Below are 72,089 nucleotides of genomic sequence, written 5' to 3'. Positions count from 1 at the left end.
TTTAATTAGTATTGATCAAGAACAAATTTGGAATTAATTTAGTGATCAAAGAGACTGATTAAATTAACGGGGACTGATTAAGTAAATCAGTAATATTTATAGTTTGGGCCATTGATCCATGTTGATTAAGGATAGAATAAATCTATGCGAGAGCCCATAAAGAGTTAGTCGAAAAGGCCCATCATATAGATTATTGGATTGCTTGAAGGTTTAAGTAAATGGGCTACGGTTTACAAGTTAAACCTTAGGAATTCCAAACTATAAATTGAACCCTCTAGCTTGCAAAATTGGACACTAGTACTCTAAGGTTATTGTCTAGCCGATTTTGAGCTCCTAAGCCTCTCTCTCAATATTCTCAATTTTTTCATGGTGTTTGTGACTTGTTTGAGGCACAACACTTGGGGTGCTAAGCTCTTCAAATGCCAAATTCAACAAGCTACAACAAGAGGTAATCTTCTAACTTAGTTTTATGATATATATATATATATATATATATATATATATATATATATATATATATATATATATATATCAAAATTGTATGCTAGTTGTAGGTTTAATGATTTGGAAATTTTATTCCATGTATAACTAGAGAAAACATAGATCCAAAGCTATTAGGGTTGTATATGTACCATAGGAGTGTTATAGTACCTAAAACCCAACAGTTTTACTATCAACCACTTATATTTTCACGTATAACATTTCAATAAAAACGTAAAGATATGAAAAATGGTTACAAAATACATTACATTATTATTACATATATATATATATATATATATATATATATATATATATATTTCAAGTACAAAACTTTCTGTTCATTAAAACTTTATAAGTATAGTTTACGAAACTTTACCCCTTTGTAACCTGTTCAGCAAAGGGTAAAAATTATATAAAGTGCATATATCATCGTTTTACGAGATTTCGATATTATCCTGGAAAGAGGGGATTATTTCATATACAAACATTTTCATTTCAAAACCACGTACACTCATTGAATAAATTTGTGAGACATTGTCTTCATCGTACCTAACTAAGGTATACGCGAAAGTCCTGTATATATAACCGGAATGTCCAATACGAGAGCACGATACTTGTTTATAGATATATACGAGACTGATGATCCCACACCCTGACTACTAGTTACAGTCAGACCGGCAGGTTATGGGTGACGAATGTCATAAATATCTCGGCTCCTGAAGAACAATGAGGCAGGCACCGCATCTTAAAATGTAACATCCCGAAATAGCAAGAGTAGAGTTGAAGGGCTAAAAGTGTTAATTGGGAAAGAGTGACTCGGCGAGTCCATGGATGGACTCGGCGAGTAGAGTCGCGACTTGGTCGCGTGTTAAGTAGCCGACTCGGCGAGTCGATGAGATGGACTCGGCGAGTAGGCGCTAAGTGGAGAAAACCCTAATTCTCGGGGTTGAGCCCTATATAAGGAACATTATGTTCCCTCCCCAGCCTCTTTATTTCCCCCTTGAGTTCCAGAAACCCTAAATCGCGGAGAAGCACCATTTTTGAGTGGATTAGAGCATTGGAGAAGTATTTGATGAAGAAAGCTTGGGAGTTTGAAGGTGTGGAGCAAGGGGCTTTTCTTGGATTCGAGTTTCCTTGCAGTTGGGGCGTTCTTTTGAGGTAATATCTCGTTCTTAGGCTATTGCTATCTTGTTTCTTCATTTTGGGGTTTGAGGGAAGCCTATCTTGAGTTATATTGGAGTCTAGAGGTTAGATCTGAGGTTGCTACCTCAGATCTGGAATGGAGAAGAGTTGGAATGCATGAAAGTCCCTGTGTTGAGTGTTGGATGAAGCTATCTTGTCCCAAACCTTAGCCCTAATGTGCAAAATGCATAGATCTCCTTGGATTCACGTAAAGTTTGCCACTTTACATGATGGGTGGGTTGTAGGAGGCTAGATCTATGTTTTGGAGCAATTGCATGGCCTGGAATGCTTCTGAATGGATTCAGACCGGTGGTACTCGGCGAGTCACATGGGTGTACTCGACGAGTTGCTTGAAGATGAGCTGGAACTCGACGAGTTGGAAGAACAACTCGGCGAGTCGGATGAAGATGGCCTGGAACTCGGCGAGTTGTATGAACAACTCGGTGAGTAGGTTGATGATAGCCTTAGACTCGGCGAGTCTGTTCTTGGACTCGGCGAGTCTTTTTGAAGAGTCCCGATATTCTCTGGTTGAGTCGAGAATCGGTGAGTCAAGGGATGACTCGGTGAGTTGTGTGCGAGTGGACTCAGAGTTGTTGGACTCAGCGAGTCTCGGGGTGACTCGGCGAGTTAGGTCGCAGATTGAGTAAAGTTCTGAGTATGGGAACTCGGCGAGTCATAAGGTTGACTCGGCGAGTAGGGTCAGTCAGGGGTTGACTTTGACCTTGTCTTTGGCCAAGGGTTGATCAGTGGTTTCCAGGGGTACTTTGGTAATTATTGTTTATGGTTTTGAGTTCAGTGCATTGGTGGCTGTCCAATGGTGGAGATCGTATCAGTGATCGGAGCAGCTTGGGTTATCTGCTCAGTCGGCATTTTCGAGGTGAGTTATCCTCACTATATCAATGGGGTCTAAGGCACCAAGGCCGGCCCTTATCGCATTGTGATCCGGGTAGTTGCTGCTATGTTATTGTTATGTTGTTGCTGTGATATGTTTGCATCCTGAGAGTTAGGATGGTATATGTTAGAGGCCTGATTGAGATCGGTATCCTGAGAGATAGGGAGGCGCTATGCTAGTGACCGGTTAGATCGGTATCCTGGTTAGGATGATGATATGTTATGTGATCTGTTTGATCTGCTTATGGACTGTGATTTGCTTTATGATTGTATGTATGTATGTGCACATGGTTGTTTGGACTGGAGTTGGGTTGAGGCGGGTCCTGCTGCGTGCAGTAGGCCAAGATACCCAGGGCGGACCGGTTGTCCTGTAGGCCCAACGAGCGGTCCGGATAGGGTATAGGTCCCGAAAGGGTGGACTAGACGTGCCGAAGGCTCAAAGAGTGGACCAGACAGACTGAAGGCCCGGTGCAGGCGGACCAGTCATACTATAGACTCAGAGAGTGGACCAGGTGGATTGAAGGCCCGGGAACGGGCGGACCAATCACACTACAGACTCGATGTATGTGGATAGACTCAGAGGGTGGACCAGGTGGACTATAGGCCGGTGCGGCAGACCAGTCATACAGTAGACCCGGAGAGCATGGCTGTTCTGTGATTAGATATGTTGTGGCATGATATCCGTGTATGGTATTTGCGGTTGGTATTTTGGGGATATCTCACTAAGCTTTCGGGCTTACAGTTGTGGTTTCATGTTTTTCAGGTCCTTTAGGAGATCGTGGCAAGGCAAAGGCGTGATCGTACCGCTCCTCATGATTTCGTAGTGTTATGATTCTGGGAACATGATAAATGTTTTGTATTGGAAACCTTTTTGTAAAGATTTTATGGAATCGAGATGTTTTTTTAAAATTTAAAATTGCTTGTATTTTTTGGTCGTTACATAAAAGCACGGTTATAAAAGCTCACATAGAAAAACGACTATACGTGCAGTTACACGAAAACACACTTCTTCAAACGGTTTATACATGAATAAAATTATATATTTTACATTGTTTCTTTTCATGGAAAACGCTTAAACATTTCAGTTTGGAACATTTTTAGCTACAAATCATTTGTATGGAAAAAATTGGATTTTTTGGAACGAGTACCCTAATTTTTCAAGTAAACGGCTTACATCTCATTTATTAGAAAATATCGGATTTTCTAGAATTAAACATGATATCTGTTCACGGAAAGGCTTACTATTTTCATATAAACTCTTATGAACTCACCAACTTAATTGTTGACACTTTTTCAAACAACTTGTGTTCTCAGGAAGTCAGTAAAACAAGTAATCAACAACTTTAGAGGGTGGGGCGCTAAGGCGTCAAACAAATCTTTTGTCAATATATTGTAATTGACTTTTTGAAATATGTAACACTTACAATGATATAACTTTTTCAATTATATATATGATGGTCTTGTTTTGTTTTCTTTACTATTATACAATTGTTATGATACAACACATGAAATTCATCCACCCTCAGACGTTTTCGCCATCCTGGTTTGGGGTGTGACAAATTGGTATCAAAGCATTGTTTATAGTGAACTAAGTATATCAAACCATATAAGATATAAACTATAAATACAATGAGACTAAAACACTCTGACCAAGAGTTATACTTTTTAAATATAATAATATTTTTATAAAAGTGTACAGGCATACATTTATACTAGAACAGTGTCATAATAAGAACAAAACAAAAGTATTAAGATTGTTGAATATCACGAGTAGACCTTGGTGCATGTAATCATATCTAGGATGAATATAGCCTGATTAACTATATTTATCCGAGAAGTGACTAGCATATGCCTGGAAATAGTCGTGGTGTTGCAAAAAGTTTAAAACTTACCAACTTTATATACCAATAAACTCTAGGACCAAACATAAAGTTTAAAATACTATAGGAGTATTTTATGATACTATAATTAACTTATGTCAAAAACTAAAGACCCTTACTGGTAGGCCTATAATTGCTTAGTGTATACATTAAGGTTTTATATAATTAAGATGTTATAGACTTAGAATTTGTGATCTCGCTTTAACTTTTTGTTTCTTGTTCGGTTGTGGTTAGGGGTGAGCAAAAACCGAACCGACTAAAAAAAACCGATGAAACCGCAATAAACCGCAACCGACAAACCGAAACCGTATATATATATATATATATATATATATATATATATATATATATATATATATATATATATATTGACTTTGGGTCTTTGATTTTGACGTTACTTTGATACTTTCTTTAAACCCAAAATTTAATCCATAGGCAATTAGGCATATTATTCCACATATTGAAAAAAGAATGACTCAAAAATTTATCTCCAGGGCTCCATGTTACCGCCGCAAAAGCCACAAGCCTAATCGGCTAATCTCCATTGTTATTTACTTTTTTTTATTTGTTACCTTCTCTGTGGCTTTTGTTACACAAAATCACAAATCATACTAGTCTCTGTGCAAGTGCGCATCTAGCGACATCTCCAACTCCATCACAACTCCAAGCTCCAACGATAGTCACGATTTCATCACAGTCCACAGGTTTTTTTTTTTTTGTTTTTTTTTTTTTTTTTCTGATTTCACTAATCTATTGATGAACTTTGAATTGTTGCGGCTTGCACTTAAAGTCTCGATCTTAACCCTTTATCATTCAATGTATTTTTTCTGAATTTTTATTTAGTGACTTTTGTTGATGAATTTTTGTCATTCTCTGAATCAGATACAAGAAAATAGTAGTGGCTAGTGATTTGTTTCTTTCTGTTTCAATGCAATCTTTTGAATTTTTTTTTTTCAGATCAGTGTGTTAAATTTGTCAATGTAATTAGTGAAACGTAATAAATTGTATGTGTTTCTAATTTTTGCAATAAGCGTAACTAAATCACATGGTATAAGTTAGCAACGTTAGTACTTTATTTTTGTTTCCATGCTATTTGTTTAATTTTTGTTGATAAACCTATGTTTTAATGCAACGTGTTTGATTTTTTGTTGGTGTCATTCTATTTCAATCCAATATGTTTAATATTGGTTTTCGTTTTTTTTAGTTTGGGACTAGCAAGTAGCAATGTCTAGTGATGAACCTATAATTGATTTAGATACGGATAACCAAGAACCTGTTACAGTTGAAGAATCACCAGCAGATAAAGTCGACAAGGAAAAGGAAAATACGCCTACAAATAGGAAAACATCCATTGTTTGGGATCATTTTCCAAAAGTAAAAGGCGCGAAGAAAACAAAATGCAAATATTGTGGTACCTTAATGTCATCTAATATTAGAAATGGTACTTCAGCGTTGCTCAGTCACTTAACAAATGTATGTAAGAACTCCCCTCTTTATAAAAAGACCGATTTGAAGAGACAGTCAACTTTGAGCTTTAAGCCGACAAATAAGGGGGCAAGTGGTAGTGGGTCATTGGCTACACATTCATTTAACCAAGAGAAGTGCAGACTAGCCCTTGCAAAAATGTGTATTAAGGACAATCGGCCGTTTAGTGTGGTTGATGACGAGGGTTTTAGGGAGTTTGTTTGGGAATTGAATCCAAACTTCAAGTTTGTATCAAGATGGAGTGTAGCTCGGGATTGTTTATCCATTTATGAAGAAGAGGCAATAAAGGTAAAAGACATGCTTAAAGGCCAAACAGTGTGTCTAACTACCGACACTTGGTCATCAGTTCAGAATTATAATTATATGTGCCTTACAGCACATTGGATCGACGATGACTGGGTTTTACAAAAAAAGATACTTAATTTTTGTCCAATAGAGAACCATAGGGGTGAAACCATTGGGAGTCTTGTGTATGAATACATTAGAGAGTGGGGCATTAATAATGTGTTTACTATCACGGTGGATAACGCATCTTCTAATGATGGAGCTATCCGTTTTTTGAGGAGGGTGTTAAAAGGACCAATTGATATTTTGGGTTGTAAATATTTGCACCTACGTTGTTGTGCACATATCATCAATCTCGTGGTTCAAGATGGCTTGGAAGAGGAATTTGATTCTATTACTAGAATTCTAGGCGCTGTGACGTATGTTCGATCATCACCGGCTAGATATAAAACATTTAAAGATTGTGTTGCTCGTGCAGCTATTGAATGTAAACAAAAGCCATGCCTTGATGTTGATACGAGATGGAATTCAACATATTTAATGTTGGAAACAGCAGTGAAGTATGAACAAGCCTTCGACAGGTATATTTGCCTATTATTTCTTTATATTAATTTGTTTCTTTAACTAATAAAACTAATATCCAGTGTGTATTTTATTTTCTCAATAGGCTTTACACGATAGATTCAAATTATGGAGCTCATTTTCGAAGTGAAGTCACTGATGATTGTGAAGGGAACACAAGAAAAAGGAAAAGAAAAGTTAAGGTCATTGGTGCTCCGAGTGAATCTGATTGGGAGACTGCAAGGTATGATTCATTTTTTAAAGCTATTGTTTTTAATATTATTTGGATACTTATATATTGTTATTTGTATTTAATATAGGAATATGATTGAGTACTTGAAAATTTTTTCGGATGTTACAACCAAGATATCTGGTACAAAGTATGTAACATCGAATACATTTTTTTCCGAGTTTGTGAAAATGCAAGCCACAATCACTCGAATGTGCTTGAGTACGGATGAAAAAAAGAAAAATATGGCAACGTCAATGAAAACCAAATTTGATAGATATTGGGAAGACATTGATAACATGAATTTTTTGTTGCATGTTGCCGTTGTCTTAGATCCACGCTTCAAACTTCGATATATCAGTTTTTGCATTGAAACAATTTATGGTAAAAATTCTGAGAAGGGCAAACAAATATTAGAAAAGGTAGAGAAGACTCTTCAAGAATTGTTTAACCACTATAAGGATAAATTAGAGAAAAAAAAGTACAAAACAAACAAGGTGGTGTTTCTAGTGACATGTCAAGTAGTTTTGGTGACACAACTATTGACTTGGAGATCGAGTTTGACAAGTTTGATAGTGTAGATCAAGAGAAGAAGAGTGAAGTGGATATATATTTAGCAGATGGAAAAGAAAAAAGAGACGATAATTTTGATATTTTGGGGTGGTGGAAAGCAAACGCAGTCAAATTTCCTATATTGTCTAAACTAGCTAGACATCTTTTGGCAATGCCGATCTCCACAGTTGCATCAGAGTCGGCATTTAGTACTGGCGGTCGTGTGATAGATAAGTATAGAAGTTCGCTTAACACCAAGACCGCTGAAGCCTTAATATGTACACAAGATTGGCTACGGTCTACACCGGCAGATCTTGAGCTAATTGGTACTATGACGAGTAAACAAATAGACGAATTGAATGAGAAGTTGGCGGCTATAGAAATCGGTAAACTTTTCTTTGTAATCCGTATGCTTTCCGTTTTAACTTCATATTTCAAATACATACTAATATCATTAAATTTTTCTATGTAGATACACTTTCAAAACGAAAAAAATCATCCAAAGATGTTCAAAAAGATATGGATTGACATGCTAGATCGTAAGTAACATATCATGTTTTTCCATTTTTTTTGGTTTATCGTGGTTTTTTGTTTGCCTTTTTACCTTAACTTTTTTATGTTTTTTTTTTTCAATATTTATGATTTAAGATGATCAAGCTTCAAGTGGAAAATGGAAAAAGACATTCGATGGATTTTTATGATAATTTGAATTTAGTTTTTTTTTTTTTTGGTGATAAAAACAAGTTTAGTGAGAATCATCTTCATTATACTTTGTGTTTGTGTAAGATTATGTGGGCTGCAAAATGAATTGCATATCATTAGGACATTAGCCAAACTTACTAATGGAATGTGTCTTATAAGATTATAACAAATTCAAATTCAATCAAAATTCAATTATTAATTTATTAGTTTGTGAGAGTAGTTTCATTTGTATTATTGTTTTTTAAGCCACTATGGTTCGATACAGGGAAGACACATCTTTTTTCTCGCAAGGTGGATTCAGGATTGTTACTTCAGGTCCTCTCAAGTAATTTGGTTGATTTTAATGTTTCGCAAATTTTCCCCAACCAAAGGTTATTCCACATGATTTAATCTTGACATAAATCAAGCATATATCAAACGTCATTAGTTCAAACATCACTACATCACTGTTTACGTTATTTTACTTGAATAAATATTTTAATAGCAAAAGTCGTATTTATATAACCACATGTTATATATACATGATAATTAAATAATATAAATTAACAACTAAAATCCATATCTCTAGCAAATGCTTTGAAATGCAAACTTATGTATTCTTAATATTATTATACATTAACTTGCTTCACATTTATATTCTTAATAAATTGTATTTTATAATCACCTTAAACACATAGGAACACATGTTTCTTTGGCTTTGAGCATTTCTTTTTCATTTAAAAGAACGTATCGTGAGGTTGTGTATGTTTGTATGTACTTTTGTTTTGGGCTAAAATGAACGGTTTCAAAAATGAAAAAAAATAAACCATACAAGCTTAAATGCACATCGTTTTTAGTTTTTAAGGTTTCAAAAATACTACACCATTAAACATCAAAAAACTGCACTAAAGGCTAGACACGGTTTAAAACCGAAACCGCACCGATACAAACCGAAACCGTATTTAAAAACCGCAAAACCGAACCATTTAAAAACCGCACCCAACGGTTTTAAGAATGCAAAAACCGCACCATGCGGTTTGCGGTTCGGTTTTCCCCTAAAACCGCACCAAACTGCACCATGCTCACCCCTAGTTGTGGTCTTAAAATGGGATCACTCATTCGAAGGTCTCTTCGATCTTAGTTATATACAACTAGTATACACTACATGATTATAGGAGGACCCAGTAAGGATCACACCATAAAATTTTCATTAGAAATACTTCTATTAATCTTATAGATTCTTTATATACCCCTATTCTTGCACAAACAACATAAATTGACATCGCAACCCCTCTACAACAGCCAATAGAGGAGTCGAGGAAGAACCAGAAGGGATTCATGAGGAGGATTCCGAGAAGGGATCAGACGAAAAGATAGCTACCATGAGACAATAAATCTTTGCAACTAAAGCTAGGGCAATCACAGTGGAACAAAGAGTATAGGATCAAAGATCAGAGGAACAAAGAGCAGAGGAGGCCACTCGCGAGACGTACAAGGTGGCAGAACACCATATGAATCACTTTATAATTAATAAATTAATATAAGCTAGTGAGTTAGTGACTACACTACTCGCACTACGTATAAGGCTTATCACAGTCTTGTTGCAACTAGTAGTAGTAAATCAAGTGAGATACGCCTTTCCAAAACCTATGAAACCCGAGCCAACTTAAGGTTTTGACACCTACTTTCCATTTTGATAACTTAACATTTGTACGATACCTACTTATACTCACTACCATAAAAAAAATCACATGGATCTTGGCCGAAACATTGAGAGTCGTACAGCAAAACGTGAAATTTATATGTGTATATAGATAGATAAAATACAACTAGAAACCACCATAATTACTTATGAACTTGTTTCACACTATGCAACAGAATCATGACATTAGACGGAAGTAACCAGCACACTGACGCAACACCCACTCTGCAAATGGACCTCCCCACATTCCAAGTCACTGCAGCAATCGCCGTGACAGCCTCCATGACACAACTTAACGCTAACAACACGAATGGAAATAAGAACAGTGCCAAAAATTCCAATCGTGGGGATAATCAATGACACCAGCGAGTGTGTTCCTACAAGGACTCCCCAAATCATGAACCTAAGGTCTCCCACGAAAAAAAAGGAGTACTACTCAAGAAAAGAAAGTTCTGAACCAAGAGAAAGCGTCGTCTGACTCAACGACCTGCCAAAAGACAACAAACAATGGCAGCCCATACCACTACCATCCCTACTGCCACATTGTCGACGAGGACTTATGTTGGAAATTTGCCAAAATGCAACAAGTGCAACTTTCATCACCGTGGAGTCTTTCGGGTGATGCACTGCAAGAATTGCAACAAAAATGAGCATACCACTCATTTTTGTAGTACACCGACCCAACAAACCACACAAGCCACCAATGCCAGAGTAAGCCGAATTTGCTACGGATGTGGTGAAGTGGAGCATTTCAAGAGGGGGTGTCTGAAAGCAAGGAATGTTGGAAGTGAGGGCAGAGTTCTAAAAATGGGGCACGAGGAAACTGTGAATGATTCAACCATGGTTACCGGTACGTTTCTCCTCAATCACTCATATGCATGCATACTTTGCATTAGCGGTATGAAGAGGAGTTCGCAAATTACCAATTTAGACACATATTCAGATAAAAACTACAAGCACTCAACGAAACATTCATAGTAGAATTAACAAATAATAAAATAGAAAGCACTAAAGATATTGTCATACCCCAAAACCGGAACAACGAAAATGTTCGGGGGTGGAGGATGTCATGTTTAGTATCACAAGACATGCATCATAGTAATAAAAGTAAAAAACAACCATTTCATTAGAAAGAAAGTGTTTACAAGGAGGGTGTTCACAAAACATAGACTACGTATGTAAATAAAAAAACAAGACTTGAAGCTATTATGCTCCATCTTCTGAATTCCCTGCGTGCGTACCTGTCTACTAGTTTCCTGAGAATACAAGTTATTTTGAAAGAGTTGATCAGAATTTAAGCTAGTGAGTTCATAATATTTTGGTGATGTAAGTAAGTTGTAAGAAAGTTGTAGTAAGTTGTAAGTTCTGTTTCGAAAAGTTCGCTTGTTACTCCAGAAAATCCTATATTTCCTGCTTTGATGAAAGATAAGTAAAAATGACTCTACAATCCTTTCTATGAGTACTAAGTGGATTCAAGTTATATAAAACCCAGAGTAAACAAACAATTGATTGTGTGTATCTGCCCTAAGCCCACAACCAAACAAGGAACAGGGAATGAGGCGGAAGACACATATCCCATTGTTTGTTAGATAATCATTGTATATAACCCTGGCGTATTCAATTGGTACTCACGGAGTTAATTGCAGTAGTTCCTTTATATTTGAAAAAAAATATTCTTTAAGAAAACCCTTATTTTTTGTAAAAATGGTAACCACAATGGTTCTTTTATAATCACTTGGTTTATACTAGCTATATATAATCTAATATCGAATAGATGTTTAGTTGTGTAAATCTGCCCTAAGCCCACAACCAAACAAGTAACAGGAAGTAAGGCGGAAAGCACACATCCAACTACCTATAGGGTATTAATTATATGTAACCCCGGTGTATAAACCAAGGTATTATAGAGTTAACCACTTAAGGTCCTTTAAGTTATACTGGTTTAATAAAATGGATTAAACCCTTTACTGGTAAGTTTCTAGTTTTGTATACCAAACGTTCTATTTGAAAAGTATGTTTTGTACTAGAAAAATGTGCATTGAATTAGTGTTCTATGACCTAACCCATACCTGGTACCCCTTATGATGACTTAGTATATACAGAACATGTATAAAGCTAAGATCGAATAGATAATACGATGGATAAATCCGCTCTAAGCCCACAACCAAATAAGGAACAGGAAATGAAGTGGAAAGCACACATCCTATTACCTGTCGAATCCGAATAATATATATCCCTGATGTATACACTAAGGAATCATAAAGTTAGCATTATAGGTCCCTTTTTACTGAATATACTAGACCCGACTATTCTGTTTGTCGTTTGAAAAGATGTAATTTTTCCCTAGTTTATACCTATTTTAACTCGAAAATAGTTTGCATTAACTTTCAAGTGGAACTGTCACTATATGAAAGTAATGGGAAAATGTAAGTACACGATTGTCTTTTAAAATGACAACTGAAGTACTGATTACCTTAAAACATGAATGTTTTATTAAGGTCATAATGTGATGAGTAGTAACCATACTATATGTTCTCCCTGCAAGAGATTCTGGTTACCGGTCACGACTTCAGCAAACGAATTACTGAGCCGTGTGGATTGCACATCAAAGTTATATGATCATGTATACCCAATATGTTATCACCTTTTGTTTAGAACAATGCGTCAGTGATTATTGGTATAATTAGATCCCGTGTTGTTATATGCTATAGCATTTAGTATGTTCTTTCCGTTATAGTATCTTAGCATGTTCCTTCTGTTATCGTGTATTGTATCTTCCTTCCTGTTTCTCTTAATAGTATGTTCTAGCATCTAGTATGAACTGAACCCTTAAACTATAACTTTTATAGTTTACTATTATGTTTACTTGAACTGTTGTTGAAAAGACTCATTTATATACTAAGTTATGATTGTACTTTAAAAATGGAGTTTTATAAACTATAAAGTAACACAACTTAAAAAGAGTTTTTGAAATGTTTTGATCACTTATAAAAACATAAGCAATCCTTTGAAAGATGTTTAACAAACATTTACACAATTATCAATTGTGTTCAACTTGTATTCCCCCCCCCCCCCCCTTAAAAGCATTTAAAACAGTTTAAAAGATTGCTTATAGGGGTATGAACTCACCTTATGTGGGTGATTCAAATGAATATGCGTGTAAGGATGAGAAGTTCCTCGAAGGAAGTCCCGAGTCACATACGAGTCCTAAATGACATATATGGCACATATCGGCATGAATATAGTGTTTAAAGCAACTAACATGCTAGGAAACACTCTTAGGGACGTGGACTAAGTGTTGAAATCACATGTGATTGATCAAAGGAGTGTTCACGGCCACCAAATGGTGTTTACAGCCATGGTTTTACGTCCATGGAGTATACGGCCGTAAACTCATGGCCAAACATGTATAAGAGGGTGGTTTAAGGTCCTATTTGCATCAAGGAAGTGTTCTAGGCCACAAGCTTTGCTTCTAGGAGGGTTTATGGCCAAAATAGCAGCATTATAAGGGTTTATGGCCAAAGGAGATGCTCTTAGCCGTAAACTCCTATTGTTCTTGGGAAATGAATGATTTCAAAGTGTAAATCAAGTGCTTCTAGCATACAACAACTTAAAGAAACAGTACTCACAATATCGAAGCTTTAAAGGGTTTATTTTGGACCAAAACATTATTATTTGTTCTTGGTGAAAGTTGAAGATTATGAAGATCTAGACAAAAGGGATATTGTCATGGATGAATCATGAGGATAATGCATGATTAAGAAGGATAACAACAACTAGAGTGAAGAACACTTACGTTTTTTGGAGGATTTGGATGAAGAACTTGATGATACTTGAGAGAGTTTGGAAGTTTCTTGAGTTAGAAATGTAAGAATGAAAGGAAAATGAAGAAAATGAGACTATAAGCGGGAATTTACGGCAAACCCTGAGTTTACGGCCGTAAAATTAAGTGTTGTGGCCGTGAACTCCTTTGGATGATGGTTAAGGCTTGAATGTTGCACAATGACTCTAGCAGGTACTTCCTAACACTCATTCCTTGAATGTACTAGGCTTAGAACACTCAAACAGACTCTAAATAGTTCTAAAATATAGCAGGAGCGAGTCTGACTTAAGGTTGATTGGCTTGACTTTACAAGGCAAAAAATTTCAGGTTGTCACAAATATATACTTAGTATGCACTCTAACACTAAGACAACCAATTCTTTCAAATTGACCTAATGCCAGCTACAATAGGAAACATCGACGTGATCACCAGCATATTTTAGTTTAGTCATCGCCATGCTAATATAGTGTATTATGAAAAAGCCGTTAGCCTTAATTTGGTAAATAGCGAGACCCTCGTCAATTATGGTGACAAACCCGACACAACTCTTCAAATCATCTCTTATGTCAAAGGCTTAAAACTTTCTACGCAAGAAGTACCATGCCTTCCTAGCCTGTGCAGTAGATAAGAAAGAGGAAGTGTAAAACATCAAGGATGTTCTAGAATTCTGTAAACTTCCTGAAGTATTCCCAGTAGACCTCTCGGGAATACCACTCATACAATAAGTCAAGTTCAAGAATCGACCTAAAACGCAGTAGCTATGGAAAAAGTAGTTGTAACTACCTTCCCACCCAAACTAATCGCATCACTCATGTAGAGACTAAGGACCCATGTTGGTAATTTATCACTAATAGGTGCATACGTAAGGGTGGTATGTAATTAAGATTCTACACACTAAGGATGTGTGATTCTGCCTTAAATCCTGTTCCTTGTTTGGTTGTGGATTTAGGGAAAAATCACTTATCCGGCTGTCCTTCCAATATTAATTATATGTGACTTGTATACACAAAGCAATGATAGATGAACCATGTATGAGTCATACCATGAATCCCAAAACAAAACTTCCGGGACTACGAGTGGACACACTAACATTTGGGTGATGAATCAAACCCATACACTTCCTACCGATGAACGCAACATATAAAATAGGAAATCTGACAGGAGCGTATCACAAAGAGGCTGTGAGACTGCACAGTATACCACTATTAAATTATTACAGATAAGAGATAATCGATTTGCCTTGCACTTTTGAAAGTCATTATAGAAGTCTTTGAAAATCCAACTTGTCTCGAGTTTAGCTTACCATCCCTAAACGAATAGTCAGAATGAGTGAAACATTCGAACATTAGAAGGTATGCTTCATGTTTGTATGAAAGACTTTGGCAAAGCATGGAATGCGCACCTACCACTAGTTAAGTCCTCTTACAAACAGTAACTACCCTCCCCGGCAACAATGTCGCTTTGATTGAAGCACTATACGGACAACAAGCGCAGATCACCATTAGGTTGTATTAAAGTAAGGAACTCCAAACGGGCAAAGAAGCCAGGTGACCAAAAACACCCTCACCAACCCTGAGATTTATAAAGGAGGTGATAGGGAAGCCTGTTTGAATCCATGAATAACTAGAATCATTTCGGGATCGGTTCGTTAACTTACAAACACCAACTACCATAGGATCTCAGTATCATACAACCCATCTTCCAAGTATCCAATCTCAAACAATATCTATCCGACGATATTATAGTAATACTACTTGATAAAGTATAAGTAAATAAGTGTCTACACTTCGTAGAAAAACCAGTAGAAATCATGGATAGGGAGATCAAGAGATCGAAACGAAGTCGTATGCCAATGGTGAAGGTTCGTTGGAACACCAAACGAGGACCTGAATTCACTTGGGAACGAGAAGATCAAATGAAACAAAAGTACCCACATCTCTTCCTATCTCATGAGTAACCACACTAGGACTAATTTTGGGATGAGATTTCCTCTAACAGGGGGATGATGTGACAATTGGAAAATTTTAGAACAAATGAGGCCTAAACTTTAACTAAGGACAAGTGAATTCGCAAAAGGTAATTTTGATACAATAGAACTTCGAATGCCAAGAGGATATGTTTATAAAGGTTAACTTATATATATATATATATATATATATATATATATATATATATATATATATATATATATATATATATATATGTAACACTCTTGAAAACCATGTTAAGAATGAACCTTTGAAGTCAATACAACTTAACAAAACATCAAGAATTCAAAGGAGTCAACACAAGTCAAAATGATAAGTCTAAAAGCATAATATTATAAAGTACCTTAGGATTTCGGTTTTGGGAATCTAGAAAACACTTCTAGACCGAAATCACTTCTTTAAAACACACCATGACCGAAAACACCCTTCATAGGAGCACAACAAGACCGAAAACACAAAGTTAAGCCCACTTAGGACCGAAAAAAAATTCTTGGATTATGCCTAGGCCGAAAAATCAAAAGCTAGGCCGAAATGTCCACATGTTAGGACCCAAAGTCAATGTTGTGAGAGTGTACAAGGTGATTTTGGTCATGCCTAGACGGAAATCACACATGTTGTGGCTAAAAACTCCTTTAATATAAGATAAGGTACCACTTTATTGGTAGTTTAACTTTCCAATAAGATAAGTGTACATACCAAGGTAAATGTCACCTCAAAACCTCATCCTATCTTCCATATAAGGTACGAAATCCTTTCCAAACTTCCTCATATACACCTAAAAAATTTCCAGTAATCACATTCACCACAAATCCTCCCAAAGATCAAGTCTCTTTTCTCTCAAGGTCATATTCAAACATTTCCTGGAAGCCTACTTCAAAGATAGATTCTTAGGACTTGGTAAGTAGTCTTCATAAATCTAATGTTTATGCAACACTTAAATTACTAATTTCATTATTATGTATTTAAAACCCTTAGGATTACGACTACTTCAAGCGTTTAAACTCGAAGACCTTCACCGTCTTCTCGTTATCTAACCACGATTACACATAAGGTGAGTTCATACCCCTACATTTTCAACACATTTTCTATGTTTTTTGGGGGAATACAAGTAACAAACAAGAATATTCAAGTTACAATGCAAACATTTAAATACATTACTTTACTATTTTTATGAAAAACATTAAATATGCGAAACAATTTTACTATCAACAACTTATATTTTCACGTACAACATTTCGATAAAAACATAAAGATATGAAAAATGGTTACAAAATACATTACATTATTCATATATATATATATATATATATATATATATATATATATATATATATATATATATATATATATATACATATATATATATATATATATATATATATATATATATATATATATATATATATATATATATATGTATATGTATTTCAAGTAAAAAGCGTTCATTTCATTAAAACGTTATAAGTATAATTTACGAAACTTTACTCCTTTGTATCCCGTTGAGCAAAGGGTAAAAATTATATAAATTGCATATATCATTGCTTTACAACATTTTCGAAATAATCCTGGAAAGAGGGGATAATTTCATATACAAACGTTTTCATTTCAAAAGCACGTACACTTGTTAAATAAATTTGTGAGACATTTTCTTCATCGTACCTAACTGTGACATCCCCATTTTCACGGCCAGAAAAGACCAATTTGTTTATGCTTTGTTTGAGAATCAAAGTAACGTTTTAAAGAAAAGTGTTGCGGAATTTGTTCCCAAAAAAATATGATAAACACGTTATCAAAGCATTTCCGAAGAAATGTATTTTATTCATTTTAAAACATTCAGATGTCATCGTCAATACAGAAACATAAGCATAAATAGAACTTACATTCATTATCACTAGTGATTGATATCTCCTTAATCTCTCAGTGTAATATAACTTCATATTGACACATGTGATACAAATAAACTGAGTAGGTCAGGTTTGAAAACCTGGTGAGTACATAGGGTTTTCAAGCAACAATAATATAATTATTATGTTTAATCATCAAACAATTAACCCAATTACCCAACCTCATTATATTCTTTATTCTTAAGGGTCTACCCTAAGATTCATCTATCCTACATTCGTTCAATCCGAAGTCCATTGCTTCCAGGGCTTATATGACAGGTACTAAGTCCATAGCTGCCAATGTTCGTTCATAAAGCACTAAATCCATAGCTGCTATAGTTCATTTACCGGGCACTAAGTCCATAGCTACCAGCGTTTATCTAATAGGTACTAAGTCCATAGCTACCAATGTTTATCTAAAAGGTACTAAGTCCATAGCTACCAACGTTAATCTAATAGGCAATAAGTCCATAGTTGCCGATGTTAGCTATTAGCCATTAAGTCCATAGCTGCCAATGTTTACTTATATCATCTTTCATCTCTCATCATTCATCTACCCATGTTTTACCCAACATATTCGTAGATATAAAATACTTATACAACTAAAATCATTAAAAACATGTATAAATTGTTCATCCAACATAGATATCAGGAACACACATAATTTACACAAATAACACGTAACTTATATTAAATACTTCATATCTATGTGTAAGATGAAAGTAACTATGCACTCACTTGTAAAAGTGATGACTCCAGACTTGGATAATGCTCCGCTTCTTAATAATATAATTTCCTTCGACAAAACCTAGTATTATTACCACTAGATTTTAGTTTAATATTTATTGTGACTAAGTAATAGTCTTAATATTATTATTATTATTATTATTATTATTATTATTATTATTATTATTATTATTATTATTATTATCATTATTATTATTATTATTATTATTATTATTATTATTATTATTATTATTATTATTATTATTATTATTATTATTATTATTATTATTATATAAGCGTTTAAGCAATACTTCTCAACCACTGTGTACAGACAGGGGCCAAACAAGAAACACCGGAGGGCAGGACAATTTTGGCATTAAAACACTTATGAAATCCAACAACCCAGGCGGCCCTTCAAACCGGATTCCTCAAACCACGAGTAGTTAAAAAAGTGAATTATTATGACACTTATATAAGTGATAATAATAGCCCAAATATTGATTATAAGTTCATAATAACAATACTAAATTTAAACATAAATTATACTTGAAGTATGGTAAGCATATCTCACTTACCAGGGGTTTGGCTAGGAACCGAGCTCTACGTGGACATAACTTCCTAGCCGAAAGATCTTCTTCTCGGAGCCTTCTAGCGCTCCGGGACTCGCCTTTAGCACTTGGAAGTTGCCAGGGATTGGGAGGGAGAGATCGGGAGTGTTGAAAGAGAAAGAAGGGTGAAGGTGTAAAGATTATGGATCATTTGCCCTCTATTTATAGGCTGTTTGGGGCCAATTTACATTGTGAAACATAAATTCACGTCGTGGACTTGTGTGGGCACCAAGGCGAAGCCTGGTGCTTACACGTGGCGCAGGACGCATGTAAAATAACCAATCTTTAGAAATTCATAACTTTCACATACGAACTTCATTTTTGACGTTTTTTATATCCACATATTGGTACTCACAAGATTTACAACTTTCCTTTTGACTCCATCAGCTAATTCTCGACCGATTTTAAATTTAACAGTATGAGAAGATTACATAGGTAAATGACCGTGTAAAATTCATAACTTCTACATACGAACTCCGTCTTCGTCTGTCTTTTTATCATTGAGCTCCAATTAAAGAGATATTCAATTCTCATCTAGGTTGCATTGGACAAAAATCAATCGATCTAAAATTCAAATTTCGAGTTGTGCACTATTGTGCCAAATCTTAGAAAAATCATAACTTCCTTATACAGAGTCAGATTTGGGCGTTCTTTTTATGCACTCTCTCGGTTTAACGTAAACTACAACTTTCATTAAGATATCTAAGGCTAAAAATTAGTTTATCAAAAATTTACTTTTTACGTTATGCGGTGTCGTGTCGGTTTTGTTGTAAAACATCGACGAGCCATAACTTATTCCTTATAACTCGGATTTAGGCGTTCTTTATATGTATGGAACCCTTGTACCATATGCTATAAATTGGTTAATATTATTCATTATAAATAATCTCCATTAAAAAGTAATATTTTCATGCTTATTGTCTCTAAATTGACTAGCTCGAATATGCGGGCGTTACAATTATCTCCCCCTTAGGAAAATTACGTCCCAGAATCATCAACGAACCAGGGCTTGTATAACGACTCTATATGTTATCCTTTCATCCTAGGTAATAATCATAACTATTATGTCCTTTCAAACGAGTATCTAACTCTTAGACTTCTTGAATACTGGCGGTGCTCAATCTTGCACACGCTCCTCATACTATGTTGGACTTTCAATTGTAACCTTCGAGTTACAATCTTGACCCTTATTGGAAACTCCCGATCCTTTGTAAACAAACTTTACTTCGATTATATGGCTACTTCATATCTTGATCTTGGAATATAAAGTCCTTACTTCTAATTCCTTGCATTGTTATTTGCTTCGCCGAGGATCATGTGGAATGCCCTTGGCTTTGGTGGTGCGTTTGGCCTTACCGCTTCATTTTTCCTCAGGCAGTCTCTAGACATGTGCCCTTTGCTTCCACATCTGTAGCATGCCTTATCATTATGTGTACAATCCTTGGAATAGTGACCGGTCCTCCCACACTTTTAATAAGTCACTTCTTCGTTGCATCTCCCACAATGCTTCTTCTTGCACTTATCACACTATCTCGTTTCACCTCTTTCTCCTCCTCCAAGCTTCAAGAATTTTGTCACACCCCGAAAACCAAAGGCGGAAACATTCCCGGGGTTGACTCCAAGTTGAGTATCAAATCCAATGTACATAGTAAGCAAAGTAAACAACCATTACATTACATTTTCGAATTTACATTTGTTCAAAAGTAAAGTGTTACAAGTGTTATACATATATCATATGAACAAAAGTAGAGACGACTCTTCTGTACGCTCCGTCTTCTCCAAAAGATTTGCTAGGTACCTGTCTAATGTTGACCTGAGAATACTAGCAGTTTGAAAATCAGCATAAACCTGGTGAGTTCATAAGATGTTTGCTTTGTGAAAATGTACAAGTTTCCTTTAGTTTACCAAAAAGTTGTTATCCAAGAAAATCCCATATTTTCTTAAAAGAGAAGGTTGGTTGATTGTTTGGTTACACGGTTATGGTTGTTTAACTATGATCCCAGGAAAGTCCCATACTTTCCTGATTGTATATTACTGATTGTGAAAGATGTATAGTTGTCTAGTTTATTACTCCTTTTTAGTTATGTAATGTTTCCCTAGGAAAGTCCCGTACTTTCCTAAAAGTAATTTTTGTTACTGAATTTCGATACACTGATTTATTTCCATTCGTACTTATTGTATAAACTAGGTATTATGATATCCTAATGGTATTATATCGAAATATACTTAGATACACATCTTCATATTCGTGTTCTTATTCTTAAACATATTCTTGTACTTATTCGTGTTCGTATTCGTATTCGTTACTGTATTCGTTTCCCTATTCCTACTCCTATTACTATTCGTATTCGTATTCGTATTCGCAGTCGTATTCGTATTCGTAGTCGTATTTGTTACCCTATTCCTACTCCTATTACTATTTGCAGTAGTATTCGTATTCGCAGTCGATTCGTATTCGCAGTCGTATTCGTATTCGTTCTGTTCCTAATTATAGTTTCGTTATCCATTCTGTTCCTAGTTATAGATGTGTTATTCGTTCTGTTTCTAGTTGTAGTTTCGTTATTCGTTCTGTTCCTAATTATAGTTTCGTTATCCATTCTGTTCCTAGTTATAGATGTGTTATTCGTACTGTTTCTAGTTGTAGTTTCGTTATTCGTTCTGTTCCTAATTATAGTATCGTATTCGTTCTATTCTTAGTTATAGCTTCGTATTCGTTTTCGTATTCGTAATTAGTTATAATTGGAAATTAGTATAAGTTATTCATAGATTATGAAACATAGTTTAGATTAGAACATTTTATCAAGAAAACTATGACTAGTTTGAAAGCTAAATTCGTAATTCGAACTATTTGATAAACACAGTTATTGATATTAGAACATACAAAATGAAAACGATTAAACTGAAAACAATGAGTTTGAGTACAAGATTTCCTTGTACTTTTGCTTGTATTCCCCCTGAAAACAGTGAAAACAGTTGAAAAAGGGTAGGGGTATGAACTCACCGGACGAGAAATGTGGCGAATTCGGATGCTAAGTGTTGGTCCGGGGCTTGCAAACACACGAGGTTCCTAAGTATAATGTAAAGATACACATTTGTATCTAATTAGGACTTAGATTGGTTATTTGATAACGACAATTGTTTCTAGTCGCGAAAACACCCCGATACAAGTGTTTGGAGGGACCCGGGTGGCGTTTAGGGACACATATAGTTAGGATAATGAGTTGGGACATCAAAGGAACACTCCTTAAGGAGTTTACGGCCACATAACCCTCTACCCATGAGTTTACGGCCGTAAACTCATGGTGGGGTGAGTTAAGGGAAAAAGTGGCTTCAAATCACTTAAGGGAATTTTCTAGTTTTGGATTTAAAGGCTTGGAATGGATTTAAATCATCAAAATGATTAATTTATGGGAGTTTACGGCCTAGCATAGGCTCCTGGACATAAACTCCTTAATTCTCATGAAAATGGTGTTAAATGATGCTAAAACAAATCACATGTGATTGGTTTTAGTGTTCCAAGGCCTTATATGCATTTGTTTGAAGTTTTGAAAGGGTTTTTGGAGTTTATGGCCATGGAGTATGTTCTATGGCCGTAAACTCTCATATATGGGATTTTGTTATGTTTAAAGCCCTAAAACTATTTTTGGTTGGTCCTTTGATTTATTCCAAGGCTTTTGGTGGTGTTGGATGGCTTTCTAACACCTTAGAAGTGAGTTTACACCCAAGTTTAAGGAGTTTACGGCCCAAGCACATGCCTTGGCCGTAAACTCACACAAACCCTTCAAAAATGATGTTTCAAGTGTCCAAATGTTAATACCAATATTCTATAATTCATATCTAAGCCTTGTTTGTGATTTGGAAGAGTTTAAGGTCAAGAAAACCCTATTTATATGAGTTTACGGCCCAAGCTTGTGCCTTGGCCGTAAACTCCTTCAAACCTTTCAAAATCCATGTTTTAAATGTTTTAAGTCCATATCTTGAAGTCATTTAGCCATATCTAGGTCCCAAAATTGTCTAGGAGGGGTTTAAGGGCTCAAAACCCTTCAAACTTGGTGTTTACGGCCTAGGCAGCCTCCTGGGCTGTAAACTCATATATTGTGTCACATTTCATGTTTAAATCTCGAATTTGGAAGCCAAAAATGCTTTAGATTAAGGTTAGGAAGGTACCTTAGGGATTTGAGGCCTTAAAATTGAGTTTTGGACCCTTAATCTTGGATTTTAGGAGAGAGGTTAGAGAGAGAGTAGAGAGAGAAGGAAAAAGCTTCAAATGAAAGGTTTAACATGTTTATATAGTTCCCAAAACTTGGACACGGTGGAATTCTACCCGATACCGGCCCTAAACGAGGCTTTAGGTCGCACCCGATTAAGTTACCGTCACCCGACGGGAATGTTTCTAACTTTTTGAAATGAATACTTTTGGGTTAATTTCATGAGTTCCAAGGGGTTTGGACACTCATTCAATTATAATAAACATATAAATTTAATTAGTTTAACCCAAAGCGAGAACGAAACGAATCGACTAACGGCGAAATCTCACGGGTAGAACAAGTTTTCGACGATGGAAATCTTCGGGTTGTTACATTATCCCCCCGTTAGAGGGAATTTCGTCCCGAAATTCAAAGATTTGAACTCAATTTGCAAGTTGAAAAGAGAACCGAGGATGAGTCTACTACTTCGGGTTTTTATGCTCCCAAGTGGAATCGGGTCTCCGCTTGATATTCTAGCGAACCCTCACTTTCAGGACGTGTCTTGGTTTTGTTGGGTAGATATTTCTAAAAGACCGAGACGTGAAGTACCATAGGAATGTTTCTAAGTTTCGAGGTTAACCGAAGTTTGTAGGCTACGGGATCAGTCCTAATGAGGATTTCGAAAAGTTCTACGTTTATGGAGAGATTCGAATGAATAGATAACAGTTTATCTTTCTAGATTAGAGTTGAAAAAGAACTGCAAGTAAAATGGTTGTCGAAAAGGAATATACCTGGGGCAACTGTGGGATCGGTAGCTGTCTCACCTTGTCCTATAGCTAGGACTCTAACAGAGTTGCCAGCTGTTGTTGCATTGGGGCAGTTTCTCTTATAATGCCCGACCTTTCCGCAACCATAACAGACCTGACTGATGCCCGCTCCGAGAGCTTGATTTGTTGGTGTTCTACAATTTCGCGCAAGGTGACCCTCTTGGCCACAATTTTTGCAAAGTTTTATACGACAGGGACCGGGGATATAGTGGTGGTAACTGCACTGGTTACACCACGGGAGAACACCGGCATATCCGGTAATAGGTGCTTGACCTGAGGAACCGATGACGGGTACAACAGCAGGGGTAGTGACAGCATGGACTATCACCATTTGTTGTCTCTTCGAGAACTCCTGGGAAGGCTGATATTTATCCCCCGCCTCGCAGTACTTCCTTTTCTCACCACTTCTTTCCATCGGCTCAGGAGTAGTGGCTGCTTCCTCTACATCCTCACTATGGTCAATCAAGATTTGCGCTAGGAATTTGGCGCTATCGTATGTATCCGGCCTCGCAGCTAAGACGTTCCTTTTTGTTGGCTGGGTTAATCCCCAGATAAACCTCTCAATCTTCTTACTTTCAGGGGTAACCATCCCTTGACAAAGAAGCGCTAAGTCGTCAAACCTAGATGTGTAGGCGGCGATATCAGAACCTTTCATCTTCAGATTCCAAAGTTCATGCTCCAACTTCTGGATTTCACCCCGAGGGCAATACTCTGCGTGTAGAAGTTCCTTCATAACTTCCCAACCCATAGCATTGGCTACAGGTAGAGTTAGAGATTTGACTCGGCTGTTCCACCAAGTCAGGGCTTTGTTGGTGATAGTGCAAGCGGCAAACTTCACTTTTTCGGATTCTAAACAAGCACATATCTCGAAGATAGATTCGATCCTTTCTAACCATCGAGTTAGAGCAATGACACCTCCTGTGCCATCGAAGAATGTAGGTTTCGCATGCATAAAGTCTTTATAGGAACACTCCTTTCGGTGTCCCTGGCTATTCTCCTGGTTTTGAGGTTGGGGACCACCTCCCGAACTACCGGGGTTCGTTTGTGACATGGCTACTGAAAATGCTGCAGTTAAAACTGACTGAAGGGTTGCCAGGTCGATTTGAAGAGAAGGTGGTGTTTGAGGAGGGTTGTTGTTGTTCTGCGAGCTGGGTCTTTTTCTTGGAGGCATCTTGATCTAATAAGATCAGGAAGAGAGGATGATAAGCCCTCTAAATTGAATCAAGAGATATGATACAAAGGATATCTCTTTATGGCATACATAGAATTCTATTAAGCGATAAAGCAGGAAGGAATTATCAAACAGATAAATTATCGCTAAATGAATGATTAAGGAGCAACGCTGGGATGAGGAATTCTATAACGGATTTGGCTCGAGAAATACTCCCATAGTATTTCATGATTTGCTGCAGTGACAATTTGTTGTTTGGGATATTGGGTAAGTTTTAGGCATGCTGCGTACCACAGTCACTCCCAAGCACACGTTGGCCGTGTCTCGAATGAATATAGTTGGCCAGGCTATATTGATACTAGACACGACTACATAACTGCCCAGGTTTAACCGCAGTGTACAACACCCATTTACTTATGTTTTGTTCTACTTGTAGTTAAGGATTTCGACGGTTTGGTATACTTGTATACTTTTGAAAATACTTATATTTGAGGTATACTTTTAATTCAGAGCACTAAGGCCCTTTTGTGTTTATAGTTTTATACCATGTAAGGTTTGGTATACTCCATTCACTATAAACAAGGGCTCTGATACCAATTTGTCACACCCCGAAAACCAAAGGCGGAAACGTTCCCGGGGTTGACTCCAAGTTGAGTATCAAATCCAATGTACATAGTAAGCAAAGTAAACAACCATTACATTACATATTCGAATTTACGTTTGTTCAAAAGTAAAGTGTTACAAGTGTTATACATATATCATATGAACAAAAGTAGAGACGAGTCTTCTGTACGCTCCGTCTTCTCCAAAAGATTTGCTAGGTACCTGTCTAATGTTGACCTGAGAATACAAGCAGTTTGAAAATCATCATAAAGCTGGTGAGTTCATAAGATGTTTGCTTTGTGAAAATGTACGAGTTTCCTTTAGTTTACCAAAAAGTTGTTATCCAAGAAAATCCCATATTTTCTTAAAAGAGAAGGTTGGTTGATTGTTAGGTTACACGGTTCTGGTTGTTTAACTATGATCCCAGGAAAGTCCCATACTTTCCTGATTGTATATTACTGATTGTGAAAGATGTATAGTTGTCTAGTTTATTACTCCTTTTTAGTTATGTAATGTTTCCCTAGGAAAGTCCCGTACTTTCCTAAAAGTAATTTTTGTTATTGAATTTCAATACACTGATTTATTTCCATTCGTACTTATTGTATTAACTACGTATTCTGATATCCTAATGGTATTATATCGAAATATACTTAGATACACATCTTCATATTCGTGTTCTTATTCTTAAACATATTCTTGTACTTATTCATGTTCGTATTCGTATTCGTTACTGTATTCGTTTCCCTATTCCTACTCCTATTACTATTCGTATTCGTATTCGTATTCGCAATCGTATTCGTATTCGTAGTCGTATTCGTTTCCCTATTCCTACTCCTATTACTATTCGCAGTAGTATTCGTATTCGTAGTCGTATTCGTATTCGCAGTCGTATTCGTATTCGCAGTCGTATTCGTATTCGTTATGTTCCTAATTATAGTTTCGTTATCAATTCTGTTCCTAGTTATAGATGTGTTATTCGTTCTGTTTCTAGTTGTAGTTTCGTTATTCGTTCTGTTCCTAATTATAGTTTCGTTATCCATTCTGTTCCTAGTTATAGATGTGTTATTCGTTCTGTTTCTAGTTGTAGTTTCGTTATTCGTTCTGTTCCTAATTATAGTTTCGTATTCGTTCTATTCCTAGTTATAGCTTCGTATTCGTTTTCGTGTTCGTAATTAGTTATAATTGGAAATTAGTATAAGTTATTCGTAGATTATGAAACATAGTTTAGATTAGAACATTTTATCAAGAAAACTATGACTAGTTTGAAAGCTAAATTCGTAATTCGAACTATTTGATAAACACAGTTATTGATATTAGAACATACAAAATGAAAACGATTAAACTGAAAACAATGAGTTTGAGTACAAGATTTCCTTGTACTTTTGCTTGTATCCCCCCCCCCCCCCCTGAAAACAGTGAAAACAGTTGAAAAAGGGTAGGGGTATGAACTCACCAGACGAGAAATGTGGCGAATTCGGATGCTAAGTGTTGGTCCGGGGCTTGCAAACACACGAGGTTCCTAAGTATAATGTAAAGATACACATTTGTATCTAATTAGGACTTAGATTGGTTATTTGATAACGACAATTGTTTCTAGTCGCGAAAACACCCCGATACAAGTGTTTGGAGGGACCCGGGTGGCGTTTAGGGACACATATAGTTAGGATAATGAGTTAGGACATCAAAGGAACACTCCTTAAGGAGTTTACGGCCACATGACCCTCTACCCATGAGTTTACGGCCGTAAACTCATGGTGGGGTGAGTTAAGGGAAAAAGTGGCTTCAAATCACTTAAGGGAATTTTCTAGTTTTGGATTTAAAGGCTTGGAATGGATTTAAATCATCAAAATGATTAATTTATGGGAGTTTACGGCCTAGCATAGGCTCCTGGACATAAACTCCTTAATTCTCATGAAAATGGTGTTAAATGATGCTAAAACAAATCACATGTGATTGGTTTTAGTGTTCCAAGGCCTTATATGCATTTGTTTGAAGTTTTGAAAGGGTTTTTGGAGTTTATGGCCATGGAGTATGTTCTATGGCCGTAAACTCTCATATATGGGATTTTGTTATGTTTAAAGCCCTAAAACTATTTTTGGTTGGTCCTTTGATTTATTCCAAGGCTTTTGGTGGTGTTGGATGGCTTTCTAACACCTTAGAAGTGAGTTTACACCCAAGTTTAAGGAGTTTACGGCCCAAGCACATGCCTTGGCCGTAAACTCACACAAACCCTTCAAAAATGATGTTTCAAGTGTCCAAATGTTAATACCAATATTCTATAATTCATATCTAAGCCTTGTTTGTGATTTGGAAGAGTTTAAGGTCAAGAAAACCCTATTTATATGAGTTTACGGCCCAAGCTTGTGCCTTGGCCATAAACTCCTTCAAACCTTTCAAAATCCATGTTTTAAATGTTTTAAGTCCATATCTTGAAGTCATTTAGCCATATCTAGGTCCCAAAATTGTCTAGGAGGGGTTTAAGGGCTCAAAACCCTTCAAACTTGGTGTTTACGGCCTAGGCAGCCTCCTGGGCTGTAAACTCATATATTGTGTCACATTTCATGTTTAAATCTCGAATTTGGAAGCCAAAAATGCTTTAGATTAAGGTTAGGAAGGTACCTTAGGGATTTGAGGCCTTAAAATTGAGTTTTGGACCCTTAATCTTGGATTTTAGGAGAGAGGTTAGAGAGAGAGTAGAGAGAGAAGGAAAAAGCTTCAAATGAAAGGTTTAACATGTTTATATAGTTCCCAAAACTTGGACACGGTGGAATTCTACCCGATACCGGCCCTAAACGAGGCTTTAGGTCGCACCCGATTAAGTTACCGTCACCCGACGGGAATGTTTCTAACTTTTTGAAATGAATACTTTTGGGTTAATTTCATGAGTTCCAAGGGGTTTGGACACTCATTCAATTATAATAAACATATAAATTTAATTAGTTTAACCCAAAGCGAGAACGAAACGAATCGACTAACGGCGAAATCTCACGGGTAGAACAAGTTTTCGACGATGGAAATCTTCGGGTTGTTACATTATCCCCCCGTTAGAGGGAATTTCGTCCCGAAATTCAAAGATTTGAACTCAATTTGCAAGTTGAAAAGAGAACCGAGGATGAGTCTACTACTTCGGGTTTTTATGCTCCCAAGTGGAATCGGGTCTCCGCTTGATATTCTAGCGAACCCTCACTTTCAGGACGTGTCTTGGTTTTGTTGGGTAGATATTTCTAAAAGACCGAGACGTGAAGTACCATAGGAATGTTTCTAAGTTTCGAGGTTAACCGAAGTTTGTAGGCTACGGGATCAGTCCTAATGAGGATTTCGAAAAGTTCTACGTTTATGGAGAGATTCGAATGAATAGATAACAGTTTATCTTTCTAGATTAGAGTTGAAAAAGAACTGCAAGTAAAATGGTTGTCGAAAAGGAATATACCTGGGGCAACTGTGGGATCGGTAGCTGTCTCACCTTGTCCTATAGCTAGGACTCTAACAGAGTTGCCAGCTGTTGTTGCATTGGGGCAGTTTCTCTTATAATGCCCGACCTTTCCGCAACCATAACAGACCTGACTGATGCCCGCTCCGAGAGCTTGATTTGTTGGTGTTCTACAATTTCGCGCAAGGTGACCCTCTTGGCCACAATTTTTGCAAAGTTTTATACGACAGGGACCGGGGATATAGTGGTGGTAACTGCACTGGTTACACCACGGGAGAACACCGGCATATCCGGTAATAGGTGCTTGACCTGAGGAACCGATGACGGGTACAACAGCAGGGGTAGTGACAGCATGGACTATCACCATTTGTTGTCTCTTCGAGAACTCCTGGGAAGGCTGATATTTATCCCCCGCCTCGCAGTACTTCCTTTTCTCACCACTTCTTTCCATCGGCTCAGGAGTAGTGGCTGCTTCCTCTACATCCTCACTATGGTCAATCAAGATTTGCGCTAGGAATTTGGCGCTATCGTATGTATCCGGCCTCGCAGCTAAGACGTTCCTTTTTGTTGGCTGGGTTAATCCCCAGATAAACCTCTCAATCTTCTTACTTTCAGGGGTAACCATCCCTTGACAAAGAAGCGCTAAGTCGTCAAACCTAGATGTGTAGGCGGCGATATCAGAACCTTTCATCTTCAGATTCCAAAGTTCATGCTCCAACTTCTGGATTTCACCCCGAGGGCAATACTCTGCGTGTAGAAGTTCCTTCATAACTTCCCAACCCATAGCATTGGCTACAGGTAGAGTTAGAGATTTGACTCGGCTGTTCCACCAAGTCAGGGCTTTGTTGGTGATAGTGCAAGCGGCAAACTTCACTTTTTCGGATTCTAAACAAGCACATATCTCGAAGATAGATTCGATCCTTTCTAACCATCGAGTTAGAGCAATGACACCTCCTGTGCCATCGAAGAATGTAGGTTTCGCATGCATAAAGTCTTTATAGGAACACTCCTTTCAGTGTCCCTGGCTATTCTCCTGGTTTTGAGGTTGGGGACCACCTCCCGAACTACCGGGGTTCGTTTGTGACATGGCTACTGAAAATGCTGCAGTTAAAACTGACTGAAGGGTTGCCAGGTCGATTTGAAGAGAAGGTGGTGTTTGAGGAGGGTTGTTGTTGTTTTGCGAGCTGGGTCTTTTTCTTGGAGGCATCTTGATCTAATAAGATCAGGAAGAGAGGATGATAAGCCCTCTAAATTGAATCAAGAGATATGATACAAAGGATATCTCTTTATGGCATACATAGAATTCTATTAAGCGATAAAGCAGGAAGGAATTATCAAACAGATAAATTATCGCTAAATGAATGATTAAGGAGCAACGCTGGGATGAGGAATTCTATAACGGATTTGGCTCGAGAAATACTCCCATAGTATTTCATGATTTGCTGCAGTGACAATTTGTTGTTTGGGATATTGGGTAAGTTTTAGGCATGCTGCGTACCACAGTCACTCCCAAGCACACGTTGGCCGTGTCTCGAATGAATATAGTTGGCCAGGCTATATTGATACTAGACACGACTACATAACTGCCCAGGTTTAACCGCAGTGTACAACACCCATTTACTTATGTTTTGTTCTACTTGTAGTTAAGGATTTCGACGGTTTGGTATACTTGTATACTTTTGAAAATACTTATATTTGAGGTATACTTTTAATTCAGAGCACTAAGGCCCTTTTGTGTTTATAGTTTTATACCATGTAAGGTTTGGTATACTCCATTCACTATAAACAAGGGCTCTGATACCAATTTGTCACACCCCGAAAACCAAAGGCGGAAACGTTCCCGGGGTTGACTCCAAGTTGAGTATCAAATCCAATGTACATAGTAAGCAAAGTAAACAACCATTACATTACATATTCGAATTTATGTTTGTTCAAAAGTAAAGTGTTACAAGTGTTATACATATATCATATGAACAAAAGTAGAGACGAGTCTTCTGTACGCTCCGTCTTCTCCAAAAGATTTGCTAGGTACCTGTCTAATGTTGACCTGAGAATACAAGTAGTTTGAAAATCATCATAAAGCTGGTGAGTTCATAAGATGTTTGCTTTGTGAAAATGTACGAGTTTCCTTTAGTTTACCAAAAAGTTGTTATCCAAGAAAATCCCATATTTTCTTAAAAGAGAAGGTTGGTTGATTGTTAGGTTACACGGTTCTGGTTGTTTAACTATGATCCCAGGAAAGTCCCATACTTTCCTGATTGTATATTACTGATTGTGAAAGATGTATAGTTGTCTAGTTTATTACTCCTTTTTAGTTATGTAATGTTTCCCTAGGAAAGTCCCGTACTTTCCTAAAAGTAATTTTTGTTATTGAATTTCAATACACTGATTTATTTCCATTCGTACTTATTGTATTAACTACGTATTCTGATATCCTAATGGTATTATATCGAAATATACTTAGATACACATCTTCATATTCGTGTTCTTATTCTTAAACATATTCTTGTACTTATTCATGTTCGTATTCGTATTCGTTACTGTATTCGTTTCCCTATTCCTACTCCTATTACTATTCGTATTCGTATTCGTATTCGCAATCGTATTCGTATTCGTAGTCGTATTCGTTTCCCTATTCCTACTCCTATTACTATTCGCAGTAGTATTCGTATTCGTAGTCGTATTCGTATTCGCAGTCGTATTCGTATTCGCAGTCGTATTCGTATTCGTTATGTTCCTAATTATAGTTTCGTTATCAATTCTGTTCCTAGTTATAGATGTGTTATTCGTTCTGTTTCTAGTTGTAGTTTCGTTATTCGTTCTGTTCCTAATTATAGTTTCGTTATCCATTCTGTTCCTAGTTATAGATGTGTTATTCGTTCTGTTTCTAGTTGTAGTTTCGTTATTCGTTCTGTTCCTAATTATAGTTTCGTATTCGTTCTATTCCTAGTTATAGCTTCGTATTCGTTTTCGTGTTCGTAATTAGTTATAATTGGAAATTAGTATAAGTTATTCGTAGATTATGAAACATAGTTTAGATTAGAACATTTTATCAAGAAAACTATGACTAGTTTGAAAGCTAAATTCGTAATTCGAACTATTTGATAAACACAGTTATTGATATTAGAACATACAAAATGAAAACGATTAAACTGAAAACAATGAGTTTGAGTACAAGATTTCCTTGTACTTTTGCTTGTATCCCCCCCCCCCTGAAAACAGTGAAAACAGTTGAAAAAGGGTAGGGGTATGAACTCACCAGACGAGAAATGTGGCGAATTCGGATGCTAAGTGTTAGTCCGGGGCTTGCAAACACACGAGGTTCCTAAGTATAATGTAAAGATACACATTTGTATCTATTTAGGACTTAGATTGGTTATTTGATAACGACAATTGTTTCTAGTCGCGAAAACACCCCGATACAAGTGTTTGGAGGGACCCGGGTGGCGTTTAGGGACACATATAGTTAGGATAATGAGTTAGGACATCAAAGGAACACTCCTTAAGGAGTTTACGGCCACATGACCCTCTACCCATGAGTTTACGGCCGTAAACTCATGGTGGGGTGAGTTAAGGGAAAAAGTGGCTTCAAATCACTTAAGGGAATTTTCTAGTTTTGGATTTAAAGGCTTGGAATGGATTTAAATCATCAAAATGATTAATTTATGGGAGTTTACGGCCTAGCATAGGCTCCTGGACATAAACTCCTTAATTCTCATGAAAATGGTGTTAAATGATGCTAAAACAAATCACATGTGATTGGTTTTAGTGTTCCAAGGCCTTATATGCATTTGTTTGAAGTTTTGAAAGGGTTTTTGGAGTTTATGGCCATGGAGTATGTTCTATGGCCGTAAACTCTCATATATGGGATTTTGTTATGTTTAAAGCCCTAAAACTATTTTTGGTTGGTCCTTTGATTTATTCCAAGGCTTTTGGTGGTGTTGGATGGCTTTCTAACACCTTAGAAGTGAGTTTACACCCAAGTTTAAGGAGTTTACGGCCCAAGCACATGCCTTGGCCGTAAACTCACACAAACCCTTCAAAAATGATGTTTCAAGTGTCCAAATGTTAATACCAATATTCTATAATTCATATCTAAGCCTTGTTTGTGATTTGGAAGAGTTTAAGGTCAAGAAAACCCTATTTATATGAGTTTACGGCCCAAGCTTGTGCCTTGGCCGTAAACTCCTTCAAACCTTTCAAAATCCATGTTTTAAATGTTTTAAGTCCATATCTTGAAGTCATTTAGCCATATCTAGGTCCCAAAATTGTCTAGGAGGGGTTTAAGGGCTCAAAACCCTTCAAACTTGGTGTTTACGGCCTAGGCAGCCTCCTGGGCTGTAAACTCATATATTGTGTCACATTTCATGTTTAAATCTCGAATTTGGAAGCCAAAAATGCTTTAGATTAAGGTTAGGAAGGTACCTTAGGGATTTGAGGCCTTAAAATTGAGTTTTGGACCCTTAATCTTGGATTTTAGGAGAGAGGTTAGAGAGAGAGTAGAGAGAGAAGGAAAAAGCTTCAAATGAAAGGTTTAACATGTTTATATAGTTCCCAAAACTTGGACACGGTGGAATTCTACCCGATACCGGCCCTAAACGAGGCTTTAGGTCGCACCCGATTAAGTTACCGTCACCCGACGGGAATGTTTCTAACTTTTTGAAATGAATACTTTTGGGTTAATTTCATGAGTTCCAAGGGGTTTGGACACTCATTCAATTATAATAAACATATAAATTTAATTGGTTTAACCCAAAGCGAGAACGAAACGAATCGACTAACGGCGAAATCTCACGGGTAGAACAAGTTTTCGACGATGGAAATCTTCGGGTTGTTACATTATCCCCCCGTTAGAGGGAATTTCGTCCCGAAATTCAAAGATTTGAACTCAATTTGCAAGTTGAAAAGAGAACCGAGGATGAGTCTACTACTTCGGGTTTTTATGCTCCCAAGTGGAATCGGGTCTCCGCTTGATATTCTAGCGAACCCTCACTTTCAGGACGTGTCTTGGTTTTGTTGGGTAGATATTTCTAAAAGACCGAGACGTGAAGTACCATAGGAATGTTTCTAAGTTTCGAGGTTAACCGAAGTTTGTAGGCTACGGGATCAGTCCTAATGAGGATTTCGAAAAGTTCTACGTTTATGGAGAGATTCGAATGAATAGATAACAGTTTATCTTTCTAGATTAGAGTTGAAAAAGAACTGCAAGTAAAATGGTTGTCGAAAAGGAATATACCTGGGGCAACTGTGGGATCGGTAGCTGTCTCACCTTGTCCTATAGCTAGGACTCTAACAGAGTTGCCAGCTGTTGTTGCATTGGGGCAGTTTCTCTTATAATGCCCGACCTTTCCGCAACCATAACAGACCTGACTGATGCCCGCTCCGAGAGCTTGATTTGTTGGTGTTCTACAATTTCGCGCAAGGTGACCCTCTTGGCCACAATTTTTGCAAAGTTTTATACGACAGGGACCGGGGATATAGTGGTGGTAACTGCACTGGTTACACCACGGGAGAACACCGGCATATCCGGTAATAGGTGCTTGACCTGAGGAACCGATGACGGGTACAACAGCAGGGGTAGTGACAGCATGGACTATCACCATTTGTTGTCTCTTCGAGAACTCCTGGGAAGGCTGATATTTATCCCCCGCCTCGCAGTACTTCCTTTTCTCACCACTTCTTTCCATCGGCTCAGGAGTAGTGGCTGCTTCCTCTACATCCTCACTATGGTCAATCAAGATTTGCGCTAGGAATTTGGCGCTATCGTATGTATCCGGCCTCGCAGCTAAGACGTTCCTTTTTGTTGGCTGGGTTAATCCCCAGATAAACCTCTCAATCTTCTTACTTTCAGGGGTAACCATCCCTTGACAAAGAAGCGCTAAGTCGTCAAACCTAGATGTGTAGGCGGCGATATCAGAACCTTTCATCTTCAGATTCCAAAGTTCATGCTCCAACTTCTGGATTTCACCCCGAGGGCAATACTCTGCGTGTAGAAGTTCCTTCATAACTTCCCAACCCATAGCATTGGCTACAGGTAGAGTTAGAGATTTGACTCGGCTGTTCCACCAAGTCAGGGCTTTGTTGGTGATAGTGCAAGCGGCAAACTTCACTTTTTCGGATTCTAAACAAGCACATATCTCGAAGATAGATTCGATCCTTTCTAACCATCGAGTTAGAGCAATGACACCTCCTGTGCCATCGAAGAATGTAGGTTTCGCATGCATAAAGTCTTTATAGGAACACTCCTTTCGGTGTCCCTGGCTATTCTCCTGGTTTTGAGGTTGGGGACCACCTCCCGAACTACCGGGGTTCGTTTGTGACATGGCTACTGAAAATGCTGCAGTTAAAACTGACTGAAGGGTTGCCAGGTCGATTTGAAGAGAAGGTGGTGTTTGAGGAGGGTTGTTGTTGTTCTGCGAGCTGGGTCTTTTTCTTGGAGGCATCTTGATCTAATAAGATCAGGAAGAGAGGATGATAAGCCCTCTAAATTGAATCAAGAGATATGATACAAAGGATATCTCTTTATGGCATACATAGAATTCTATTAAGCGATAAAGCAGGAAGGAATTATCAAACAGATAAATTATCGCTAAATGAATGATTAAGGAGCAACGCTGGGATGAGGAATTCTATAACGGATTTGGCTCGAGAAATACTCCCATAGTATTTCATGATTTGCTGCAGTGACAATTTGTTGTTTGGGATATTGGGTAAGTTTTAGGCATGCTGCGTACCACAGTCACTCCCAAGCACACGTTGGCCGTGTCTCGAATGAATATAGTTGGCCAGGCTATATTGATACTAGACACGACTACATAACTGCCCAGGTTTAACCGCAGTGTACAACACCCATTTACTTATGTTTTGTTCTACTTGTAGTTAAGGATTTCGACGGTTTGGTATACTTGTATACTTTTGAAAATACTTATATTTGAGGTATACTTTTAATTCAGAGCACTGAGGCCCTTTTGTGTTTATAGTTTTATACCATGTAAGGTTTGGTATACTCCATTCACTATAAACAAGGGCTCTGATACCAATTTGTCACGCCCCGAAAACCAAAGGCGGAAACGTTCCCGGGGTTGACTCCAAGTTGAGTATCAAATCCAATGTACATAGTAAGCAAAGTAAACAACCATTACATTACATATTCGAATTTACGTTTGTTCAAAAGTAAAGTGTTACAAGTGTTATACATATATCATATGAACAAAAGTAGAGACGAGTCTTCTGTACGCTCCGTCTTCTCCAAAAGATTTGCTAGGTACCTCTCTAATGTTGACCTGAGAATACAAGCAGTTTGAAAATCATCATAAAGCTGGTGAGTTCATAAGATGTTTGCTTTGTGAAAATGTACGAGTTTCCTTTAGTTTACCAAAAAGTTGTTATCCAAGAAAATCCCATATTTTCTTAAAAGAGAAGGTTGGTTGATTGTTAGGTTACACGGTTCTGGTTGTTTAACTATGATCCCAGGAAAGTCCCATACTTTCCTGATTGTATATTACTGATTGTGAAAGATGTATAGTTGTCTAGTTTATTACTCCTTTTTAGTTATGTAATGTTTCCCTAGGAAAGTCCCGTACTTTCCTAAAAGTAATTTTTGTTATTGAATTTCAATACACTGATTTATTTCCATTCGTACTTATTGTATTAACTACGTATTCTGATATCCTAATGGTATTATATCGAAATATACTTAGATACACATCTTCATATTCGTGTTCTTATTCTTAAACATATTCTTGTACTTATTCATGTTCGTATTCGTATTCGTTACTGTATTCGTTTCCCTATTCCTACTCCTATTACTATTCGTATTCGTATTCGTATTCGCAATCGTATTCGTATTCGTAGTCGTATTCGTTTCCCTATTCCTACTCCTATTACTATTCGCAGTAGTATTCGTATTCGTAGTCGTATTCGTATTCGCAGTCGTATTCGTATTCGCAGTCGTATTCGTATTCGTTATGTTCCTAATTATAGTTTCGTTATCAATTCTGTTCCTAGTTATAGATGTGTTATTCGTTCTGTTTCTAGTTGTAGTTTCGTTATTCGTTCTGTTCCTAATTATAGTTTCGTTATCCATTCTGTTCCTAGTTATAGATGTGTTATTCGTTCTGTTTCTAGTTGTAGTTTCGTTATTCGTTCTGTTCCTAATTATAGTTTCGTATTCGTTCTATTCCTAGTTATAGCTTCGTATTCGTTTTCGTGTTCGTAATTAGTTATAATTGGAAATTAGTATAAGTTATTCGTAGATTATGAAACATAGTTTAGATTAGAACATTTTATCAAGAAAACTATGACTAGTTTGAAAGCTAAATTCGTAATTCGAACTATTTGATAAACACAGTTATTGATATTAGAACATACAAAATGAAAACGATTAAACTGAAAACAATGAGTTTGAGTACAAGATTTCCTTGTACTTTTGCTTGTATTCCCCCCCCCCCCCCCCTGAAAACAGTGAAAATAGTTGAAAAAGGGTAGGGGTATGAACTCACCGGACGAGAAATGTGGCGAATTCGGATGCTAAGTGTTGGTCCGGGGCTTGCAAACACACGAGGTTCCTAAGTATAATGTAAAGATACACATTTGTATCTAATTAGGACTTAGATTGGTTATTTGATAAGGACAATTGTTTCTAGTCGCGAAAACACCCCGATACAAGTGTTTGGAGGGACCCGGGTGGCGTTTAGGGACACATATAGTTAGGATAATGAGTTGGGACATCAAAGGAACACTCCTTAAGGAGTTTACGGCCACATGACCCTTTACCCTTGAGTTTACGGCCGTAAACTCATGGTGGGGTGAGTTAAGGGCAAAAGTGGCTTCAAATCACTTAAGGGAATTTTCTAGTTTTGGATTTAAAGGCTTGGAATGGATTTAAATCATCAAAATGATTAGTTTATGGGAGTTTATGGCCTAGCATAGGCTCCTGGCCGTAAACTCCTTAATTCTCATGAAAATGGTGTTAAATGATGCTAAAACAAATCACATGTGATTGGTAAAATTGTTCCAAGGCCTTATATGCATTTGTTTGAAGTTTTGAAAGGGTTTTTGGAGTTTACGGTCATGGAGTATGTTCTATGGCCGTAAACTCTCATATATGGGATTTTGTTATGTTTAAAGCCCTAAAACTATTTTTGGTTGGTCCTTTGATTTATTCCAAGGCTTTTGGTGGTGTTGGATTGCTTTCTAACACCTTAGAAGTGAGTTTACACCCAGGTTTAAGGAGTTTACGGCCCAAGCACATGCCTTGGCCGTAAACTCACACAAACCCTTCAAAAATGATGTTTCAAGTGTCCAAATGTTAATACCAATATTCTATAATTCATATCTAAGCCTTGTTTGTGATTTGGAAGAGTTTAAGGTCAAGAAAACCCTATTTATATACGGCCCAAGCTTGTGCCTTGGCCGTAAACTCCTTCAAACCTTTCAAAATCCATGTTTTAAATGTTTTAAGTCCATATCTTGAAGTCATTTAGCCATATCTAGGTCCCAAAATTGTCTAGGAGGGGTTTAAGGGCTCAAAACCCTTCAAACTTGGTGTTTACGGCCTAGGCAGCCTCCTGGGCCATAAACTCATATATTGTGTCCCATTTCATGTTTAAATCTCGAATTTGGAAGCCAAAAATGCTTTAGATTAAGGTTAGGAAGGTACCTTAGGGATTTGAGACCTTAAAATTGAGTTTTGGACCCTTAATCTTGGATTTTAGGAGAGAGGTTAAAGAGAGATTAGAGAGAGAAGGAAAAAGCTTCAAATGAAAGGTTTAACACGTTTATATAGTTCCCAAAACTTGGACATGGTGGAATTCTACCCGATACCGGCCCTAGACGAGGCTTTAGGTCGCACCCGATTAAGTTACCGTCACCCGGCGGGAATGTTTCTAACTTTTTGAAATGAATACTTTTGGGTTAATTTCATGAGTTCCAAGGGGTTTGGACACTCATTCAATTATAATAAACATATAAATTTAATTAGTTTAACCCAAAGCGAGAACGAAACGAATCGACTAACGGCGAAATCTCACGGGTAGAACAAGTTTTCGACGATGGAAAACTTCGGGTTGTTACAAATTTGCTCTCATTGTTGGACCTTGAAGACCCTTCAAACTACCTGTTTTCATGCCTTACCTTTTTCTAGACCCTATTCTCTTATCTGAGTCTCTACATTCTTAGCTTCTCTAACGGCTGTTTTCAAAGTAGATTTTGATCGTTGGGACAAAGTCTATGGCCAGTCTGTTAGCAAACCTATCAATCTTGGAGAGTTCAGTAGGCACAAATTAGGGGAATAGCTTCATCCTTTCGGTGAATGTGGTGGCATACTCATCAACACTCATCTTCCCTTTCTTTAAGTTCTGAAACTCGTTATTTAGGTCAATCAGATCTATCTCAGAGAAGTACTGCATTTTCAACTGTTCTAATGAATGCTTCCCAAGACATTCGCATGACATCTCCTCGTGGCATTGTATCTGCCAACAACTTCCACCAACTTAACACTCCAGTCTTTAGTTGTCTGACTACAAAGACCGTCTTTTGCTTATTGCTATAGTTGCAGCTCTCAAATACCATCTCCATCTCGATGATACAGTCTATAATCTCCATTGGTTTTGGGCTTCTAGCAATACTTGGTGGTTAGGCACTCAAGAAATTCTTATACATGCGCCCATCCCTGTCAATCCTCCTGTCTGGGTCGTTTCTCCTAACCACTCGGGGTCCAACTTGACTCATAGTATGACTGTAATTTCCTTTCTCCGACAACTCTTCATTCAGTTCAGGCTACACAACAGGCACAGTAGGTTCATCTCTATTTGTTGCAGTAGGTGCCTTGTTTCTTCCATCTGATGATCTAACATCATCTGGATCACTGTTTGTGCCCCTGCCATCATGATTGGCTCGGGCGCAGCAGCTACTACAGGTACTTGCTCAATCACTTAGGGTTAAGGTTGTTGATTCCTATTTGCATTCGCGTTTCTGAATCCACTTCGGGTCTTGCCATTACGATCTATACACCAAATTAGATGTTCGGTTTGTAATGACAAGAATTAAGATAAGAATGATTTTTATTTATGATCGACATGTAAATCTCCCTATTACCCCCGAAAAGTTATATGCTAGTTCTAATGCTGTAATCAAACGTTTGGAAATCTGAACACATAAAATTTCTAGATCCGGTCGGCAACAAACCATAGATCCGATCAGACGATAGCATCATAAGGCATCACAAATCATTTAGCACATAAAAGCATGTTAGACATTTTTCCTAAATGAGTTAGTGCTTGTGTCTATTCAGGTGTACTAAAGTACAACAGACACACTCCTCACAATCATCGCTTAGTATTCAAAGTTTAAGTTTAGAAAGAAATCCTTATTCCTAGTTTGCTTAAACTAATGCTATGATACCAGCTATGACATCCCCATTTTCACAGCCAGAAAAGACCGATTTGTTTACGCTTTGTTTGAAAATCAGAGTAACCTTTTAAAGAAAAGTGTTGCGAAATTTGTTCCCAGAAAAATATGATAAACACGTTATCAAAGCATTTATGAAGAAATGTATTTTATTCATTTTAAAACATTTAGATTTCATCGTCAATACAGAAACATAAGCATAAAAAGAAATTGCATTCATTATCACTAGTGATATAAATAAACTGAGTGGGTCAGGTTGGGAAAACTGGTGAGTACATAGGGTTTTCAAGCAACAATAATATAATTATTATGTTTAATCATCAAACAATTAACCCAATTACCCAACCTCATTATCTTCTTTATTTTTAAGGGTCTGTCCTAAGATTCATCTATCCTGCACTCGTTCAATCCGAAGTCCATTGCTTCTAGGGATTATATGACATGCACAAAGTCCATAGCTGCCAATGCTCATTCGTAAAGCACTAAATCCATAGATGTTAAAGTTCATTTATTGGGCACTAAGTCCATAGCTACCAATGTTTATCTAATTGGTACTAAGTCCATAGCTACCAGCGTTTATCTAACAGGTATTAAGTCCATGGCTAACAACGTTTATCTAATAGGCACTATGTCCATATTTGTCGATGTTATCTATTAGCCACTAAGTCCATAGCTGCCAATGTTTACTTATATCATCTTTCATCTCTTATCATTCATCTACCCATGTTTTACCCAACATATTTGTAGATATAAAATACTTATACAACTTAAATCATTAAAAATATGTATAAAATTTTCATCCGGCATAGATATCAAGAACACATATAATTTGCACAATAGCACGTAATTTACATTAAATACTTTATATCTATGTGTAAGATGAAAGTAACTATGCACTCACTTGTAAAAGTGATGACTCCAGACTCGCACAATGCGCCGCTTCTTAATAATATAATTTCCTTCGACAAAACCTAGTATTATTACCACTAGATTTTAGTCTAATATTTTCTGTGACTAATTAATAGTCTTAGCATTATTACTATTATTATATAAGCGTTTAATCAATACTTCTCAACCACTATGTACAGACAGTGGCCAGACATGAAACACCGGAGGGCGGGACCATTTTGGCATTAAAGCACTTATGAAATCCAACAACCCAGGCGGCCCTTCTAACTGGATTCCCTGTACTGCGATTAATTAAAAAAAGGCGTTATAATGACACTTATATAAGTCAAAATAATAGCCCAAATATTGATTATATGTTCATAATAACAATATTAAATTTAAACATAAGTTATACTTAAAGTATGGTAAGCATATCTCACTTACGGGGTTTGGCTAGGAACCGGACTCTATGGGGGCAGAAATTCCGAGCCGAAAGCTCTTCTTCTCGGAGCCTTCTGGCGCTCCGGGACTCGCCTCTAGCACATGGAAGTTGCTAGGGATTGGTAGGGAGAGATTGGGAGTGCTGAGAGAGAAAGAAGGGTGAAGGTGTGAAGATTATGGATGATTTGCGCCTCTATTTATAGGTTGTATGGGGCAAATTTATGTCGTGAAACTTAAATTCACGTTGTGGACTTGCGTGGGCACCAAGGTGAAGCCTAGTGCTGTCATGTGGCGGTGGACGCAGGTAACACTACTAGAAAACAGCCCTTTAATGACGCACAAACAATGACACTCGCTAATAGAGGACGCGCACTTGTGCGTGCCCTAAAAAATAATGTCAGTTTTGCAAAATTTGAAGGATAGAGGGCACACATTTGTGCGTGCCCTAAAAATAGTGTCTAACAAAAAAATTAAAAACACGGAGGGCACCTATCATAAAAAAGTGTGTCGTCTAAAACTGTCGCTTTATATTTTTCTTTACGAAGGCACGTTTTCTTAGGGGGGTGGGGGGGTGGGGGGGAATAAAATACAAAAAAATTAAACAGCCCGCCGATGCATCTCCTTCTTCTTCTTCTAAAATCCTCTACGAAAAAGCCCTAATAATCCTTTAAGCAGTTTGTCTTCCTTTCTCTCTCTCTCTCTCTCTCTCTCTCTCTCTCTCTCTCTCTCTATGTGCAAGACCTAAGTTGCCGCCACCACCAGCTTCAAACCTCATAATCTTTAAGAGTTTGAAGTGCGTAACCTCTTCCTGCTGGCAACCTCGAGCCCACCTCACCTCACCGAGACTGCAAAGACTGCTCAAGTTTACAAGCATTTGATTAAGAGCCAACCATTTACGGATCCTCATGCTTAGAAGATTACGATTTAGTGCTCGTAACATTGTGTCTGTGTCATACTTACAAGGAGATTTAGGGTTTTGCAACTTCTCCCTATCGCCATCTATGAGCTAATGAAGCCAATATAGGTACGATTCAAGCATCGTGTAAGGTACAGGTGGTCGTTCCTCCTCCACAATCGATGTATCCACATAATATGAGGTAGAAAGGTCAGTTCTGAGGTTCCCCACTTCACCTCCCTTTTACAATAATCCATTTGAATCGGGAACTTTTCATTGTTATTTTAGATTTGAGACTCACCTTTCATCAGAAATATGAGGTAGAAAGGTCAGTTCTGGGGTTCCGAAACTATAAGGATGAAATTGGAGGTTGAAGATCAAAAATCGAAGATTGATTTGGAGGCATTGAAAATCAGGAAACAAAAATGGAAGAGGCATCAGATTCGCATATTATTCTCTTCTTTTTCATGTATGTGCCCTAGGTTTCTTTCTCTTACTTTATCATTTTCTTATTTTAATATGGGGCTCTCTGCATTCTCATAAATTTTGAGATAGCAGGAGATCTATGAGAGATCCAATCTGACATTTAGTAAACAACTAAAAGGGATAGAAATACAGTCAGCAAGAGTTCAGAACTAGAGCATCATAGCTGAGCAGCCACTTAAACAGCATCATTTTCCAAATACACTAAGCCATACCATAGCGTGCCTAAGATTGTGTGGGAGTATGAGCGAGATCATATATAATTATAATACAGGGATTGAGTGTTTATTTATGGCAGTCTAAAAGATGTTTTAGTTCTAGCTACATATGTAGAGAATGAGTTTTTGATTTTTTTGTGGGAAATGTAGAACTGCATAGTGTATACCAGGTGTTTGTAAAAATGCAAAACCATAAAGGAATTGAAAAACTAAACATCTACATGATTTCTTTCTATAACTATAGTTTTTTTACAGGGCATAAGAGTTCAATGAAAATTTTGGATAAATATCAGTTTTTAGCTCTTTCTAATGTTGTTTCAACTAAAGGTAGATAATGGTGTTGTTCAGTTTTGCAGATAAGATAAAGAAGAGGATCCTTGATCTTGAATCTCAGCATATAACTTGCTGCTGGCACATACATGCATATAAACTTGTAAGAGGACCCTAGGTAACACCAAAGATAGATACTATAAAGATATGCAATTGAAGATTTCATGGTATCTTGTTATTGTGCTATCTGTTTATATTTCTACAATGGTCTTGAAAAAAAATTTATTTTTTTACTACTTTTTACCTGGCAACAGCTTTGTTGGTCTTTTTTCTTAAATGTCATAAATGATTAACTTGTTAAATATGATTACAATTTACAAAAGGTATTAAAATTAAAAGAGGGAGATTAGCTTCTCTCTATTACTTAATAAAATATAATTCATATTTATTCTTAATATCTCTCTCTGTTACTTACAAATTTGCTTGGTTTACATGTGGTTGTAGAAACCCTACAAAGATTACATGTGGTTATAGTCCTCGTGGAGCTGGATGGCTTTTTCAACCAAAAATACATCTTAGGTAAAAGAAATTATATTTTTACCCTTTTCCCAAGTGTTTTAGATATTTTTCAGTAAGCAAACCATTATACCCTTTTGTCCATCTAAAAAAACTATTTTCTCCGATTACCGGTTTTAGTACCTATGTAAAATAAAGAAAAGCACAACACGCTTTCATAAGTTTATTGATTTAGCCACTTGACTATGCATATTTGGCTGCCAAGTGGATGGAATTGAATTCCATATTTGTTGGATTTCACCCTTCCTAGGATGGGTGGAAAGAATTCAATTCCATTCTTCCATTTTCATTGAAAACCAAAATTCCCTCATTAAAATTTATAAGTGGAAAAGGATAATTTGTTCTTTCTTTTTCATGGTGAATTCCATTCCCTTTAGGTAACCAAATTTCTTTTATTTAAAAAAAAAAAGAAAAAAAACTTATAAGATAATAATTATTTTTAATTTTAATGATGCATGTGTTGTAGCTATTAAAAAATCTCTATCGTACAAACTGGAAGAGGCGTGTAGCGCGATGCCACTTTTCAAAACAAGCAGTGGCATCCTTATTCAGGAGGCACCCCCCCAGTATTCATTCCTCTACATTGGCCAAATGCTGGAGACGGGTTATTATATTGAATTCCTTGATTCCAGGTATTAATATATTGCCCAAATATTAATGCCATGAACAACTGACCGATTCCAAGGTGGGTGTTAACATTAGCATAGCGGGCAGTCCCCATGATATTTTCATTTTCCCTGAAAAAAAAATGCAAATTGAGTTCATGTTCAAAGATAAATGGGCAGGTCAGTCGGGTAGGGTGTGGGTCAAAATGGGTTGAATAAATTTTAGTAACTCATAAAATACAAAGTAAGACTTTGACTTTGCCAAAAGCCATTTTCCTGCATTTCTTTATTTGTCTCATTTTTTGGAGTTGCATATGCCATTTATGCTATTTCAAAAATAACAATATATATTATCAAAAGGGACCTGATGTCATTTTTCAACCCTTAATGCATTTCAGATTTTTAAGTATTTTAATTCTAGTTGTGTGTAACAACTATATTCACGTAACATAGCTAGAAGCAAAAGTCCTTATATTTATATATTCAATATAACAATATACTTTGAAAGGTCCTTGTTAACAATATAAAATTACATAAATGGTCGATGTCTAACAAAATTTAGAAAAGTGGTCTAGGTTTAACTTAAATTAAATATTACACATGATTGAAAATTTACCATTTTAACCTTGTAAAACGAAACCCACATTTTATGTTCCAGATAACAAAATAAAATCCTACCCCAAAGTTCATAATAATCATTTTTAAACCCACACGATTAAACATTCTAAAACCATGGTAACCGTTTCAAATTGTGCTTTATGAATGGGAGTTTTGAAGACAATTAAGCAGGTTCCTACTACTTTAGATGTTGTAATTACAGAAAGGCCCCTTAGATGTTGCTCAAATTTGGACAATTAGTGATGGACCTTGTAGCTCAAATTTACAAAAAGGCCCCTTAGATGTTGCTGTTTTGAAACACTATACAAATGATAAGAGCAAAGATGTAACAACACTTGACTGGAATGTGAGTCTTTTTTTTAAAAAAAATCAACTTTTTACTTTTTACTGTTGCATCTCATACTTATAAATGAAATTTGTAATGTAGGGTGATGGAACTCTACTTGCAACAGGTTCTTATGATGGGCAAACCAGAATATGGAGTAAAGATGGCAAATTAAGCAACTTTTTTGCATTTTCAATATGGGTTTTTTAAAATAAAATTAAGTTAGGTTTATTTATTATTTTAGGAGAGCTGATGAGTACATTAACAAAACATAAGGGGCCAATATTCTCTTTAAAATGGAACAAGAAAGGAGCCTATCTTTTAAGTGGCAGTGTAGACCAAACAGCAATTGTATGGGACATTAAGACTGGAGAATGGAAACAACAATTTGAGTTTCACACAGGTATTGTTTCTTTCTATTTATTTTATAATTTTTGTTTTTTTATTTAATTTAAACTTAAAAAAACTGCAGCTCCTACTGATGTTAATTTATGTCTATAAAGTTGGAGATAATCGACCAGTAAAAACTTTTGTGGGCCATCAGGTTTAACAAACAAAATATCTATAAATTGGTGTTGAAAGATATTATGAATTATGAATTAATTATATGTGAATGTTACTTACAACCAGGGTGAAGTGAATGTTACTTACAACCAGGGTAAAGGTGGCAAAGACTTTTGACTTCAACTTGATGGGCGCATCTTCTAGATCTTGTAAATATGTTCTCAACACACTGATGCAGGTATTTTATCTGATTCTTTCTTTTACAACAATAGGCTTTATAGATAACAGTTTAGGTAGAGTGTGTTTAAGTCCTTTTTTTGCAGACATTTCAAAACAAACAACTTGCTCATGCTGTGAACGTGAGAACACTGGACAATCTCATCACAGAGCTTTTGCGTTGGCTTTTAAACAAAAGGGTTCCAAGGATGGATGATGGCAGTCAACTTCTGAATGCCTTAAATTTTTTAATGCTTAAGATATTGGTGAGATATTTGGGTTGTAAAACTCGTATAATTACTACTTATATTTTCATTTGTAGTAATTTGTTGTGTAAATGCAGGATAATGCAGAGAGGACATCATCATTTATGGTGCTAATAAGTCTCCTAAAACCATTAGACCCTTCTAGATGGTCAGCTCCACCATCCAATGAATCTTTTGCTACAAGAAATTCAAAGTTCTCTGAGTTGGTTGTCAAATGCTTGATCAAACTTACAAAGGTCTGTCGGTCATCTTTTTCTTACTTGCTTTCAATAGTTTACTGCTTTCCGGATTAAGTCCATAAGAAACAACACACCGCCTCAGCTTGCCATCTTTAGTTACTCTTCAGATTGATGCATGCAGGTTCTTCAAAATACGACATATGAGGTGGACCTTGATCGCATCCTCCAAAGCATTCATGTGTATCTCCAAGACCTCGGGAAGGAAGAAATCAGAGGAGGTTTGTATTTACTATATCTACTCTGTCTCTATGATATGATATCTCAAAGGAAAATTGTTGAGCCTAAAAATATCAAACATACATACTTTATTCCTTGTACACAATAATATACACAATAATGTAGTTTATCTTCTACGACTACCTACTATAATGATGCACTTACATTTTGTTATCCATAATCACAACCAACTTGTAACTAAACCCATAATAACAAGCAACCTGTAAGTACATTCTTTTACACACAATAGGAATGTAATTTTGTTTTTACTATGGTGTAAAAGATATAAGTACGTTGCCCTTATTAGTAGAGAGAGAGAGAGAGAGAGAGAGTAAATGAGCATGTTGATATATTAATTACTAAAGTAGAATGATTTAATTGGGGTTTGTTGTTAATATTAATATTATAGAGCGGGAGCGGATGACAAGCCTTTGCGGATGGTGAAAACGGTTCTTCATGAGCTTGTAAAGCTTCGTGGCACAGCAATAAAAGGTCATCTTTCCATGGTCCCAGTTGACATGGAACTCCTACCCATAATCCTTGCCTACATCGATCATAATCTTCAGGTATGCACCTATTCTATTATCTGTTTAATATTATGCATTATCAGCATCTTATTTATTATGTATTAATTGTAATTGTTATATGAACATTGTTATACATTGGCTGCTGCCAGAATGTTGACCCCTGCTTGCCCTATTGGTCAAACTCATTGGGGTGATTCCATGGCCAGTTATCTAATGCCTGCCACGCATTCTGCAGATGCCCAATTGAAGGTCAGTTCCATCCCCTAATAAGATTTTTTTTCGGTACAATACTATGTTTGGGAAAGTAGAAGTAGAAATAAAACTGACAGTAGAATTGTTTAAGATAAGTAAAATGAAAATACAATTGTGTAGGAAAGATTTAAATAAATTCATATTTGTATTCTTGTGTTGGCATGGCATGGCAGCAAGAACTTTCTGCGATATTCAAGAAAATTGGAGACAAGCAAACATGCAGTATCGGTCTATACGAACTATACCGTATAACACAATTATACCCACAGGTTTGATTTGATGTGGTCATTTTATTTTTTGTAAAATCCAAATGTTTTGTTGGTTGTTAAGGTGGTTTAATGGTTGTTGACACATGACAAGTTGACATATCTATGCTCCTAGACCTTTATGTGCTACTGTTAATCATGCATCCCTTTCCTCTACAAACCAATTCTCTTTTTGATAGTCATGAAAATGCAAATCATGGGGCATATAGTCCTTTTTGAATTGGAGTCTTTATATATTAAGGTAACATATCATATCTATTTATTGTTGGAGTCTTTATATATTAAATACATGCAATCAGAATATTGACACCTTTATATGTAATGTGTATTTAAATAGTAATTTGTATGATCTTGAAGGACCTAGATGCATTCACTGCAGCTATTGTTGTGAGTATTGCCTTCTCTTTCATTCCTGCTTCGTTAGTTGTTGCTATTATGAAGGTAGGCCACTCTCCGGTTGTATTTTTCACATAATTGACAAGGAGTTGTTGTATCTATTCAGACTAGGCTTAGAGCAATGGTTGCAAGAGATGAGTTCAGAAGAAGAAGAAACAAGGATGCAACTATAGTTCAGGTACTATGGATGAATTATGTTTGTAAAGTATTTAAGAAAATGATTAGAAACAATGGTGAATTTGTACAGATTAGTTAGCAACTTGCAGGTTGATCTTGAATAAGCAAAGGGGCAATGGATTGTATTTTTTGTATCTAATTCATTTGTAAATTTTTGTTACAACTTCTATTGATTTGTTTTATCTTTCCATGGAACGATTATTTGTATGACATTAAATTTATGCAATGGATTCTATTTTTTGTATATGATATTTTATTTTCTATTATGAAACATTAAATACAAATTTAATTTGAAAATAAGAAAATCTATAAATAATATTTTTTTTAAACATTTAAAATTATGATACGCAAAAATGTGTGTTGTCTTCATTTATGACATGGCCTTTCTTGACAGGGGCTTTCTTGATACGCATTGCGTGTCATTAACACGCGCGTCGTAAGGTTACGACACGTGAATGCGTGTCGTCTTCCTTTATGACAGGGCCTTCCTTGATACACAGTGCGTGTCGTAAACGCGCGTCGTAATTGCACGTCGTAAATGAGCGTCGTCTATAGATGACGCGCAAAACCACGTCGTCTCTCTTTATGATAGGGCCTTCCTTGACGCGCATTTGTGCGTCGTCCTTTCGGTCAATGTGGTGGTATACTCATCAACACTCATCTTCCCTTTCTTCATGTTCTGAAACTCGTTATTTAGGTCTATCAAATCTATCTCTGAGCACAACTGCATTTTCAACTGTTCCATGAATGCTTCCCAAGACATTCACATGACTTCTCCTCGTGCCATTTGCCAACAACTTCCACCAACTCAACACTCCAGTTTTTAGCTGTCTGACTGTAAAGACCGTCTTTTGCTTATCGCTGCAGTCGCAACTCTCAAATGCCATCTCCATCTCGGAGATACAGTCTATTATCTCCACTGGTTTTGGGCTTCTTGCAAGATTTGGCGGTTTGGCACTCAAGAAGTTCTTATACATGCGTCCATCCCTGTCAATCCTCCTATCTAGGTCGTTTCTCCTGACCACTCGGGGTCCAACTTGACTCACAGTACGACTATAATTTCCTTCCTCCGACAGCTATTCATTCAGTTCAGGCTACATAACAGGCTCAGTAGGTTCATCCCTATTTTGTTGCAGTAGGTGCCTTGTTTCTTCCATCTGATGATCTAACATCATCTGGATGATTGCTTGTGCCCCTGTCATCGTGATTGGCTCGGGTGCAGCTGCTACTATAGGCACTTGCTCAATCACTTGGGGTTGAGGCTGTTGATTCCTATTTCCAATCACGTTTCTGACTCCACTTCGGGTTCTTGACATTTCAATCTATACACCAAATCAAATGTTCGATGTGTAATGACGAGAATTAAGATAGGAAAGATTTTTATTTACGATCGACATTTAAATCTCCCTATTACCCCTAAAAGTTATATTCCAGTTCTAATGCCGTAATCAAACGTTTGGAAATCTAAACACAAAAAATTTCCTGATCCGGTCGGCAACAAACTATAGATCCGATTAGATGATAGCATAATAAAGCATTACAAATCATTTAGCACATAAAAGCATGATAGACATTTTTCCTAAATGAGCTAGTGCTCGTGTCTATTCAGGTGTACTAAAGTACAACAGACACACTCCTCACGATCATCTCTTAGCATTCAAAGTTTAAGTCAAGAAATCCTTATTCCTAGTTCGCTTAAACTAATGCTCTGATACCAACGGTGACATCCCCATTTTCATGACCAGAAAAGACCGATTTGTTTATGCTTTGTTCGAAAATCAGAGTAACCTATTAAAGAAAAGTGTTGCGGAATTTGTTCCCAGAAAAATGTGATAAACACGTTATCAAAGCATTTCTGAAGAAATTTATTTTATTCATTTTAAAACATTTGGATGTCATCGTCAATACATAAACATAAGCATAAACAAAACTTACATTCATTATCACTAGTGATTCATATCTCCTTAATCTCTTATTGTAATATAACTTCATATTGACACTTGTTATACAAATAAACTGAGTGGGTCAAGTTGTGAAACCTGGTGAGTACATAGGGTTTTCAACCCACAATAATATAATTATTTTGTTTAATCATCAAACAGTTAAACCAATTACCCAACCTCATTATCTTCTTTATTGTTAAGGGTCTACCCTAATATTCATCTATCCTGCATTCGTTCAATCTAAAGTCCATTGCTTCTAGGGCTTATATGACAGGCACTAGGTCCATAGTTTCCAATGCTCGTTCGTAAAGCACTAAATCCATAGCTGCTAAAGTTCATTTATCGGGTGTGACATCCCCAAAATCACGGCCAGAAAAGACCGGTTTGTTTATGCTTTGTTAAAAAAATCAGAGTTACATTTTAAATGAAAGTGTTGCGGAATTTGTCTCAAAACAAATATATGATAAAGATTTATCAAAAGCATTTCCATAGAAATGTATTTCATTAAAAGACTTGGGATGTCATGTTCGTACAGATCAAAAGCATAAACAGTACAATATAAGCCTTACTACATTATTTCATATCTACAGGCCTATATCCGTAATCCCTCGTCCAAAACATCACACCTATGCTCATGCGCCACTACCTGTAATACAAGAAACTGAGTGGGTCAGGCTTGGGAGCCTGGTGAGCACATAGGGTTTTCAACCCACAATAAATAAGTTTATTAATTTCATCAATCAACAATAACCCGATTACCCATTCCCGTTATCCTCACTTTACGTCCCTAAACACCTATCATAAGGGACCTAGCCTAAGGATCATCATCGGGACGGACACTACTGCTAAGGGGATTCCTCAGCAATAAATGTCCTAAAGGCAACCATGTGGGGGATGGAGTACACCGGTGAACACATCGTTCACAAACACCTACAGGTTGCGAGCCTGCTAGTGTTCCATTGGACTGTCTAGAAGAGTATGTGGTCGTCATCCATACTCCGCTAGATGACAGAAACAACAACATCAACATCGAGGCCTCTCATCATTTTATCACACATCAACTATTACATCTACCCATGTTTTACCCCAACATTTTCGTAGATATAAAATACATATACAGATTAAATCATTGAAAACATGTATAACAACGTTCATCTAGCATAGATAGCAAGTATTCAGATAATATGCACACATAGCACGTAATTTATATAAAATACTTCATATCTATGTGTAAGTTGAAAGTAACTATGCACTCACCTGATTAGGTGGTGACTCAGCACTTGGACAGCGCTTCGGTACTCTCAAAACGATATTCCTTCGATAAAACCTAGTATCGATACCATTAGCGTTTAGTTTAATGATAACCGCGACAAATTAATTAGTCCGAGTATTATTAAGTGTTAATAATACTCGATATAACTCATAATAATAGCCCAAATAATTATTTTAAGGACCTAATAACATTCCTATAATTATTTGAAAGCTATATAAAAAATTGTGTAAGCGTAGCACACTTACAACGAATTTTATCGAGAACCGGGACTTAATTGGAGCAGCGTTTCGAAACCGAAAAACTCCTTTTTCTTGGGACTCCGGGAGCCTCGGGGCTTCCCTAGGGTGCTAGGGGGTTCTTCCTAGGGTTTAGGGAGTTAAAATGGGCTAGAGAGAGAAAGTAATTTAGAGAGAGAGTGAGTTTTGGTGTGAAAATGAGGGCTGCCTTCGGACCCCTTTTATAGGCGCGTAGCTCGGACATTACACTGGGTGTACCGAGGGTACGCTGGGTGTACTCCTCGGATAAGATCACCAGCTCAGACCCAGCTGTCTCGCACCCATCGGATGGATCAGATCGGAACTACGCGGGGCGTAACCTCTTCGGACGCGGGGCGTACTGCGAGGGTGGCGTGTCACAATCCGAAGTGAAGCCTTGGTCAACAAGCGACGGCCCAGATGTAGCCACGTCATCCATCTCGCATCAGATTTTGCAATTTGCATACTTCAACTTTAAAAATTCGTAACTTTCGCGTACGACCTCCGTTTTCGACGTTCTTTATATCCACGCGAAGGTGGGAACGTACTCTACAACTTTCGTTTAGACTTCGTCGGCTAATTTTGGCTCGATTTTAAATTTTATATTATTAACGGACCGGGACACGATTGGTCCGTTAAATCCTCATAACTTCTTCATCCGAGATCTTGTTACGCTACTCTCAACGAGATCTTTGATTCTCGTTTAGGTCATGTCGGCTAAAAACCGCTCGATCTAATATTCGAATTTCGGGCTGTACACTGCTATCCCGAAACTTCGAAAAATCATAACTTCTTCATACGAAGTCAGATTTGGGCGTTCTTGTTATCGATGTTCTTAATTTAACATATTCTACGACTTTCGTTTAGATCGCTAAGGCTAAATCTCGCTCTATCGTAAATTCACTATTCACGCTTCCCGGTATTGTGCCGGTTCTGTCGCGAAACTTCGACGGGTCATAACTTCTTCGTTATAACTCGGATTTCGGCGTTCCTTATATGCACGGAAACCTTGAGACATATTCTACAAATTTATGTAGAGATATCGGGATTATCTCACACTTAAATTTTGACGCTTATTTTTATTCTTTATTAATTATACATTTATAATTAAATAATAAACACATAAACACACATAATTCACATAATACTCAAATATTTCATCTTTATTACTTCAAAAAGAGTTACAAGAGTTGACCTAGACTATTACATTGACAAAAATGCTTAGCCCTGAAACCCGGGCGTTACAATTCTCTCCCCCTTAGGATGATTCCGTCCCGGAATCATGCATCAGCAAACAGATGTGGATAGCGACTCATCATGTCATCCTCTGTTTCCCAAGTGAGATTTGGCCCATTCAAATGTTTCCATCAGACTAGCACTAAGTCGACCATCTTACGTCGTAACTTCTTAGTCTTACGGTCAACAATTGCCTCAGGCTCTTCGATCAGCCTTTTGTTCTCATCCATCCTTAACTCTGAGCTTGGAATTATGTCGGGAACATCTCCCGTGAATTTCCTTAAATAACACACATGGAAGGTGTTATGAATACCATTGAGTTCTTCGGGCAATTCCAGCTTGTAAGCTTGGTTCCTAATCTTCTGAAGAACTTTGAACGGTCCAATAAACCTTGGACTCAACTTTCCTCGTTTCCCAAATCGTATAAGTCCCTTCCACGGTGAGACTTTAAGCAAAACGGAATCCCCAACTTCGAAGGTTATCAGTCGTCTTTTCTTGTCAGCATAGCTCTTCTGACGATCCTGAGCTGCTAACATTCTTTCCCTAATCACCTTCAATTTCTCAGCAGTCTCATGGACTATCTCGGGGCCCATAAACTGCTTCTCTCCGGCTTCAAGCCAACAAGACGGCGTACGACACTTCTGTCCATACAAGGCTTGGTAAGGTGCCATCTTGATGCTCGATTGAAAACCGTTGTTGTAGGAAAATTCTACCAGAGGTAAGTGCTCGTCCCAATTCCCTTGGAATTCGAGGGTACATGCTCTCAGCATATCTTCCAACATCTGAATCGTTCTTTCGCTCTGACCATCAGTTTGCGGATGGTAAGCAGTACTTAAACACAACTTTGTACCCAACTCCTCTTGTAGACTCCTCCAAAACCTCGATGTGAAACGACTATCACGATCCGATACAATTGTTAGAGGGACACCATGAATTCTTACAATTTCCTTCACGTAAGCATTTGCAAGCTTATCCATAGACCACTTCTCGTTGGCTGCTATGAAGTGTGCACTCTTGGTGAAACGATCCACGACTACCCAAATCATGTCGTGTCCGCTCTTCGTCCTAGGTAGTTTAGTCACAAAATCCATGGTGATGTCTTCCCATTTACCCATAGGTACAGGTAAAGGTTCTAAACTCCCATACGGTTTTTGATGTTGTGCCTTAACTCTTGCACATGTCACACACTCGGCCACATACTTTGCAACATCGAGCTTCATCGTCGGCCACCAGTAGTAGGGTTTTAGGTCCCTATACATTTTAGTGCTACCGGGATGAATCGAGTACATGGTCTTGTGTGCTTCTTCCATCAGAAGATCTCTTATTCCTCCCGTCTTAGGTACCCAAATTCGATCTTGGAATACCTTCAGTCCTCGACTGTTTGTACCAAACACTAACGTTCTTCCCAAACGTTCTTCCTTTCGGTCATTTTTCTCTAAAGCTTCTTCTTGAGCTTTCCTGATACTTTCCACAATCATCGAGACGACTTCAATTCTTAACGCTCTTGGCCTTTTCCTTTCAAGATTGACTTTCCGACTGAAAGCATCAGCAACAATATTTGCTTTACCTGGGTGGTAAAGTATCTCACAGTCGTAGTCCTTGAGAAGTTCTAGCCAGCGTCGTTGCCTCATGTTCAACTCCTTCTGATTAAAGAGGTACAGGAGACTCTTATGATCAGTGAAGAGCTTGCACTTCGTGCCGTAGAGGTAATGCCTCCATATCTTTAAGGCAAATACTACCGCTGCCAACTCCAGATCATGAGTGGGGTAGTTCTTTTCGTGCTCTTTCAATTGTCGAGATGCGTATGCTATCACCTTTTCTCTTTGGGTCAGAACACAACCCAACCCGACTCCAGATGCATCACTATAAACCGCAAAGCCTTCAACTCCATCGGGTAGAGAAAGTATAGGTGCTTCACATAACTTCTTCTTTAGCTTCTCGAATGCCTCATCGTGTTTCTCATTCCATGTATACGTAGCTCCTTTATGGGTTAATGCTGTTAATGGAGCAGCTATCGAAGAAAAACCATGGATAAATCGTCGATAATATCCGGCTAATCCTAGAAAGCTTCGAATTTCCGTGGGACTTTTCGGACGTTCCCACTTCATCACAGCCTCGATCTTTGCGGGGTCAACCTTTATTCCCTCCTGGTTAACAACATGACCCAAGAATTGAACTTCCCGTATCCAAAAGTCGCATTTGGAGAACTTTGCAAAAAGCTTCTCCTTCTTCAACACTTCTAATACTTATCGTAGATGCTTACCATGCTCCTCCTGGCTTTTCGAGTAGATGAGAATGTCGTCGATGAATACGATCACGGATTTATCTAGGAATGGTTTACAAACCCTATTCATCAAATCCATGAATGCTGCAGGAGCATTTGTCAGTCCAAATGACATAACCAAGAATTCATAGTGTCCATATCTTGTTCTGAATGCAGTCTTCTCAATATCCTGCTCTCTCACCTTCAGCTGATGATATCCTGACCTAAGATCGATCTTTGAGAAGTAGCTCGAACCTTGCAGCTGATCGAATAGGTCGTCAATCCTCGGCAATGGATACTTGTTCTTCACCGTTGCCTTATTCAGCTCTCGGTAGTCTATACACATTCTCATACTTCCGTCCTTCTTCATCACGAATAACACCGGAGCTCCCCAGGGTGATGAACTAGGTCGAATAAAACCGTTGTCCAACAGCTCCTGAAGTTGCGTCATGAGCTCCTTCATCTCCGTCGATGCTAATCGGTAAGGTTCCTTTGCTATCGGTGTTGTTCCTGGTAACAAGTCTATACGAAACTCCACTTGTCTATCAGGTGGTAATCTGGGAAGATCTCCGGGAAAGGCTTCCGTATAATCACACACAACCGGTATATTCTGCACCTCTTTCTTTTCTTTGTTAGCATCGATTACGAATGCTAAGTACGATGCACATCCTTTGGACAAACATTTCCTGGCTTTCATCAGGGAGATGATTCCAAAATTCACTCTGCGTTTGTCCCCGTACACCATAAATGATTCTTTTCTGGGTGGGTTTACCTTTACTATCTTCTTTCGGCATTGAATCTCAGCATCGTTGGCGCTAAGCCAATCCATACCCAAAACGATGTCGAAACCGTTTAACTCTATGGTTAATAGCTCTTCGTGGAATTCGTTTCCGTTTAGGTCAATGATGATGTTCCTAATACGATTACTAACAGGTACGAATTTGCCACTGGCAACTTCTACAATCAGGGCATTATCTATTTTTTTCTACAGGCAATGCTAATTTCCCACCAAATTTATGTGACACAAAGGAGTACTTGGCTCCGGAATCAAATAGTATATTTGCAGGCAAACCATTTACAAGAAAGGTACCTGAAGCGACGTCTGCTGCCTCCTTTGCAGCCTCGAGCGTCATCTGGAAGGCTCTCGCCTTCGGCTTCGGTGGTATGTTGGGTCTTCCTGCCTCCTTCTTCTTTGGGCAGTCCTTCAAAATGTGCCCTTCTTCATTACACCCATAACAGGCCTTCTGGTTGAGGGTGCATTCATTGGCATAGTGCCCAGGCTTTCCGCATTTGTAACAAGTGACCCCTCCGTCACACTTCCCAGAGTGCTTTTTCTTGCACTTGTCACACCACTTCGCTTCTGATCCTCCTCCTCTCGAACCAGACTTCGAGAATCTACCCTTCTTACCGGACCTTGAGGATCCGTCAAATTTCCTTTTCTCTCCCACTTCCGCTCTCTCCAGACCCTTCTCTCGTATCTGGGTCTCCATATTCTTAGCAGCCCAGATGGCGGCTTTCAGAGTGGTAGTTTGCTTGACCATTGGACCGAAGTCCGCTGGTAATCCGAGGGCAAATTTGTTAACCTTGGAGAGTTCAGTTGGGACGAGGTGAGGAACAAGCTTCATTTTCACAGTAAAGCTTGCAGCGTATTCAGTAACGCTCATTCTTCCCTTCTTCAGATTCTGGAATTCGTTGTTGATTTCCAGAAGATCCTGCTCAGAGCAGTATTGCATCTTCAACTGTACCAGAAAATCCTCCCACGACATCTTGCTTGCTTCACCTTTGGGCATTGAGTCAGCTAGTAGCTTCCACCAGCTTAGTACTCCAGATTTCAACAAAGGAACCGCGAGAGCGGTCTTCTGCCTGTTGCTACACTCGCAACTCTCAAACATCGTCTCCATTTCAGAGATCCAGTTCATGACTTCCACCGGTGTCGGGCTTCCAGATAGACTCGGTGGCTTGGATGCCATGAAATCCTTGTATTTGCATCCACGTCCGTCTTTTCCTCCATCCTGGTGGTTTTGCCTAACTATCGGTGGGTTGGCTTGACCAACAGTCCCACTATAGTTTCCCTCCTCAGTCTGCCCTTCATTCAACTCGGGTTGTTCGATATGAATAGTCTCTTCCTCTCGATTTTGCTAGAGCAAACGTCTGGTTTCCTCCATTTGACGATCCAACGTAGCCTGGATCATCGCTTGCACTCCGGCCATCATGACTGGCTCAGGTGCAACTTCTTCTACAACAGGTATTTGCTGAACCACTGGGGGTTGGTTCCTATCTCCATTTGCGTTTACGTTTCTGCTACGGGTCCTTGCCATCTCGATCTATACACCGAATAAGGTGAATTTAGATCTTTATTTAGGATAGACGTTTAAATCGTCCTTATCACTCCGAAACGTTCACATGCTAGTTCTAATATCGTAGTCGTACGTTTAGAATCCTAAACACATAAGGTTTCCAGATCCGGTCGGCAACAGACCATAGATCCGAACAATTAACAGCATATTATGCACAAAGCATTTAGCACATAAAAGCATTTTAGGCACAACTCCTAAAATAAGCTAGTGCTCACACCTCACAATCATCACTTAGCAATCTAAGTTTAAGTCTAGAAATCCTACAAATTCCTAGTTCGCTTAAACTAATGCTCTGATACCAACTGTGACATCCCCAAAATCACGGCCAGAAAAGACCGGTTTGTTTATGCTTTGTTAAAAAAATCAGAGTTACATTTTAAATGAAAGTGTTGCGGAATTTGTCCCAAAACAAATATATGATAAAGATTTATCAAAAGCATTTCCATAGAAATGTATTTCATTAAAAGACTTGGGATGTCATGTTAGTACAGATCAAAAGCATAAACAGTACAATATAAGCCTTACTACATTATTTCATATCTACAGGCCTATATCCGTAATCCCTCATCCAAAACATCACACCTATGCTCATGCGCCACTACCTGTAATACAAGAAACTGAGTGGGTCAGGCTTGGGAGCCTGGTGAGCACATAGGGTTTTCAACCCACAATAAATAAGTTTATTAATTTCATCAATCAACAATAACCCGATTACCCATTCCCGTTATCCTCACTTTACGTCCCTAAACACCTATCATAAGGGACCTAGCCTAAGGATCATCATCGGGACAGACACTACTGCTAAGGGGATTCCTCAGCAATAAATGTCCTAAAGGCAACCATGTGGGGGATGGAGTACACCGGTGAACACATCGTTCACAAACACCTACAGGTTGCGAGCCTGCTAGTGTTCCACTGGACTGTCTAGAAGAGTCCGTGGTCGTCATCCATACTCCGCTAGATGACAGAAACAACAACATCAACATCGAGGCCTCTCATCATTTTATCACACATCACCTATTACATCTACCCATGTTTTACCCCAACATTTTCGTAGATATAAAATACATATACAGTTTAATTCATTGAAAACATGTATAACAACGTTCATCTAGCATAGATAGCAAGTATTCAGATAATATGCACACATAGCACGTAATTTATATAAAATACTTCATATCTATGTGTAAGTTGAAAGTAACTATGCACTCACCTGATTAGGTGGTGACTCAGCACTTGGACAGCGCTTCGGTACTCTCAAAATGATATTCCTTCGATAAAACCTAGTATCGATACCACTAGGGTTTAGTTTAATGATAACCGCGACAAATTAATTAGTTCGAGTATTATTAAGTGTTAATAATACTCGATATAACTCATAATAATAGCCCAAATAATTATTTTAAGGACCTAATAACATTCCTATAATTATTTAAAAGCTATATAAAAAATTGCGTAAGCGTAGCACACTTACAGCGAATTTTATCGAGAACCAGGACTTAATTGGAGCAGCGTTTCGAAACCGAAAAACTCCTTTTTCTTGGGACTCCGGGAGCCTCGGGGCTTCCCTAGGGTGCTAGGGGGTTCTTCCTAGGGTTTAGGGAGTTAAAATGGGCTAGAGAGACAAAGTAATTTAGAGAGAGAGTGAGTTTTGGTGTGAAAATGAGGGCTGCCTTCGGACCCCTTTTATAGGCGCGCAGCTCGGACATTACGCTGGGTGTACCGAGGGTACGCTGGGCGTACTCCTCGGATAAGATCACCAGCTCGGACCCAGCTGTCTCGCACCCATCGGATGGATCAGATCGGAACTACGCGGGGCGTAACCTCTTCGGACGCGGGGCGTACTGCGAGGGTGGCGTGTCACAATCCGAAGTGAAGCCTTGGTCAACAAGCGACGGCCCAGATGTAGCCACGTCATCCATCTCGCATCAGATTTTGCAATTTGCATACTTCAACTTTAAAAATTCGTAACTTTCGCGTACGACCTCCGTTTTCGACGTTCTTTATATCCACGCGAAGGTGGGAACGTACTCTACAACTTTTGTTTAGACTTCGTCGGCTAATTTTGGCTCGATTTTAAATTTTATATTATTAACGGACCGGGACATGATTGGTCCGTTAAATCCTCATAACTTCTTCATCCGAGATCTTGTTACGCTACTCTCAACGAGATCTTTGATTCTCGTTTAGGTCATGTCGGCTAAAAACCGCTCGATCTAATATTCGAATTTCGGGCTGTACACTGCTATCCCGAAACTTCGAAAAATCATAACTTCTTCATACGAAGTCAGATTTGGGCGTTCTTGTTATCGATGTTCTTAATTTAACATATTCTACCACTTTCGTTTAGATCGCTAAGGCTAAATCTCGCTCTATCGTAAATTCACTATTCACGCTTCCCGGTATTGTGCCAGTTTTGTCGCAAAACTTCGACGGGTCATAACTTCTTTGTTATAACTCGGATTTCGGCGTTCCTTATATGCACGGAAACCTTGAGACATATTCTAAAAATTTATGTAGAGATATCGGGATTATCTCACACTTAAATTTTGACGCTTATTTTTATTCTTTATTAATTATACATTTATAATTAAATAATAAACACATAAACACACATAATTCACATAATACTCAAATATTTCATCTTTATTACTTCAAAAAGAGTTACAAGAGTTGACCTAGACTATTACATTGACAAAAATGCTTAGCCCTGAAACCCGGGCGTTACATCAGGCACTAAGTTCATAGCTACCAACGTTTATCTAGCAGGTACTAAATCCAAAGCTACTAACGTTTATCTAATATGTACTAAGTCCATAGCTACCAACATTTATCTAATATGCACTAAGTCTATAGTTGTCGATGTTATCGATTAGCTACTAAGTCCATAGCTGTCAATGTTTATTTATATCATCTTTTATCTCGCATCATTCATCTACCCATGTTTTACCCAACATATTCGTAGATATAAAATACTTATACAACTTAAATCATTAAAAATATGTATAAAATTTTCATCCAGCATAGATATCAAGAACACATATAATTTGCACAAATAGAACGTAATTTATATTAAATATTTCATATCTATGTGTAAAATGAAAGTAACTATGCACTCACTTGCAAAAGTGATGACTCCAGACTCGGACAGCGCCCCGCTTCTTAATAATATAATTTCCTTCGACAATACGTAGTATTATTACCAGTATATTTTAGTATAATATTTACCGTGACTAATTAATAGTCTTAGCATTATTATTATTATTATTATTATTATTATTATTATTATTATTATTATTATTATTATTATTATTGTTATTATTATTATTATTATTATTATTATTATTATTATTATTATTATTATTATTATTATTATTATTATTATTATTATTACAGGGGCCATACATGAAACACCGGAGGGTAGGACCATTTTGGCATTAAAGCACTTATGAAATCCAACAACCCAGACGACCCTTCAAACCGCGTTCCCCGTACCACGAGTAGTTAAAAAAAAAGGCATTATAACGACAATTATATAAGTCATAATAATAGCCCAAATATTGATTATAAGTTCATAATAACAATACTAAATTTAAACATAAGTTATACTTAAAGAATGGTAAGCATGTCTCGCTTATGGGGTTTTGGCAAGGAACCGGATTCTGCGGGTGTAGAACTTCCGAGCCGAAAGCTCTTTTTCTCGGAGCCTTCTGGCGCTTCGGGACCCACTTGGAAGTTGATAGGGATTGGGAAGGAGAGATTGGGAGTGTTGAGAGAGAAAGAAGGGTGAATGTGCGAAGATTATGGATGATTTGTGCCTCTATTTGTAGACTGTCTGGGGCCAATTTAGATCCTAAAACTTAAATTCACATTGTGGACTTGCGTGGGCACCAAGGCGAAGCCTGGTGCTGACACATGGTGCAGGACGCAGGTAAAACAACCAATCTTTAAAAATTCATAACGTTCACATACGAACTTCGTTTTTGACTTTTTTTTATCCATATGTAGGTAATGACAAGATCTACAACTTTCCTTTTGACTCCATAGGCTAATTCTTGACCAATTTTAAATTTAACAGTATGAGAAGATTACACAGTTAAATGACCGTGTAAAATTCATAACTTCTACATACGAACTCTGTTTTAGTCTGTCTTTTCATTGTTGAGCTCCTATTAATGATATATTCAATTCTCATTTAGGTGGCATTGGCCAAAAATCGATCGATCTAAAATTCAAATTTCAGCCTGTGCATTGCTATTCCAAATCTTAAAAAAATCATAACTTCTTCATACAGAGTCAGATTTGGGCGTTTTTTTATGTACGCTCTCGGTTTAACGTATACTACAACTTTCATTGAGATCTCTAAGGCTGAAAATTAGTTTATCAAAAATTCACTTTTTACGTTACGCGGTGTTGTGTCGATTTTGCCGTAAAACTTCGATGAGCCATAACTTTTTCGTTATAACTCGGATATCGGCGTTCTTTATATGTACGGAACCCTTTTAAGATATACTTTAACTTGGTTAAAATTATTTATTGTAAATAATCTTCCATCAAAAGTTCATATTTTCATGCTTATTGTCTCTAAATTGACTAGCCGGAATCTTCGGGCGTTACACTAAATGAGGTATACACAAAATTCCTGTATTTATAACCGGAATCTCCAATACGAGAGTATGATACTTGTGTATAGATCTATACGGGACTGATGATCCCATACCCTGACTACTAGCTACAGTCATACCGACAAGTTATGGGTGACAAATGTTATAAATATCTCGGCGCCTGAAGAATGACAAGGCAGGTACCGCATCTTAAAAGCACGGTTATAAAAACTCACATAAAAAATGACTATACGTACACTTTACATGAAAACACACTTCTTCAAACGGTTTTATACACGAATAAAACTATATGTTTTACATTGTTTCTTTGCATGGAAAACACTTAAACATTTTAGTTTGGAACATTTTTAACTACAAATCATTTCTATGGAAATTATTGGATTTGCTGGAACGAGTACCTTAATTTTTCTAATGAACGGCTTACATCTCATTTCTTAGGAAATATCGGATTTTCTTGAAACAAACACGATATCTTTTCACGGAAAGGCTTACTATTGTCATATAAACTCTTATGAACTCACCAACTTAATTGTTGACAGTTTTTCAAACAACTTGTATTCTAAGGAAGTGAGTAAAACAGGTAATTAATAGCTTTTCAGGGTAGGGCGGTAAGGCATCAAACAAATATTTTGTCAACATATTGTAATTGACTTTTTGAAACATGTAACACTTACAATGATGTAAAATTTTCAATTATATATATGATGGTCTTGTTTTCTTTCCTTACTATTATACAATTGTTTTGATACAACACATGAAAGTCATCCACCTCTGGACGTTTCTGCCATCTTGGTTTAGGGGTGTGACACATATATTCATATTGAAAAGTCACTACGTACGAAGGAAAGTGAAAAATCTGATAAACCCAAAGGGAAAGTTGAATCTGGACAACTCTCGGTTCATATGGTTGAAAACATACCAAGAATAAGGTTGGGCATTGCAAGCGTGATTGTCCTGTGAACTTGGGCAACATTGGTGTTGGAAACAGTAGACCAACTGGAAAGGTGAATGGGTCTTCAATCCAAGTTAAAGGAGGTCATCTTTTAACTAACTTTGATAGTTCTAATCAGATTTATGTTTATTATGTTTCACTCATTCCTGAATCATTCTTTGTACATGTTGATGTTGCTTGGTGGATCGACTTTGGGGCCACGAACCATGTATGCAAGGATAAACGGCTGTTTGATACACTAACTCCGCTTGAAGATGGATCAATGCTAAAAATGGGAGACGATTATATTATTTCTATTTGTGGTGTCGGTGTCGTGTTTCTTGAATTTACTTCTGGAAAGACAATTGGGCTTTTTGATGTTTTGTTTGTTCATAAGATTCGCAAGAATCTTGTTAGTTATAGTTGTTTGAATTCTAATTGTTTTAAACAAGTTATTGAGTCGATTAAGTTCATTTTATCTAAGGGTGGAATGTTTGTTGGCTTTGGATATTTAAATAATAGAATGTTCCATTTAAATATTACTGACAAATTATCACCTGTTAAAAATTCTGCATTTGTATCTTCTTCTTCTAATGTTGATAAATCTATTGTTTGGCATGTAAGATTAGCCCATGTCAATTATATAAGGATGCATGAGATGTCAAAAGATGGATTAATTCCAGCCTTTGATATGACTTCTGATAATTGTAAAATATGTATGCTTATAAAAGTGACAAAACAACCCTTTCCTAGTGTCACTAGAAATTCAAATGTTTTGAAACTTGTACACAGTGACCTGTGTGATTTTCACTTCACTTCTTCTTTAGGAAATAAAAAGTATGTAGTCACCTTCATTGATGACTACACTCGGTTTTGCTATGTGTATTTGTTACATTCTAAGGGCGAAGCCTTAGAAAAATTCAAAATATACAAAATCGAGGTGAAATTGCAATTGGATAATCTAGATAAATGTCTTAGGACTGATAGGGGAGTGAATATATGGATAATATATACTTCCAATCAGTAGGTATCATTCATGAGACCACAACACCTTACACACCCCAACATAATGGTATTGATGAACATAAAAATCAAGTTTTAAAGGAAATGGTAAACTCGATGTTGTCATACTTGTGATTGAGTGATGAATTCCGGGTAAGGTTCCGAATAAAAGGAACAAAACGGTCCCATATGAACTTTGGAAGCCGAATCTAAGTTATTTTTGGGTTTAGGGATGTTAGGCAGTTGTTAACCTCACTAAGCGCAAAAGGAAAAAATTTGGGAGAACATGGAACTGATTGTATATTCATTGGATATGCTGAAAATTCGAAAGCATATAGGTTTTATGTAATAGAACCTAATGATTCGGTTTCGATTAACACCGTTATCGAATCATGGGATGCAATTTTTGATGAGATGTGTTTTTCATCGATTCAAAGGCCTAAGGATCTGACTTTTGGTACTTATAAAGTGCATAATTTAGAAATTCAAGATGGAGGTAATATGCAAGAACCACAAGAACTTCATAGAAGCAAAATAGGCCAAATTTTGAAAAATTCCGGATCCGACTTCCAACTGTATTTGGTGGAAGGTTCAAGGGATGAAATTAACATTGAATACTCTTATTTCTATAGTATTGAAGATGATCCTAATACATATCAAGAGGCCATGGAGTCTCGCGATAGTGCCTTTTGGAAGGAAGCAATTAATGATGAAATGTCATCAATCCTTGAGAACAACACATGGGTGTTGTCTGATTTGCCTCCAGGTTCTAAACCACTTGGTTGAAAATGGATTTTCAAAAAGAAAATGAATGTTAATGGGATTATTGATAAATTCAACGCTCGATTATTCATTCAAGGTTTTAGACAAAAACTCGGTGTTGACTATATTGATACGTATGCTCCGGTTGCACGTATTTCTACTATGAGATTGTTGATTACCTTGGAAAGTATCCACAATCTGGTTATTCACCAAATGGATGTGAAAAAAGCCTTTTTAAATGGTGAAATTAATGAGGAAGTTTACATGAAACAACCATAAGGTTTCATTATGCTTGGTAAAGAGCATATGGTTTGTAAACTTGTCAAATATTTGTGTGGGTTGAAATAAGCGCCTAAACAGTGGCATCAAAAGTTTAATGAGTTTATTTTGTCTTCTGGTTTCAAGACAAACCAATGTGACAAATGTGTTTATAGTAGATTTGATGATGCTACTAGAGCTGTAGTGATAATTTGCTTGTATGTAGATGACATGTTGATTTTTGTACCAACCAAAATCAAGTAGATAAAACAAAGAAATTGTTATCATTTATATTTTCCAAGAAAGATTTGGGAGAGACTGATTCTTGGAATAAGAATTAAAAGTATGAACAAACTTTTGGTAATGACTCAAAGTCATTGTATTGAGAAAATTCTCAAGCGGTTTAATTGTATTGATTGTTCTTCTATGAGTACTCCTATAGGTCCAAGTGTGAAATTAATGCCAAATAAAGGCGTTCCATTTCACAATTGGACTACTCTAAGGCTATTAGTAGCTTTATGTATGCCATGACAAGTACCAGACCTGATATTGCTTTTATTGTGGGCAAGTTGAGCAGGTACACTAGTAATCCTAGTGCTCAACATTGGAAAGCATTGAATAGAGTGTTTAAGTATCTCAAAGGAACCATGGATTATGGTTTGAGCTACTTGGGGAGTCCTTCGGTTATAAAAAGTCATTCGGATGCAAGTTGGATGACCAACATGGAGGACCATCCCTCATCTTTTGGTTGTGTACTCTTTCTTAGGGAGGTATCATTTCTTGGGCTTCCAAGAAGCAATTTTACATTACAAACTTAAAAATGGAATCTGAGTTTGTTGCGTTAGTGGCTACTGGTAAAGAAGAAGAGTGGCTATGGAATTTAGTCTATGAGATTCCTTTGTGGCCTAAACCGATAGCACCTATTTCTATCCTTTGTGATAGTGCGTCCGCTTTGGCTAAGGAATACAGTCAGGTTTATAATGGCAAGTCTAGACACCTAGGTGTTAGACATAGTATGATTAGATAAATAATCGTCAGTGGTGTGATTTCGGTTGAGTTTGTGAAATCGCAACAAAATTTGGCAGATCACTTGACTAAAGGTCTGACAAGAGACTTAGTGCACAAGTATGTAATCGGGATGGGATTAAAGTCCAATTAATTCTATAATGGTGAGACACCCAATTCCCTCATATTATAATGTTAGGAGTTGAATTCAATGTGGAAAGCTCATACTTATAGATTGGAACACATGAAGTATTCATCCTAGGTATGTGTTTGGTTCTGCAAGTTAGCCAGGATGAAATTTAACCTCTTAATAAATCCTTTGATAAATGTATGTGTGACAACCGTCAAAATCAAGTCAAAGTCAAAGTCAACAAGTCAAAGTCAACAAGTCAAATTTAAGTCAACAAGTCAAACCGGTCAATTTGTATAATACTTGTATGATTAAAAGTTATTCTATGAAAACGTACATTTGTATGTCAAGAATTCAAGTGTCTCGGTAAATCTATGTGTTTATCAATGTGAAACCCTAACAAGGGCGTTAAACGCATCAAAACACGACTAAGGACCCTTTCGAGGACTGAAAATAATCATAAACGAAGTATGACGGGGTCCACGGACCTTGCTTTGCAAGATTATTCGATAAAAATGGCTAAAAATGAATCTCTCTCAAATCTCTCCCATCTCTCCCAAATCTCTCTCAAAATCTCTCTCAACTTTTTATAGTCATCCGGGTCATCCCAACCCTTAACGTGTCCAAAAATCTCACAAAACGGGGAGTTATATTGAAAAATAGCCATTTAGGGCCGAAACTCCTCTTAGGAGCCGAAAGTGTCGGAACCGAAAGTCTTAGAAGCCTCTCGGACCGAAACCAGCAGCGAGGACCGAACCTCCCCCCCCCCCCCCCCCATCTGAGACCCTCACACCCCCTTCCGGCCTTCGGACCCTCGGCCAACTCTCGGTTTCCTCTACTTTTGGTTCCCTCCCGGTTTCTTCTTCCCTCTCGGTTCCTTCTTTTCCCTACTCTTGGTTCTTAGCTCTTAGGAGCCGAACCTCGCAGGTTCGGTCCCTAACGTCCGGTTTTCCACTACTTTCGCCTCCTAAGCCCGTTTTTGACGGGATTTTTCACCAAATTCATATTTTTATCATTTTTAACCCCCAGAACTATTATTTTATTTATTTCCCAAGGATTTATTAATTTAAAATCATTATTTTATATTAAGAGGATAATTACCCCACAAGTGGGTCAAGTGTGCCCACTTGCCTTCCATGTGCCACCCTCTTACTTGCCACCTTATCCACATCACACAAACCAATCCACACATCACTTCAAACTCCCAACTTGCTCCAGCAACTCCCCTATATAAAGAAATCCCTGGAGGATTTCCTGATTTACTTGATCATTCCCACACTCTTACACATTGCTTACCACCCAAAGGAGCTTATATTCTCTCAACTTCCAGCCACTTTTAGAAGTGTTCTTGAGCTATTACTTCACTTTTTGGTAAGTATTTCCTCTAAAATCAAGTGTTATTCCATGTTTTCATAACATCCTTGATTCATCTACACACATTCTAACACCAAAGAATCGTTCTTAGGTTCATCCAAGCTTTTACGTGTTCATCAAGTGATCTTGACTTGATACTCCTCGTCTTGACCTTCCACTCTTCCAAGAATCACTAAAGGTGAGTTCATACCCCTACATTTTCTAGTTTTCTTTATTTTTCAGGGGGGGAATACAAGTTAAAACACCAAAATATATTTGAAACTTAACTTGACAGCTTACAACAGAAAACTTGTGACCTGTTCACAAACTGTTTTACCCAACTTAAACTTAATATTTTTCAAAACTGTTCACTATGCAAATAGTTTAGGTTTATACCTTTAAAATTATTAATTGCACATCTTCATACGATTTTTCTACAATTTTTGGTGATTTTTACAAAACTGCCTATCACTGCAGCAACGAAATCGAACCAGGTTGTGAAAATGAACATTTTCACAATGGTTTGAGACCACCAAAAATTATAAGAAAATTTGTGAACATAGTAGACTATTTTTCCAAACTCTCTGGTTTTGCAGATTTAGTTTTCGACTTACGATGATTTTTCTATAAATAATCTAAAACAGTGACAGTTAAGAATTAAATTGTCAAAACAAGATAAGTGTTATTCACACCATGTAACATGCGGAGCAAGGTGTGTAAGATTTTGTATTTAGAATTTTCAATGTTATTCTATTGAAATACAAGGTCATGCTTAACAAGGTTTCATTTATCAACATAAAACATTTTGATAAAACTATAATAGCTATAGTTTGGACACCTCAAATGATAATACTATCGATTTACAAAATGAGTATTTTATTACAAACTACATGAACATGTTAATGAATAAATTTGTGAGTCATTCATCTTTGGAGTACTCTTTAGTACTACAGAAAAGTCCTGTAGTTATAGCCAGAATCTCTTGTAGGGAGAGCATGATAGTTGTATATAGATCTATATTGGGTTTGACAACCCGCACCTGAGCTGCTTGCAACAGCTAGACCAACAGGTCTGGGGTGACAAGTGTCATAACATTCAGACGCATGAAGAACATCGAGTACGAGGTCCTCGAGTCATAGTATGGTTATAACAACTCACATGGAAAAATTAACAAACACACCGTTCATGGGAATTTAATGATTTCATGAAAAAGGAGTTTTATTTAAATATAAAACCACATATAAGTATGATGATCTACTTACATATACTAAGTCTTGGTTTAGTTAAGACTACACTAAACCTTTTAGAAAATATTGGATTTTCTGGAAACAAACTTATAACAAACTTCAAGGAACAACATGCATTTTTTTCATTCATAAATTGTTTATGAACCCACCAGCTTTAATGTTGATACTCTTTCAAAAACAACTTGTATTCTCAGGTAATCAGTAATATAGGCAACCACAAGACTTTTGAAGGCAAGACGCTAAGGCGTAGATTTCTTTTGAACTATTTTTGACATCATATGTAATTTATTTGGAAACATGTATTTTGCAATGATGTAACCTATTAAATTATATTTATGATGGTTGTGTTTACTTTCTTCACTATGATTATGATACCGAACATGACGTCCTCCGCCCCCGAACATTTCTGCCGTTCCGGTTTGGGGGTGTGACAGATTGGTAACAGAGCTTTGTTTATAGTGAACTAAGTATATAAAACCACATAAGATATACAAACTATAAATACAACGGGACAAAACTCTCTGACATAGCCTTTCAAAAATACTTTTAAGAATAAAACTTCATATTTTTATGAAAAGTATTCGTACAATCACACTCACTAGTTCAGTATCATCAATAACATAAAAGTATTGAGACAAGTTGGACACCATGATCCAGCTTTGGGGTATGTAGTCAGACCTTGGATGAATATAGCCTGATCAACTATATTTAGCCAAGGTATGACCAACGTATGCCGAAGAAGGATCATGATGAGCAACAAGTCTTCAACTTACCAAAATCTCATGAAGCTAACATAAAAGTACTATAGGAGTATTTTAACACAAAAACCGTAATGATCACATTATATACAATAACAAATTTCTTATACTAAAATTTCTCGCCATATCCTTCTTATCCCTATTCTCGTACAGGCGCGATGGCAGGATTTCACTTGCCGGGTGACCCCTATTTCCTCAACCAAGGGAATGCTGGTTGGATTGTGGAAGACCTGGAGGAAGATTATGATGAAGAACCCAGGGAGGATGAAGAACCCATAGAGGATGAAGAACCTATTGAAGAGGAAGAGTCGGTAGACGGTGAAGAGGAAGAAGACTCAGATGGAACCGACTCTGAACCCGAAGTTTACACTCCACACCCTGCCCCTGTCACTCCGCAACACTTCCAAGGCCCGACGCCCCAATGGGCCGAGACTATACATAGATGGAGTCGAGAGCAAGGTCAACGACCTCCTTATGGAATGCAACGAGGTTTTTACGATCTCAGCAGAGGAGGGTCAGCTGACCGAGCCCTCCCTGTCATAGTTCACTGTGTCACACGCCACGAAGAACAAACAAGAGTTAACACCCAAAATCTCATGGAAGTTGGTGCCACCAGCCAAGTCAACTCCGTTCGTATTCGCCAGTTGGATGATGACCACGATCGAACTCAAGACCGCACCGAGCTTCTTCGACGAGAGATGGCCGCGACCCGAGCTGAAGTACAAGAACTCCGAAAACACCGAGCTGCTCTAGAAGGAAGTCTGACAGATGCAGAACACTAGGCGGCTGAATCCAGAGCCGAGATGAGGAACTTCATGTCTTCATTTAGTGACCAGCAGAGCTTCAACCACAGCAAGTAGTACTTGCACTGCTCGCTCCAGTTTAATCTAGTTTTGCGGATAAATATTACTATTACTTTCTAGTATGATATGTCCGACCCCGCGAGTTAAGTGTTTACACTTTTGGGGTCAGTCAGGCGGTCAAAATTTTTCCGTACATTGATGTAACCTAGACCCTTATAGGGATAAATTTTCCCAATATTGTATACTAAGTTATATCAATGATATTGACACGTTATTTTCTTTATCACATCAAATTCATTATGAGGATTGTTTAGTCAAATTGTATAATTAAGACCATGTCGACCTAGAAATTGTGGTTCCACCTTGGATCCTGCTCCTTGTTTGGTTGTGGACCCAGGGCAGACCCATTAGATTCGAAAGTTTATTTAATCTTAATTATATGTAAATATTATACATCAAACGAATTATAGATGGGCCAATATGGATTCTATCACAGACATTTCATGTAAATCAAATCTATCAACATTCATAAAGTCTATATTCTATTATCTATAAACCTCCAGTATGGATGGATTCATACAATCCAAGTCGAAATCATGATGCATTTAAAGAACTAATAATGTTTAGTTTAACTCTCGACTTGTGAGTATTGTCAAAGACTTATTGTCTTTTCATTCTTGTTATGGTAGAAAATGCCACCTCGTAGAAATCCCAGACGTGGCAGCGCCACAGGAGCTGCACCACCACCTCCTCCACCACCCACTCAGTTCGACCCAGTAATGTTTCAGGCTGCCGTAACAGCTGCAGTAGCAACTGCAATATCCCAAATCAGCACCAATAATGCGGGTGGTGCGAGTAATGGTCCCACAATTTCTAACAACGGGACAGTCAGGGACGCTCGAGAGAGTGTACCTACAAAGACTTT

General features: G+C 37.4%; 1 long non-coding RNA gene across 1 annotated transcript; it reads left to right on the top strand.

The window, feature by feature from the left end:
- The first annotated feature begins 45,525 nt into the window (after positions 1–45,525).
- On the top strand, positions 45,526–46,455 carry LOC111912988 (uncharacterized). The gene is made up of 3 exons (XR_002857394.3): positions 45,526–45,926; positions 46,008–46,308; positions 46,378–46,455. It is a non-coding gene; the product is annotated as an uncharacterized LOC111912988 (long non-coding RNA).
- The last annotated feature ends 25,634 nt before the right edge of the window (positions 46,456–72,089 follow it).

This window comes from Lactuca sativa, chromosome 2, assembly GCF_002870075.4.
Source record: "Lactuca sativa cultivar Salinas chromosome 2, Lsat_Salinas_v11, whole genome shotgun sequence".
Classification (NCBI taxonomy): domain Eukaryota; kingdom Viridiplantae; phylum Streptophyta; class Magnoliopsida; order Asterales; family Asteraceae; genus Lactuca; species Lactuca sativa.
This window is presented reverse-complemented; position numbering and strand designations above follow the sequence as displayed.